The 72,089-nt window shown below is 36.2% G+C and overlaps 1 long non-coding RNA gene across 2 annotated transcripts; it reads left to right on the top strand.

Moving 5' to 3' along the window:
* Positions 1 to 20,203: 20,203 nt before the first annotated feature.
* On the top strand, positions 20,204 to 46,596 carry LOC147654426 (uncharacterized). Of its 2 annotated transcripts, none has more exons than XR_015285213.1 (3): positions 20,204 to 20,291; positions 22,991 to 23,051; positions 46,480 to 46,596. It is a non-coding gene; the product is annotated as an uncharacterized LOC147654426 (long non-coding RNA). The 2 variants fall into 2 exon arrangements; XR_015285214.1 differs by lacking the exon at positions 46,480 to 46,596 and adding an exon at positions 29,136 to 33,649.
* The last annotated feature ends 25,493 nt before the right edge of the window (positions 46,597 to 72,089 follow it).

Genomic DNA, 72,089 nt, shown 5'->3' with positions numbered 1-72,089 from the left:
GCTTAAAAGGCTTTCTGTGCTGCAAAGACCTACTGCTGGTTTCTTCTCCACCAGGACAATGCACCAGCAGTTCTCTGGATAAATTGTCTGGAAGGCAATCATTTGGAAGCTCTTGCCAAACTAGAGAGGTTATTAGCTTTTGATCTCTTTTCTTAAATAATATCACTGTAATGTTGCCCAAGTGCGCTGGTATTGGATCTCTACTGGGTTTTCTTCCTGAGAGGAATAGCTACAGAAAGCTCCTTTTTCCATTTATCAAAATAAAAATTCTTTAAAACGAAGGCCTCAGATATTCACATGAACCTCCCACTGCAGGTACAGGGGTGGGGGTGGGTGTATGTGTGAAGGAACAAATGGGTCCAGCTGCCAAGTGGGAGTGAAGGAATATTAAGGGGGGAAAAAAAAAGAAGCAAACAGGAAACCTGCAAAAAAACTAACATCATTTCCCTTCATCGGTAATTTTTTAAAATTCTTTTGAGACTTGCATTTTATCTTTGCGCTTGTGTTGGCAATGACATGTCTAGCAATGCTGTAATGAGATGCCCAAAAAAGATGGAGTGGTTTAGCTCAGGTTTAGGCTCTTAAAGTACCCAGGTAGGCACTTAAACAATGATAAAAATGGGAATTTCATGATTTTTTTAAATCTTTGTAAAAAAATACAACATTTTCTAAGTGTTTCTATGTCTCCCTTGTGCCCACTCTGAATGTAAAGTTTCTGGGGGCCACCATACAGCCTTCAGCCATCTTTGTGAACTTGTAGGGTCTTTGTAGGGTGTTACCCATCCTTTACACCAAATGATACTTTAGGGATATGATACCCAGGGAATGAGGTCTGTTCTGTAGTTGCATATATATTCCTCAACTACAGATAAATTTCCAGCCATTTCTTTTCGATATTAAGAAACTGACAAATAGCTTTATGGCTGGATAATCAAGGAACATGTATATTTTTTAGTTGTGTTGAATTATAGGCACACTAATATACATACCAGGTAAAAGAAGCTGTAAGTCCTTGTGAATTTATTGAAAACAGGTTCAGTATTTCTATCTTAGCCTTACAATGGAATATATGTGACATATATAAGCTGGTATTTTATCAGTTTGGACATCAGCAGAGTTGGGCCACTCTCACAGCTGGTGATTGCTAGATCTTATAACTGAGTATAGTTAAGGTCATGCCTGTATTTTTTATGTATATTTCAGGTTTGTCTCATTGAAAGACAGTCAGTGAAACTGAGACCATATCTAGAACCTGACTTCAAAACATGGGGAGTAGATGACTGTTTGATCCAGACTTTATCACTCAGTCAAAACAAATTTCTTTTTTTCATCTAAGAAAATCTTTGATATTTTGGATGAGACTTCTTCATTTCAGTTAGATGGTATTGTAAAAATACTTTAGATTGTTATTCAACACTTATGTGCTCTTTGGGAGTTTGAAATAAACTACAGAAGTTATTGCAGTTTGTTCTTTATATTTCCTGTGGATTCTTAAATGCTCTGAGTTTCTTCCTGGTTCTCCCTAGTTGAACTGTAGCTACCAAAACAATATTGCAATATTCTTTACCTGTTGGATTGAGTCCCAGCATAACTATAATAACTTCACTGGTTCCTGCACTTTCTCTGTACAAATCTGTTCAGAGTAGGAATTTCTTAGGCAAAAGCTTTTATTGTCTTTTTTGGTTTTTGTTTTTTTTTACAAGGGGCTGTGTCTCATTGTAAATGATGCAATTTCTGCTTTTCATTATATGTCTTACTGACTACAATTTTTTAATAGTTTTATCTAGTCCTAATAATTCTTTTCAATGAGCTTTATAATGTCTAAGGTCCCTCAGATGGGTACCCAGTCCTCATCCTCCCCCTCCTCCCTCCCTGTTGGGCTTGGGTAACCTAAAATTTCTTCAGAAATTTGATAATATTTTATTTCCCATATCCAACTGCCAGTATTTCAATTCTGTACCATGCCTATTCTCCCAGCTCTAGTTTAGGTGAAATTGTTTCATTCATGTTATCACCTAAAAAACTGCATTTAAGGTTAACATTCATGTAACCATCTCATGCATTTGAAATGAAATTTTAGTTTTCTTTCAACCAGATGTTTAGAGTCACCCTCTTGTCATGTTTCCCAATAATATTGTGGTTGCAGTGCAATACTTTTCAGAACTGAAGACAAAATTTTTATATCTGTCAATGTATGAAAGCGAACACCAAAGCCTGTAGTACCCAAAAAACTCTGTCCTCCATCACAGTCACGAGGTTCTCATTTATCATTACACAACTTTGAACAATTTAGACAGATTTTCATTAATGTGACAACGTTTATTTTCTGAGCAAATATTGAATTAATTATTTTTTGGGGGTCACCATATCAAAAGATTAGCAAAATCCAGAAACATTAAATTTACTACCTTCACTTTGACACTAATTATTTTACTGTCTCTCTTCACAGTGTCTTCCAAGTTTACCTCTAATATGGCATATCTTCTGCATGATAGAAAATGAACCTGTTTCTTTAGTGAAACATTTCAATTTTGAGAACAGGTGGTCAAACATCTATTCCACTGACACAAGGAAAAAGATGTCTTGACTAGAAAATAAGTCAATGGTATGTAAAATACAGAAGCTGCCGTCTCAAATTGAATGGAAAATGTTCTGTGTCACTTTAGCTGTGGCTCTAAACCCAAATTATATCATGAGCATAGCTGTTTTGTTTAGACTTTTCCCTTTATATTGGCAGCTGTTAAATAAAAGTTGTTTCAATATCCTTTTTCTGCTGCTTGAGTGGCTAGCTCTAAGTCCAGTTTCTGAGCAGCATCTGGCACTTTCTATGCAGCCATAAAATATTTAAAAATAAGGTGAACCGCTTTTGGCAAGCCTGTTACTTGAAACCTGAAGGGAATTCCAGAGTCTATAGCAAGCTTTATTATCTCTCTGCCAACGCAGCACATCCAGCAACGTGAGGCTGTCTGCTGTGCTCATACCAAGCAGCCAGAGAGGAAACAGATGACCCTTGTCACAGCATGCTGCCCTGACTTTGGCCTGACAGGTACTCAGGATTTCCTGATTAAGCAAAAACCTGAGCAATTACAGCTGAGATGTGGAGGGACACCTCGTTGTGCTGTCATACTTTTTGTGATGGATCAAAGTATGACAGATTGTATATGGGCTGGAAACTAAACTTCAGAAGGAGGTTGGCCACCCTGAAAGCTGAAACACATCAGCTCGGTGATTTCTTGGCAGGCTGCTACTCAAAAGGTGGAAATAGGAATTAATTTAATTTTCACAGCATTTATTTTAATGCTGTTAAAAAAGCCCAAGTCCTTTGATTGTTTACTGTTGGAAGGATATTTAAGGCCTACACCAGGGATGGAGGTAACACAAACAATGCACCAGGAAGCAGGAAATATAAAGCATGAGGTGCTTGTTGCAGTGGCACCAGGTGCTCGGGGTGATGAGAGATCAGGGAGAGAAGATTTTCCTCTCAGGCAAAAACTACCCAGGAAGTGTGTCTCTGAAATGCTTTATGCAGCATTAGCAGGGTGCTGCCTGCTGGGAAAAGTTCTTAGGTGTAAAAGCACAGCAAGGAGAAGGTTTGATTTAATAAAATGTTTATTTCTGTTTGTGAAGAGTGCAGGCCTGATGCTCAGCTGGAGTATGCTGGCACGGCTCCACTGAACTACAGCTGCCAGCTTCAGGAAGTTATCTATGCCTTCAATACTTTTGTGCTTTTATAAGACATCTCTGTACATTTGTATTTTTTGGTGCTATTCTAGCTTTTAGCTTGTGGTCCTTGCAATTTTGTTTGTCTCAGAAGAAGCTGCCGTGTCCCTTTTATCTGTGATGGGAAAGTGAGGCTAGCCCTCACAAAGATGGCAATTCTTAAGGCTTAAATATAGTTATCTGTCCCCTCTGTGATTCTTTCAGAGTCCCTGAGCTGAGATAACTGTGGCACTGGCAGAAAAAGGAGGTTGCAGCAATCCACATATGTTAGTGCCTGTGACACTCTCGAGGGGATGAGAGGATTTCAGATTAGTCAGATACATAGCTAGCCCGAAGCTGAAAGGAAAGGGTCCAGGGACAAGTAGTCCGATGTGTATCACCTTCTCTATTGTGTCCTCCATGTTATAGCTTTTGAAAGATTTGGGCATAGGTATTGCCCTTGGAAACTGCTATCCACCACTGTGTTATAGACTTTATCTGCTGGCTGATAGGAATATGGTAAATTAGGTTTTAAGCTTTGCATATAAAATATAATTTAAGCTCCTCAAGACGCAGTTTTGAAGTCCACAGAGAAAATGGGGGAGAAAAAAAATCATTTGAAGTCAGTAAATTGAAGATTCTTCTTTATTTTCCTAATATGCTCTCAGGTACACTCTAAGTGCTGGTTAGGGGCTTAGGGCATGTATTCATTTCTCTCCAGTGTGTTTTCTAATGTCCCTCTTTACAGGGAAAAAAATGCAGCAGTGAAGTCATTATGCCACTTTGCTGTAGACAAGACAAGTGATTCTGAGGTTTATTAACCCCTCGAGTAACCTAATGGCATATTCTATGTCCTGTAAAAATGGACATTTTGAAAAAGCGTTGGTTTCTTCACAAGAAACGCAGCTTCACTACCGTGCTGGAATGGAAAGCTTCAAGACCAGGATAACTGTAAAAAAATGCATCCTCATGGGGATAGCACCCAGCAATTAATTTAGCACAGCTTTTGATTCAGACTCATAAGTAGTGGAAAAGCAAATATTTAGCAGCTGTGAAATTCCTTTGTGTAGGGGTCCAAAAAGAGAAGACAACAGAGGCTGCTATCTAAGAAACTATCATACCTCCTATTGAGGTGAGAAAATGAGACACTGGGTGAGTAATGAATGAGCAACCAAGTGCATTAGTGTGTGCTATTTATATGGATGCTTTGGGACTTTTATGTTTATGTTTAGAGGAAAAGAAAGAGAGAGAAAAGAAGGAAAACACACGGAAATGTAAAGTTATGCTGTTAGAAGCTGTAGTTTTAGAAACTTTTGTAATGCAGATACTCGATTGTACATTCTTAAGACCACATATGAGCAAAGAAAGAAGCCTTTTTTGTAGACTGCTGGCAGAACCAGAAGACAACATATGTTAGGATCAGAATCTACCCCAACTCAACAACTGGTAGTTGTGTTGTCCTCCCTGGTACCTCTATCCATGTCTTTCCCCATGACTGATGCTCAGACAAAGGTGACTTCCTGCCCTCTCCTGCCTCCAGGTGACCCAGATACTTTGCATTACTAAAAAAAAATAAAAAAAAATAAAAAAAACCCCACTTCCATCGCTAATAAATGTTTCAAGTCCTTAAATGTCAGCTTTGGTCTCATCCTGGTAAAATCTATAGCAGCCTGCCTTCTGCTTGATCTGATCATCTGCTCAGAAACAATTTTAGAACTGACTTCCAGTCCAGACTGAAGACAGAAATCCTGCTCCAGTGGCCTTTAAGAAGACTATTTTCTGCACTGAAATAACTTTTTAATGCAAAATAACACAGAAAAATTAAAAAGCTTTTGCCTCTCAACCAAAGACAATGTGCAAGGGATATATGGAGATGCAAGGTGTCTGTGTCTGCATATAAAATGTACTTCCAAGTGCTTTATGAAACATTTCTAAATGTTTATAAATAATCTGAATCTATGTCTGTAAAGCATCATATATATTTATCTTTCTTTTGAGTTATAAATGCTGAAGTTAAAAAACTCACAGCTAACATGATTTTAAACACTTCTGAAATTACGTTTGTCATTTGCTTCTGTATGTTCAACACATGAAAAAAAAAGTTTTTGCTCTCTTGCAAGACAGAGTATCACTGTCATAAAGCAGTGAAATTGGCCCTTTTTGTAGGTGGTTTTGAAATGGGTGAAGGTAGATTATATCTGGTTTACAGGTATTAAATCTTGCCCTGTTTAAAATCCTTAAAAACCCCGTTAAGAAACTTTTCTTGTTGAGCAGCGTATGAAGGAATATACATGTTGGAAAGGATCTTCAGTTTACTGAGGAAATTTCATGGACTATAGACTCTTGATATTATGCTATTGTAGGATTCTCTTACAGGGTTATCTGATAAAACTGTGTCAGTAAATATTGTAGTTCGCACATTTTTATGTTTGAGATTAAAAAAAAGAGAAGTCTTATATGTTTTCTGCAAGTGCTTCAGACAATTCTTTAATATTTCTTTCTGTGAGCCATCTGGGAGATGCATGCAGCTTATTCAAGTCTTTGAAATTATTCACAGAAGTAATTTGTTACTTCTTTTGCAGAGGGATACAAGAAATCTCCCCCTTTCTGATTTTGATTGCTTCTTTTCCTTTATTATTATTCCCTTGTTGCACAGTTTTTTGAACTGCTACAAAATATAAAGCTATTTTTATCACAAAAGAATATTCATAATGATATAAAACATATTTCAATTTATTTAGCCTTTTCTGGGATAAAGTCCAATTACAATCTTTAAAGGATACCCCAGCTGATATTATTCTTCCATAGAAATTTCAAGATACAGTTTTTGATAAAGACCCATTTAAATAATGTATCTTGGCTTTTTGCTGATTTAAATGTTCTGTAAAATAGATGCAGCATTGTCAGTGACTGCTGTGTAGTTACCATATATATTTATGCTCAAGCTGTCTTTTCCATTTTTAATCATCTTATCTATGCACTGAGAATTTGCATTTTCATGGAACTGAACTCTCTACAGAACACCATATATATTTGTTTTTCATTCATGCTGTGTTTTTAATGACTTCAAGTACTTACAATAAACACAAAACTTGAACCTAGTCAAGTACTTAGGCAGGTGATTAATTTTCAGCACTCAAAGCTGAGATATTTTGGTGGAACAGTTCACAAAAGTATTTTTCCAGGCCCAGTCAAAACCGAATGTTGTGAAACCCTGAGGCAAATGTAGATGTCTTCTAAAGCTTGTAACTCTAAAAAGGTCCCTAGACTGAGAGAGACAGAGATTGTTTTTTCTTGTAGTGAAGTAGATTTTACCATATGATGTTTCCTAGGAGAGACGGGGTTTAGCATGACTCAGGCAGACACCTACGACTAAGTATCAGGAGCATAATCTTTACTTACCAAAACACATTTAAATTATTCTGTATTTAGGCTGACCCTAAACACAGAGTTTTCATCAAGTTCAAACTGTGTGGGCTAGTTTATTTGCCCTCCTCCAAAGATGAGTATTTCTCTCCTGTTCATAAATGTCTTTTTCTTGTTCATTTGTATGAAAAGACTGTAGGTTCCCAACTGTTCTTTTGTCAAGATGGAGTGTTTGATTTACAGTATACATTTCTTGCCATATATTAAGAGCTGCTCTGGGCAAGTTCTATCCCCTGTCACTGAAATAACTAAGCCTGCCAATGTTAAATTTGGGATGTACCAGGTGTAAAATCAGTCGGTCTCCTTACAGAAATGTAGCAATGTCTTCCTGTTTCATTTCTCATACAATAAAAAGGTCTGGTAGGTCAGTCCTATCCTCTTTCAGATTCATGACTGTATAGTGAAAAAATTACAGACATCAAAACCTGCAGTATTTGCAGCTGTCCCTCAGCTCCTCCTCTGCCCTGAAACCACGGCACATTTGCAGTAAACTGAAGGAGACTCCTAAGTACAGAGTGGGTTTCAAATATTGAATGAGTTTATTAAATAATCTCTGTCTATTGTTTTCATGTTGCTTTGTGGTTTTTCTGCCACCCCCATAAAATTCCTTTCTTCCTTGCATGCCAGATGCATGGCTTAGACTCCAAACCACAGTAAAGATGACTCACAGCAGTCACTCTGCATTTCTCTCCTCCCTTATCTCCTATCCAAATAATAGGAAGAACTGTGGATCAAATTGAATCTATCAGCTTTTGTCTTAAAATTTTTCAAGCTATTCTTCTTTATTTATTATTAGTGAAACTCCTTCATTTGTGGTTTGGGGCTTTTTTGAAGGCGTAAAACTATTTTTCTCAATTTCATTAAATCTGCAGAGATCCATATACATGCATAAAAAGACTTATTACTAGAACCAGCTTTTCAGAACAGTCCTTAATTAAAAATATAGATGCTCTTAATCATACCTGTGCTTGAAATAGCAGGGTTTGACATAAAACTGTTTTCTTGATCCAGAATGCATTCCAGCAGCAGCAGTAGTAGTGTGTCTGGAATTACAGATGTAAACTGGATATGAATATGCAGCATCTGTGGTGGTTTTTGCTGTTGTAGATAAGACTTCAAACTATTTTTGTAGGGTTGCTGGTGATTTCCAGGGGTTTTATGTGCTAGTTTATTTGGCTTTTTTTTTTTTATTTTTTTAAGAATGTAGAAACAATATGAGAAGTTCTGTAATATGGATGAGAATTTCTTTATTTCTAAGAGTAACTAGAATTGATTTAACATCTCAGAAACACATATTTTTGAAATTCTAGGAGGAAAAGCTAAGGCAAAAAAAAAAAAAGAGGAGGCACAGGCTTCTCTATTAATCTTTATTTTGTTACTTAACTTGATAGATTGTTTTAGTATTTCAGTCTGTTAATTGCAACTAATCATGGAAAAGAAAGTCTATTAAAAAGGAAAAAAAATCTGCAGTGCTTTGCTTTGTGGTGGGCTATTGGCTTGTAGTTGAAAACATCTAAGGTGAGAGCTGCCAGTTCATTTCACAGCTCTTTGCTTTACCATTTCATACACCTGCCTGGGAATGTTCTAGGTGTTTTTCCTTTGCTCATATGAAGTTGGCCTCAATTGGTTTGGTGTGGAGTTTTCTGCTAGGGAAAGAATCTTCTTTAACTATGTGCTAAGGATTTGCACACTCACAAAACTTCCCCACCCCTCCTCCTGTACCTGGGTTTTTCAGCAATAGGATGGAAAAAGTGTTTAACTTCTACTACTTTGGACTGTCCTGGGTTCCCATGGAGCAGGCTCATAAAAGATGCATCCAGTGCTCCTTCTGTGCTGTTTTCCCCTCTGTCCTTTCCTCCCCCCACCCCAATAATGCTTTTAAACCCAGCTGTTAAAATGATACAAACCTCGGCCTCTGAAGTCAAAAAACAGAAAGCTTGTCTGAGTTTGTGAGCCTGAGTCAATTATAGAGCTAAATAATTTTGTTAATATAAATATCCAATGAGTTGAGAATATTCTTTGAATGCTCAGGATTCACTCTGTTAGGAAGCAGAAATAATCCCAAGTGACAGGCTGGGATTAGTCACGGCAATTACAAACAGTGCTAGGGATTAGCAAAGGTGAAGCATTTTAAAGCATTCAATTAGCGCCTGGATACATATTGATGCCTTGCATAAAGTTGTTCTTAAAGACAAACATATCTTTTTCTCAGAAAGCAACAAAAAGATCAGGACAAATCCAAAACCAAAACAACTTTCTGGTTTTGTGTGTCTTGTTGGATGAGCTTTGGTTACCCAGTTCTAGAAATCAGAGAGTTTAGTAATTCATGTACAGATTTATGTACTCCACCAGTACAAAACAGGCTTTTTTTCTGTCTGTTTAACATTTTAATGAATTGTGGATGGTGATGTTTATGAAAATCACAAAAATATTAATCCAAAGAGAGGTAAATTAACTCAGAATCTTTCAAAAAGTAAAATACTTTCAGGTGGCAGTGGTGCCAAAAATAGCTTTACTGTAAATTATTCTGAATAATTCATAAGTAGGAGAATGACATTCTGACATTTACGTAATCTAGCCTAAAATATTAGGATCTAACAGGAAGCCTGATGATATGCATAATATAATATGTTAGCGACAGGACAGACTTGCAGATCCTTCTCAGGGACACAGAGCTCCTGACGTTCTGCTCTCAATGCTTGAACTCTGCATGCAGATGCAAGGTAATTATCACTGAGACATGGAACAAGGTGCTGATGTTCACCCACTGAGGTTATAAAAAGGATCTGGACACTTCTGTGACTGAAAGGAGGTTTTTGAAGTCAAGACTGTGTAAGCACAGCTATGAGGTGATCCAAGTCTGGGAAAGGAGCTCAGAGTTTCCATTTAAGGGCTGCAAAGGCCGCCCTAAGTTTTAACACTGACCTTTAGGTGATGTCACATAAATGTGAGAGCTTGTACCTATGGTGATCTGGGGAGAAATGTCACATATTTCACAGTATGTGAGTAATCTGAGGCCTTTTTTCCTCGACAGTCCAAAAGGTCCAATATAAAAAGTACATATTAATTGGATTGGATATGTATTTTGTTTGATGCATTCACTCATTTTGATGTTTCTATAATTATGGAAGGTGATGAGTTTTATGGGATGTTTACAGACTACCTTTGGTTTTGCTAGGAACTTATAAACTTCACATACTTTGCAATGTGTCTTTTGAATAAAGGTACACAGAGAGCACGTTGGATCTTACTGTCAAAAATGATAATAGGCTACCTTCTCCCCCCCATTTTGCTACTCTGGAATTGTGTGGAATGTTTTTCCTACTGTCTTTATCACAGTGATCTTTACTGACAGGTCACCAGTTACCAAGTCACAAGTTATCCTTGTCTGCATATCTTCACTGCTATATGATTTAATTTCTTTTATGTGCCTTCCTCTAATGTTAATTAAACTAAAACTAACACCTCTGGTTCACAGCAGCGTCGCTGTTTTAATATCCAACTTTTCTTCTGCTCTGACCCTAATCAGAACAACTGCATGCCCTAAGGAAAAATAAACAATCTCAGCCTTTATAGGACTGATTTTTATTTGAAAATTGTCAGAGCTAAAAAAGACTGCCTGTGCTGTTGTAATAAGCCATGCAGAAGGAGGCAGATCTTGGCTCCGGGGAAGACCAACCTATTTAACAGAAAGATTGGCTAGCCCAAGGAAGCTATTTTTTAAGCAGATTGAGGTCGCTGCGATCTGCAGGGATATGTGTGTTAGAACTAATAAGTTATTGCTGTACCCATGACACTTTCCTCCTGATTGTTTTGTTTTAATTCCAGAAAAAGCCACAGAAAGTCCCCCAACAGTTTCTCTTGCTGACCTGCTGGGTTTATGGCCCCAGGTAGCCAAACACTTCAAGCTATTCATTTTATAATATATCACTGACAGCTTGGAAGCGAGGACACAACTTTAAAGTTGTGAAGCTTGAGAGATGAAAAGAGAGTGGCAAAGATGAAACATGAGTTGGAATTTATTTTCTTTTCTCCTCTGCTCAGAGTAACAAGAGTAGTTGCAACCCAGCCAAATCCATGCAATGAGAATAATTTGTCTCTACAGCAGACAGCTGCTGTCTTCATGCTCCTGTGGTGGGACCATTTGTGTTACACATGTCCACTCCTGACATTCTTGGACTCCTCCAAATTTGCCTTGAGAACCACTGACTGCACCATTCTCCATTCCTCCATGCTATCTGACCTAGCCTATATTTTATTCCCTGCCTTTTAAATCAGCAGGAACTTTAAGAGCTCTAAACAAAACCAGGAATGTGGCCACCTGGTAGTGAAACAAACAATGGCTAATAAACCTCAGTCCCTCAGGCAACTGCCTGGAATTAAGTACATTATTTCTGTTTCCTAGTTGAGAGGTACAGCATTACCATGATGAGTCCTAAATTATTTCATTAAGTTTTCTTCACTCTCTGTTCAATCTTTAAAAAATTAATTACCAATTCCTCATTCCGTCAATTAGTGAAAACCTACATAAATTATAGGAAAGAGCTACTTGAGTCATGACTATTTTTCCAAAGAGTTCTATTACTATATAAGTCTACTCTACAAAAATTGCAGTGTTTAAATCAGTGATACTGCTTTTTCCCTTGAAGTATGTAAAACAAAATTCTTAAAAAGGACTTATATTTAAAAACAATTAAAGGCTTATCTACTTCATTTAGTGGAGTGCCAGGCAATGATTGGTCATAAAACAGTGTTATGTGAATCACAGAAAACAATGATTTGTCTCTACCAAAACAGGACTGTCACTTAAAAATATTGTGGGTTTTTGTTTGGTTTTGTTTCCTTTTATTTTCATGTTTAAATGGAGCTCACATTTGAATAAAATTAGAAAGAGAGGGATTGTGCCATTTCTGAGCAAGGTCTTTAAGTGTATGTGACCATATGGAACACTGACTAATAAAATAGGGATATGCCTCCTTATTTTGGTATGGGTTTCCCTTTCCTCCCCCAGAGTTTGCCTGAACTGCGTGGGTTTTGCTTTTGTAGCAAAAGAAAGATGGGATAGTCTCTAGTACAGTGTTCAATACAGATATTGGAGGTTTCAATCAATGTTAGTTCAGCAACAAAAATTCCCCACGGAATAGATGTAACACAGTATTGACAATGGTAAAAATAATGTAGTTAAGAAAAGGCAATGTTTAACTGTAGTCATCAACAACCCACTAAAGAATTTCAGCTTGTCATTTTTCTTGTCTTTTGTAGCCATTTTCAGTCTATAAACACTTATAATTTGCTTAAAAATAACATCCTTGTATGGTGAGGGTTAAAAGGGTGCTGTTCATGAGTTCAGCTAGGAATTCTGATCTAAAAATCATAGAAAAAAGGATATTAGATTATGCACTGACAAATCCTAGTATGCAGTCTTTGGCTTTCCCATCCCCATAGGATTTTTTTTTTATAAAATTCCTAATTTTGACATGTTATGGTCAAAGAAAATAAACATGAGTTCTATGTGATGCATCTCTGAGGTTTATGCTACATCTTAGAGACAGCTCAGATAACCTAAATGTACCTCACCTACCAGTAGTTCAGCTTTGTCCTATTGGAAATTTTAAGGGTTTTGTTCTTGGTAATGGTTTTTCAAATGTTACTGAAGCATCACAACAACCCCAAGTCTTATTGTGGCTGTCTCAGCTTAGTTTCTCTGACTTTTCTTTTGGGGACCAATATTCCTGCAGTTTCTGTTCAATGAAGTTTAAGAGCCACCTTGGTCTTTGTAGGCGTGCAGTACCTTTACCCAGAATGTCTGTCCTGTAATACATAAACATTAAACCAGTGATCTGGAATTAAAGAGTTTTGTGCATAGTTTGTGCATAACCTTTGTAATTTAAGTTCCTAGGTACTCCAGCATTTCTATTGTTTTGGATTTTTTTAATGAAATAAAACCTGTGTTTTCAGAAGAGGCAAAATTCAGGTTTAAGTGATGATGTCTCTTTGGCTAAATGAATATTCCTTGAGGGATGGGGGGAAAGTAGACTAAGTCAAATTTGTATCTACTGGTATACACAGTCACCTGCTTTTCCTATAAAGCAGGCAAGTAGCTAATTTGCACTTATTACTGCCATAAGAGATTTTTAAGTCCCTGTTGTCTGATCCCTTTTAAGCCTTTTTAGTGGTTTGGAATGGATCTATAACTGCTGGCAGCTTTCAAGACTCCCTCTGAATTAGCAGAACCATGATTGTTTCTGTTAGAAATGCACCTGCACTGTAAGAAAAACTAGAAGTGCACAGGTACATCTCCAGCATGCTTTGCTGATGGCTGAGGAACCTTCTCAGCCAGTCAGTGGCATTTATGTAAAACGTCAAAGAGTTTTACAAATGAGGGCAAATTAAAGCAAAATTAAGTTAAACAATCTTATTTAATCAGAATTGTACCAGGGAGCCCCGAGTCTAGTCCTGAGAGGAGTAGAATGGAATGGAACTATGAAAACATTGGCCTTTTTCTGATCTCCATTTATTTCTTTTAGATGAATGGAAAATCACAAGGGAGTGAAAGACTGCTCCTGTAGGAATGGTATATTCTCATGCTGTGGAATAGGAGTGGATGTCAGATTGTATAAGATTTAATACTTATCCTTTTTTCATATCAACAGAAATTGTCCATTATTGGACAGCCACTCCATAATTTATTTCTGTTTGCTTGGGGAAATTATAAAAAGTTGGATGGGGTTTAGTGAAGGAGTTGAAATGTTGTAAGGTATGGTTGTAATTTTATGCATGTAAATAATATGTGCCATCATATGTATGTGCCATCAAAGTATGCAGTTGCCAAGTGTGCAAAAGTACCTAATTCTCAACAATTTATCTGGAATCTGGTTATCTCTGGTGAAGATTATCTATCTATCTATCTATCTATCTATCTATCTATCTATCTATCTATCTATCTATCCCCATGAAAACAGCATGGCTACAGGGATGCAAACTTGGACTGCATGAATCTGAGAAATAAAGACCACTATAACCACATGGTGTTGTTGTATAATCATAAGGATTTCTGTATCAGAAATACTTTCTATATCAGGAAGATCCTTGTATAATCATAATATATTTACATTGGAGTTATGACTCTCTCTTAAGTTCTCTTTTCCATGAGATCAAAGGACCTGAATAAGCCTAAACTTTATTTTCTCCATCATTCTAATTCAATGGGACCACGTAAAAAATGTGCATAGAAAGAGAATAAATCTATGGAGCTGAGCAGTCAGTCTAGGAGTGTGAGTTATTAAAAAATTTTACCAATCTTTAAAAAAAGTTTTACTGGTATAAGATGCTCAGAAAGAAAGCACACTGCTACACAATGTGGTTATCTTACTGAATGTGAATTTCATTAAAAAAAAAAAGAAAAAAATGCAAGCAAACACACAACAAGAACAAAAAACCTTTATGGAACTTAAAAAAAACCAACCAAACACAAGTAAACAGACAACAACAAAAAAAATAGGGGAATTCCAAGGCATATTATTTAAAAAAGAGTTATTTATCTTTTACATAATTATGATATCTTAAGGATTTTCCACTTCTAATATTTATTTTAAAAATAATTTATTAAAAGTGTCTTAAACCATCATTTACTTATAAATTTTAAATGTTAATTCATTGTCTGGACTCCTGTGTCTCTGTGTTAAGAAAAGTAAAAGTGTTACATAACTGCTTGTTTCTTTTTACTGTAACATATCTCAAGGGAATATTAGTGTATCATGCACTAAGAAAAAAAATTCCCTCTTACTTTCATGAATCTTTTTTCTATATTAGAAAGGAGAGTTTCTTTTTTCTTCTGGTAAAAATAGAGTCTATTTCTCAAGGAAGGGGTAGAGGATATTAGGCCAGAGTTCTACCTCTGAATCTGCTGTGAGGTAAAAAATCAGAGACACATCACTCGGTTTCAAAATGAGGATTGTGTTTTGTAGGGGGTGATATGGGTCAAAACTAAGGCTTAAAATTGCATGCCAGATGAAGGTCAGTGTTCAGAGATGGGCTCCTCCTGTCCCACATCCAGCATTCCCATCCTTCCTGTGGCTCACCCTTTCTGCCATATGTCTCTTCATTTGTAGTCCCTGACTCGCCTTTTCCAATAGATATTCCGGGTGCTCACCAAGGAATGGAGACTGCTGTGGGCTCCTGCTGACAGAGGGAAGAAGGGGACAGGCTAATAAGCTTGTGATCATGAAAACTGCAATACTTTTTCATGCTCTGTGTAGCATTTGAGGGTTCTGAATTTTTTTGGAAAGCTGTGAGCAAGCAAGACAGAGGTTAAAGTTTGAATCAGGTGAAAAGAGCTTTGTAAGGACCCCTCAAGGCCCTTTAATTGGCTTAGAAAAAGAAAACACATTAAACTTCATGCCAGGAGGAACTGTTGCAGTTTGTTTATTACTTCTCTGTTTTATGGTATTTTTAGAAAAAATTATCCTCATGTCATTGTCCCATGGAGGTTTTAAAGGATAAAGTGAACTATGATTAGAGTGGAAGCATATCTGGGATGATGTCAGAAATGTAAATAGATCATTGAGCTTATTTATATTTGCTTTTTTATTAACCAAGAATAAAAATAATACACAAGTGGATATTTGTCAGAGTCATCAGCAGTGCAGGAAAAAAGATGTCTGTAAGGGGGGCTGGGATCATCCTGATCAGGTCAGAAATACACAAATAAGGCAATAAAATCAAAGCTGGAAAGAATTCAAAATGTGGTAAAACTGATAAATGTTGTGTATTTGGCTTTAAAGTAATCTTTGAAATATATTCACTGCCTCTGTCTCTGTGACCACAGCAAGGGTATTCTTCTTATCAGGTGAACTGATAAGTCACAGAAACAATTTGCACAAACCTGTGCAGGTAGTCAGCACAAGCATCAGCCTTTCTCCAAGCCAGTGTTTAGTTTACATGTTGTATTGTGACAAAATCCCTGCATTTTTTCTATGGATCTTGATTTGCATTTTGGTAATCACTTTTCTGCTATGTTTTCTCTAAGCTAATTTAAAAATGAGTCAAGGTTCTGTGTTTCAGTAAACTTTTAATGAATACAATGTGGTAATATTTTGCTTAGGGACTAATCAGGGAAAGCGGACAAACCGAAATAGAAACATCTCTCTCTTGCATTCTAAAAATTTAAATAAAATTAAGCAGATCACATAACTCTGGAAAAAATCTATATATTATACATGTAATGAAGATTTTTTTTATAGTCCAAGTGTTTAAACTAGAGAAACTGTAAAGTGCATTTTAAAAAGGCACAAAAGTTCCTACTTCTTAAGTGTGTGTGTTCCAAGCCTCAAACTGGAAGTTAAAATTGAGTAATTGTGTTTCCCAGTGCTACTGTTGAACATTAGAAGGAAAAAAAAACTGGGGGAGGAATCCATTTTGTTGGCAGAAAACATAAATTCTTGATGGATGCTGATGAATAGATTAATAAAAATTTGTGAAAGTCATGAGAATTGAATTAGGGGATGCTGGGAAGTAATCCAGCTTCTCCTGGTTCAGTGTTGCCTGCTTGAGACATTGTGAGCTTCTTATTTTTTATGGGGTCTGCTGTGGTTGTAAAGCTGGTAACTGAGATATTGCCCTTGGTACTGGGGAGGGGATGGAGGAGTTTTCTCTGACTGTTTCAAGATCTCTGTGTGGCAGAGTTTATTCTCAGTTCCATGTCCTAGCTGGTATGTGTGCTTCAGTTCTCCAGGCTGAGGCAAAAGGATGTCCTAGAGATAATAAATTTCTAAATTGGGAAAAAAAACAAGGAAGTTTAATGTGAATTACAGTTAAACTTAAAACTCACTAAGAATAAACCCATTTAAAAAAAAAAAGGAATAAATTTTAAAACATCAGAATACCATCACACTTCCATTTCAGTATCTCCAGAATGGTCTTGTCTAGGTTTTTCTTCTCTTGTTGAATCCATCTAGTTCACTGTGCAGTAGGACCCTGCAATTTTATTGCAGAATAGAACAGGATTTTTGAAAAGGTCCAGAAACCTGGCTAAAACCAAAGTGCTGATGCCCTGTTTACGGTTTGGAATAAAACTAGTACAAAATATAAAACTTTAAAATTGCAATGACAAATAAAGGCAGATTAGTCTTCAGCTCCTAAGTGAAGGCAAAATCTCATGTGTTTTTAGCTGTTTCTGTGCTTTTTGAGGATGAGGATGACCTGAGGAGATTCTTCAAAGCAAACTGCATAATTCTAAAATTGTTCTTTAAAGAAAACAATTATTCATTAGTTCAATCATTTTATGAATAACTAATCAGTCTTGCATTTTTTAGTAACTGAGCATTTTTCATCTACCAGAAAATCACACTGGAAAGTATCAGATAAGTGAGTGTCTCTTTTAACTGTTTATTGACAGAATAAAAATATTTACAGGATATTGAACAGAACATTGCAGTTGGATGTGAAGCAATTAGAATCCAATAGTTTTTCTTTAAATGATGTTCTATTCAGGAAGCACAAGAAGCTCAGTTTGTTTTTGCAGTAGAAATGATCAAATCTTGACTCTGAAATATTTTTCTGAAGTAGTGATGTTTCAGAGACTTTTGCTGGAAAGCTGCTGCTAGTAGATCATATTGCAGAATTTCTTTTTTGAACTAGGTGGTATAAATTACCAATGTTGTTTTCCAAGAAAATCTATATCTCCATTTTAGTTTAAAATATTTTCTTTATGAGTATCATCGTGAGGCTCTTTAGATATTTCATTGTTTTAACAGAAATTTAAGTCTGCTTTTGTTTTTATTCTGTAAGCTTTATTTCTGTAACTCTTCCACAGGGATGAAGCTGCCTTAAAAATGTTTTTGAAGATGGGTGCATTTGATGTATGCCTACAACAAAACAAGATGTCAGAAACAGGTTCTGGGGTAAAAAATATAAAATGGAAGCAAAGTTTGGAATATCTTAAAATTGTCAAAACGTAATTCCAATGGAATGATCTAACTATAAGGGTTTTTTTCTTTTTTTTTTCTCCTTAATTTCAAATATGAACTGCCTTCATCAGGGTCAAGCATATGGATTTCTCTTGACTGCAAAAATTTCAGCACTGCTCCCTGGCATTTCAGTTGTCTCAAATATTTTCAGGAACCCATTTGTCACCACACTGGGTGATGACAGACCAAACCCATTTGTCACTGTGAGTGACAAGTAATGCACACCACGAGGGACTTCTTGGCTGTATTTCGTTTGTAAATCACAAATGCAATAAGTCATATTTGAAATTCCCCACAAAAAGTGAATGAGGCACTTGCTGCACATTTTATTTTCATGCTGTACTATGCTGATTCTGTATAATATGTAAGAGTAATTGAAAAGAAAAAAGGTTTGTGACTTTTTTTTTCCTCAGAGTTTGTGAACTGTGCTCGTAAACTTTTTGATGAAAATGTAAGCTTGAGATTTCTCACTCTGAATTAAGACAAAAAAGAAAAAAGAAAAAGCTTCATTTTGCAGTCATTGGCATGAAATTCACAGAAGGTTACTCCTATTACTTATCAACATGAAAAATATGACCCTGGGATGTAATATTATAGCACCCATAGTATACAAATACTTGAAAAACAGAACATTTTTGGTAGGGCCAACATTAGTCTTAAAGCGGTGAAGACTGAATTGGTTATATCACACAACTGTGATATGATTTTCACACAACTGATTTGGCTGTTTTGTGAAGTTTGAGGCACTGTCACAGATCAGAGACATTGGTGGTTTATTTATTTTTAAAATCATCTCACCCTCTACACAAAGCCCTTCAGTGTCATGATGTCGAATTTGGCTTTGAATGTGTTCTGTTCATGTGATGTTTTCTTTTTTTTTTTTTTTTTATTTGAAATATTTCTATGTATAAAAACAAGCCTGAAATGAATTCAAACAGTTTTTATCATTTATTACCTTCTATCAAACACATCTTGAATACATGAAACTTTTGCACAGTGTATTTTAGGGATGACACACAACATTAAGTACCAATGCTCTTGTCCTGATACAGTTGCTTGCACATTCATGCTTAGACTTTGTCTGCCATATTGTTTTAATTATATGTTGTCTTATTGGCCTTAAACATCTTCCACCCATAAATTATTACCTGGATATAAATACATATTGGTTTAGATGCAAAAATTTAGCTTGCAAGTGCTGCATGGTAGGAATATTTTACCATGGGTAATTGGAAGAAAGGCTACTTAAACAGCTTTCCTAAAAACTTGATATATATTTCTCTCCTGATAAATATCATTCTGAAGTTCAAGTTCTTCAGCTCAAATAACAGGGATGGTCTCTTACTGAAATATATGATCATCTCTATGATGATAATATCAATTAATTTGTATTGCTACAAGACCATCATTTTGCCAGTAAAATACCCTCCCATCAAAAGCATATTTATTGTTGCACATGTAACCATTTAGGCAAATTATTAGTTAGGTCAAAGAACCAGCTTTCTACTGAAGTGCTGCTATACTCTTTTTAAAAATCAGTCTTTCCTTTAAGATTTTTGTGTGTTTTTTCCATGAATTTTGAAAAACATAATCTCCTTATTTGGGCTAAAATTACAAAGAAAACAAAAGTACATTTCTGCAGAGAGGAACTTTTACCTTGGCTCACAATAAATCTTCAAATCTCATATTAAGCAGAGGGCTTGTTTTATTTGCTTGTATTATCTTAATTAATTTGATCCTGAACTACATTCACAGTAACTCTACTAGCACAGTAAAACTGATGCACTCACCTTTCACCTTTTTCCCATAGAATGCATTAAAACGCTACCTAAGGAACATATAATGTTTTTCCCATTCCAGTACAACAGTGTCAACAGAATTGAATTAAATAGAATTCCCACCCAGGGATTTCATTACTCTTGTTATTTACGATATTGAATACTATTATTAATGGTTTTAAACACAATTATTCTTTTTCAGAATGTAGATCAGTGCAAGTAGGAAGAGCTACATTTCAGTAACTTTAAATGTATTCCCAATTTACTTACAGCACACTGAGGGAACTGGCTCCTGGCTAAAAATAGCATGTTTGTATAACAGGGTGCCTTTCTGTGAACACATGCTGTGTAGGAGCACTTATCTGCTTTTGACATTCCACACTCCTTGCAACCTGGGCCTCACAGCTTTTGGAAAGAACAGGTAAGGGGAAAATAAGAGAAAAGCTGAGCCTTGATTATTGCAGCAATAGTAGAATCAGAGCTGTGGGGAGCCAGTGCTGAGGCCCATAATTGTTCACTTATTCCAAAGGAGTCGCGACTGAGCAAGGGCTCCGCAGAAAATCTGAGGATGGCATATGATTTCTAGTAAAGGACTAACATTAAATTATGTTATGGCAATATGTGTCTCTCCATTTCAAGAATGATTTTATTTTCCTTGATACTTGGAGAATCAAAAGAACAATAAATGAAAGACAGATGAAATACTTGAAAGTGTGTTTGGAGCTGGGAGTTTGAACCGATGTAAGAAATACTGTAATGATATGAAAATACCATTGGGCTGTAGATGCACATTATAAAAAAAAGGAACTGATCCCTAAAACTCAAGTTTTCTTTTTTTATATCAGTTTGAACAGAGGTGGATAGTTATTGCCTGAAGTTGATCTGTAGCTTAATCACCAGCACTGTTCATTTTGGGCTTAGAACCCAAACATTAGTGCCAGGACAGAAACTGTCCTCTGGTCAGAGAACAAGGCAATAACTTTCCTCAGAAATATCCTACACTTAAGTGGTAAACAAAAAAAAGGGGAAAAAAAAGGGGGAAAAAAAGGGAAGGCCAACATTGTGGAAGATAATTCAAAAATTTTAAATTTTTAAAAATATTTAAAATATTAAAATAATAATATAAATAATAATATTAAATATAATAATAATATAAATAAATATTAAAATAATTTCATCCTCTGTACAAAGCTCTTCAATGTCTTAAAACTGAATTTGGCTCTGATTATGTTTTGTTCATGTGATGTTGTTTTTTTTTCCCCAGTACCCTTCTGCAGTATTCACTAGTGTTTAAACTATCATAGAAAAAAAAAATATAAAAAAAATTTTAAAAAAGAAAAAAAGAACTTTAGTGTCTGGGCTTTTTTTTTGTTTGGTTGGTTTTGTTTGGTTTTTTTTTTGGTGTGTTTTTAGTGGTTTATCTGATTGGTTGATTGTTTTGGTTTTGTGGATTTTTTTTTGGTTGGTTTTTTGTTTGTCTTGTTTTGAACAGAACTACATGTTGCAGCATATAAAGCTAATGGAAAATCAAGTAACCTAGTAGTAAAAACAAAGCACATCTTCTAGGTTCACATAAAATGAAGGGTACATCTGTCTTAGAGTGATAAATTGCTTCATTTCTCTGTGAAATTTGTGTATTGCATTTAAATACTTTTTAAATAGTCTTTCATCAAACTGTAACTGCTCAAGTGATAGTGAAGTAATACTGAAAGTGAAAGTACTGAGCAAGTTGTAGGAGAAAAACAAAAATCTGAAATATAAGCTGTCAATTTTCTTTCTATTCAACAAAACTGACAAAGTCATGGTTGCAAATTCTATATGCCAGAACTTAGAAGATTCATGAGAGTTTCTCCATTGTTCCCTGAATTTAATAGGCAGATTGTGAGAAAAACACTAATTAAAGGAATCGGTGGCTTTTCTCCAGCACTGAAATATTAGGTCATTACTACTTGCTAAAATCCTTATCCCACTCAAATATTCATAATTATCTATTAGGTCTCTCGCAGACAGGGAGATTATGATAATACATCTAGCTCTTGTTATTAGTGGGTAGTTTTCATCAGTATTCCAGATTAGTCCACTACTCTGAGCCATAACCACATCAACATAAATCACCAATGCAAATGCTAAACAAAAGAAACTTCTCTGTGGGAAGGACATTGATGCTTGCTTTACTTTCAATAGTTTTTTCTTCTACATTACTTGCATCACTTTGAAACCTGAAAATGCAATTCCTCTTGCTATTGATCTTTGTTTTTTCCCATTTAGTAGGCACTGAGGTAGATGGAGATCTCTGCATGTACCTTTCCATGGGGTGAGCCTGGAATATGTTTTATTGTTTCAGGATGCTGCTTCTGCAGCTTGGGAGCCCAGGCTCAGTGTGTGTGGAGCACTTCACCTGCAAAATCACAAGCATTATTTGCTTACAGAAAGTTCTGATGAACTCCCTTATTTCAGTAGAAGTGTTATGCAGCACTGCAATGACCTTTGATTAAGTCCATGTTCTTTATACATCCTTTAGCTGTCTAACTCTGAAAGCCTCTCTGCATATTTGATCACTTGAAGGAGTTTTTAGGTGCAAAAGCCTGCAATTTCATAACTTCAGGTTTATGTTAAACTGCAGCCTTAATACTCTTCCCTTATAAGCCAAATTTAATTCTATTTATTTATAGGTTTCTGTTAAAGACATCTGTCACAGAATTTCCTATTAAAGCAGCATCTATTGAAGCAGGTCAAGCAGTGGAACTGGAGGAAATGTCATTGTGCTTACACTGCTCAAGTGTGTGGTGGTTACTCTTTCACCATTTTTACTCTTTCATTTTAACAACATGGTAGCTAAAGGATTTTTCCAGGGCAGAACAAGGTTACTAACATAGCTGAACTGTTTTCATCTTGTTCAAGCTTTGGTCAAATGAATGTATGATTTCTAGATTGAAATTAAAATAAAATGAGAATAGAACTATAAAATGAGTACTTTAATATTTCTGTTCAATGATAGAATAGTGTATTTACTCTAATACTCATACTTTTTCGCTTTTCAGAGAGCAGCCAAGGGGTCAGCAGTATTTGGAGTCCACCTTAGCTTCTTTTTTTCTTTTTTTTTCCCTTCTCTTTTTTCAGTCTGCCATCTTCATCGGTCTCACCTTTCCTGAAGAAAAACAGAAGTTACTTGTGCCACATGGTAAGAACAGGAAAGAAACTGTTTTTTTAAGGACAAGGAATTGGAAGGTGGTTTGAGGCTGATAATCTGGAATCAGGGTAATGGCAGTGTGATCTGGCATTTCCTGTGAGAAAAATAACAACTTGTCTAGCAGGGCTATCACAACTGCAACCAAAGCAAATATCATGGGACAAGGAGAGAGGGGAAGATCATGGCTGCTACTCTATAGCTTTGATTGAAAACTACAAATTTTTCACTAAAAATAGAAGTCCAGGGTGATTATTCCTTGCAGATGCAGATGACAAATGTAAGTGCTACAGAGAAACTACAGGTCTTTAATGAAATTCAGTCTTGCAATTCACATTTCACAGAAGAGATGTAAACCAGTTTGGGAATGTAGTTGCTGTGGGTGTAGGCATCTTGTTCCAGGTTTTTGGGGTTCTTTTTGATTTTGATGAGACTGGGTATTAAATCTGCCCTACTTCAGTCTATTCAAGTGCAGACAGAGAGGAAAAAGTTCTGCTAGAATGCAAGTTGAACACCTGTAGGGAATATGAGCTGCACTGACAATCCTTGTTTAGTCTCAACGAGAGGAAAAACTGTTTTAAAAAGAATGGTACAAAGGGGCTGTTTAAAAGCCCAAAAGTCAGGGATTTTCACCAGCATGGCTACTGATCCCAGATATCAAAATATTAAATTGCAGATGGATTTCTCAGGCAGGTTAACTCCCATTCACCAAGAACAGTTACTGATTTCCATCAGACCAGTGCAGAGTTGTGTGCTCAATGAAGGGAGAAAAGATTACACTCTACATCCTTCATTTTTTAAATGGGAAAATGACTTGTATTTCTCAGGGTTCATTGTGGAGTTTAATAAATAGCAAACACATTCAAAAAAATACTTTGCTCAATAAGAATTGGAGATTAAATTATCCTCTCCTTTCTGGGTAAGCAGTGGTTTAACAATCACAAGTGATCTGACCCTATGACATGAGTTACATAGACTCAAAATAAATATTTAGTGAGTTAGTTCTGTGTGATTTGTCATGAATTGACAGTCTAACCCCTCCCAAATTCTGATATATATGTCTAGTTATGACATTTGACTGTGTAGTGGGTTGAGGATTCATATTGGGTTGGTTGGTTGATTTTGAAGGGTTCTTTTTGTTGTTCTTGTCTCGAAAAGAAAGGAAATTGCAAGTGATTGCCAGTGTCATTTCTTGATTTTGATACAAATAATTAAAGGAGAAGTCTGAGGGGAGAATGAAGACACAATTTCTTATTCTGGTTTAAAGTGAATAGTTTAGGAGAGTCATTTTTATGAAGTAACTTGAATGGTGTTTAGACAAACTTTAGGGGAAAAAATAAAGGACATATCCTAGGGTAACAGTTTCTGTGAATTGAAGAATTGTTAGTCTTGGGTTTATAAAGCCAGGTTAGAGGACATCAAAACACATTAAAGATTCAAACTAATTTTTTCACAATATTATTAAAGCATTGCTCTTTGACTTTGCACTGCCTGGTGTTAACTAAAGTAGTTCTTTCTTTGTTTTCCACACCATGTGACATAAGAGGAAAAAAAATAAAAGCTGATCTCATATAAGTGAACACTTTAAAATCAGATTAAATGGATAGATTTTTGATGTTTCAGGTCTAAAAGTAAAGACATAAGGGAACCAAGGATAAATAGGACATCAGCATGGTCTTTGCTGAACTTGTAATTTTCCATTTTCCAAGAGTTTTTCAATGGCAGATTCTAATCATTGTTAGATAGTGCTGCATGCTGTTTCTAAAAAAAACACATCAGAGCAAGTGGGTTTGCCTTTACTTGCAGTAAATTCGTTTTCTATGCAGATACAAAGGCAATACATTTAAAGTAGCATTGATATTATTTATAACAACACATTTTTGTTATTTTCAATCATTAGCTGCAACATAATCAACTGTCCTCTTTCCATGAGTCATCTAACAATATAAATACCTAAAAATAGTACTGGTCCATTCATGTAACTTGGTTATTGAGCAGAGGAGAAACTGAACTGCAATTGAACTTACAATAAAAAACCAAACAGGTGGATATTCTTTGTGATTCAGATGCAACTATGTGTAGTTTTTTGCTTTTAGCTGCTCTCTGATTCATTGCTTACCACAAAACCTTTCAGAAGACAGGAAGTTATAAATAACTTGAGACAGGAAATTAGAGTAGATGTGATTAAAATGTAGACTTTTTCTGATTCCTAACCATCAGGGGTCATAATGCAGAGATTTTTCACTTTAGGAAGCGTGGTGGGGCAGGAGCAGGGGACAGGGCTATGGTTGACTAAATCTACTGCACAACAGTGAGAGAGCTACTAAAAAGCATTCTGAGAATTTTCCCCAGGTTCTTGGAAAGCTTGCAGGGTGTGATTTCTAGTGGGTGGTGTTCATAGTTATGAAAGCAGTTATGAAAGCTATTAGACTGTTTGCTTCTGATGAGCACAGACATCTGTGGCTTCTGTGAAAATCCCTCCCTGGTGCGACAGATCCTTCCTGGATCACCTCTCTCCTGAAATCCACGGTTTTATTGCTGTAACTTACACTGTACCCTCAGACCAGCTGAAGCTCTGGCCTTAGGGCATCCAGCACCTGCAGCTTCTATGTACTGAAATTTAAGGTTTGTGACCTGATCACGTGTAAGCCTGGGATCTTGGATTTTTTTCAGTTATGCTGTAAGCTACAATAACTCTAATTTTTATTGTGGAGAAATGTATCAAATAGCTCAGCTCCTTGGACAGCATGCATTTTAGAATTTATTAGCTGCTGCTCTGCTTCTAATTTAGTGGCATAGTCTCATCTCATTGAAAGTTTAATTGCCATTATTGAGTAATCATTTTGATAGGTTATTCCATTTTCTGCCCTGTTTATCTTCTGTTCTTAAGTGTCTTACTTTTCTCTTTCAACACTGCCATCTCAATCTGAGCTCCTTCTGACTAATTCTCAATATTTTCCAGCCTTTTTTTAATGACACAATCAGTGCTTGATAGCATCTCTATGTCTTCTGCAATTCTGTCAAATTGGCTGGTATGAAGAGACTTGAGTACTGCAATTTCCCTTCTGAGCTCCTGCTGTTGCACCATTTTGACACATGGGATTTTGTGTCTTCCACCCTTTCTTTTCAGTTTGTTCCTTCACAAGAAGATGGTTTTAATGTTTAAACAAATTACCTACCCATTGAAAAAGTTATCTTTCTGAAAAAAAAATTTCCTATGCACAGAGTACCTCCAATATCTTCTAGGGTGTGTATATGAAATAAGGAATTTTTTAACTTTCAGTCATGGTCTGTAGTAAGTAGTTAGCAGGCAAAACCATTGTTTTATACTGGTTATTCTTTCTGTCATAATCAACTTGGAAGTGCTTCTGCCCCAGCATTATGCCTATCACAATTTGGTTTTTTCATAGAAATTTACGAAAGAAAATGAAAATAACTTAGGACCTCCAAAATAATCGATTTTTATTTCACAAGTTACACTATTTTTATCTCTACAGTATTTTTTCATCCTCTGGTGTGTGCACATACATGCAAAACCCCCACTCATAATGACAACAAGACCCCTGCAAGGCAGATGAGACGTGATGTGCAGCTATGGATTGTTATTTGAGTCTTTGGAGAGAATATTAAGATGAATAGTAATAAAAATTTATTTATATTTTCTGCCTTATTTGATGCTTCTTACTTATTCTCCTTCCCAGTATTTCATATTAATATTACTGACTTCAGGCTCTATTTATTTCACAGCTTTAATTACTGATATTTTTGAAGTACCAAGTAACATCCAAGGCCTTTTTCTTTCCTGATGGATATTTTAATGGCCACGATATATTAAAAGTTGCTGGGCATTTAATGGATACTTTAACTCCACTGAAAATCTGTGTACAATAAAAGTGCTTTGCCTGAAATACAGATTCCTGGCAGGGATCCTGCAGGCTTGTGGAGAGAGAAGCTCATGCTAGAGCAGGACTTGTGACTCCATGGGGGACTACGGAGCTGTAGGATAACATAATGAAGGACTGTGTCCCATGGGAGGGATCCCACACTGGGGCAGGGGATAGTGTGAAGACTCCTGTCCCTGAGGAGAAAGGAGCAGCAGAGACAAGCTGTGATGAACAGACTTCAATTCTCATTCCTCATCACCCTACACCACTGTGGGGGAGCAAAAATCAGGAGCAAAGTTGAGCCTGGGAAGAAGGGAGGGAAGGGAAGAAGCTGTTTTAAGATTTGGTTTCTTTTCCCATTACCCTACTCCAATTTTGATGTGCAATAAATTAATTTCCCCAGTTCAAATCTGCTTTGCCCATGACAGGAGCTAATGAAGGATCTCTCCCTGCCTTGCTCCACCCACAAGTCTTTTGTCATGTTTTCTCTCCCCTGTCCAGCTGAGGGGAGTGACAGAGTGGCTTTAGGAGACACCTGGCCTCCAGACAGCATCAACCACAAGAGAGAAGGCACTGGACTTATGAGTCTACATGATAAGAATTTGAGGATTATGAGTTTAAAAAAAACCAAAATTAAATATGAAAGGCCTTTATTTAACTACCCAAAATAGTTAGGAATTATATATATGACTAGACATAAAGAAATATTTCTTTTTGTATAATCTAGCTTGCTCTAAAGTAGTTTCTTTTTCCAGGTGATTCTGCCTAGCTGCTTTGCTTCTCCTGACTGTAGTTCTTCAAGGAATGGTAAATTGGAATGAAAGCACTGAGTGGCTAATTTAAAAATTCCTGATCCAGATGGAATTAATTACACAGGATTATTACTTTAATTTTAATTCTTGTATTACTGTAGTAAAAATGTATTTTTTCATAAGGTTTAAAACTCATGTCCATTTTTCCTTCATAGCAGCTGTAGGAAACTGCAGTCATGTCTCTTCATTTCTATGATGCCACTTCTTCCCTCCTGGTTTGCTTATTTGAGAACTTGTTTCCTCTGTGTCACAGTTCTTTTAATCTTGTGGAGATAGACAAGAATTTATAGCTAGTCAAAGATCATTTCTGTTTGGTTTCAATATTTCCGTTTTCAAGCTTACTCAAGGTATGTATGTAATGTAAATCTTTGTTCCAGTGAACACATAATTTTTGTGCCCTATTTTGAATCTGAATTGTCCATTCTGTAAAGAAAAGGGAAAAAACTTCAAAAATAGATCAAAGAGAAAACCTAATTATTTGCATGAATGGCAAAAGAGGATTTTAAAAGCCCTTTTTAAGTTGTCAGCACTGCATCTCTCATTATGTACGTGCTAAGGATGACTATAAAGGACTGTAGATTTTATTTTAAATTTATTCTGTGTGTGTATATCTATATCTATATCTATATATATGCTTTAACCCTGTACATTGTGCTACTAACAGGCTCTGCAATAAAGACATGTTCATCTACTCCGGAGAGTGAAAAGACCCACTGAGAAATTCTAGTCCTGTATCTGTTGCAGGGTTTCCATTTACCCTTCCAGCATTAGGGACTGCAAAGGTCTGAGAGTGTGGCAAGTCTCCTGGCTGTTAATATTTTTTCATCCTACCAGCCGGGAATTTAACCAGACACAGTTTTATTGTGCATATTTAAGTGGGAATAATTTCTCACAGATGCTCATGTATCTCAATTCCCATTTATGTATCATTTTTACTGCCATGTGATACTGTGACCTGCATTTCATATTTATTGTCATTACCCAAGCCATCCAGTCTTCTTTAATAATACTAAACAAAACGAGTGAACATTTATATAGGTTCTTAGAGCAAATGCACACAATCTGAACTGGCTATGCACAGCTGTTAACATTTAAATCCCATCTGTAAGTGGAAACAATTATCTTTAAATTCTACACCTAATAAAACCAGCAGAATACTTCTGGCCTTTTCTGAAATTTGTCTTTGGAAATTAATACTGAAAATGAGTGTTTTCTTCATGACAGTTTTCCTAATACAAACTGTGGGGTGGGAGGTACTGTTAGTGTAGGAGGGAGATCTGAGGCCTGGACCCCTGTTATTCAGAAAGACAGACTTTATCCTGAATTTGAAACAAAAAAATCAGATTTTTGGGAAGAGCTAATTCTACGTACATCCCTTACAGGATGCCACAGCTCTGGGATGGCAACTTTTAATATGCATGGAAGTGCCCAGACAGGTTTTTCATGGAGCCTGCTTCGTGACTGCAATCAGAAGATCTGTGATGCACATTCAGCATGCCTAAAGTTCTGCAACTGAAGTTTTATTTTACCATTCTAACTTGTCTTTTTAAAAACTTCTTCCCTTTTACCTCCTTTTCTGCTGCTGATAGTGGATGGCAGCTGTCTCGAGACCTCGGCGCTCCATGCTTCTCTTGTCAATGAGAGTGTTTTCCTGTTGGCATTGACAGGCAGAAATATTTTCATGCCATCCTTATGAAGTTTCCTCTGATGGACTGGATGAGTGCAACTGTTAGCTCTCTTAACTGATTCCACTCTTATTTTTAATTTGTGACTTTACAGCTCAAGAATATATTTTCACATTTATCCCAGCTGTCTCTCCAACACAGAGAAGGGTGTGTGCATTCCTGTGTAAGGGACCAAGCATAGGAATGCACTGTGTGGAGTTATCTGCTGTTAATAAAACCAGCTTATCACAGCACCTTAAATTATTGACAATGGTCTGTCTTGACCCAGTCATCTTTCTTTTCTCTCCATGAGAGAAAAGGATATTTATGACAAAGGAACACAATGAATTTGTTCATACCTATTTATTTTTAAAATACATCCTTTCATGGAGATGCATATAAATTAGATTCCTGGTGAGGACAGCCTTCAGAATGAAGTTTAAACTTTGAAAGTTCAGACTGAAGTACAGCATGTATCTCTCAGGGAAAAAATCAACTTGTTGAAATGTTTATAAGGTGATCTTGAACACCAACAAGTTCTGAACACCCAAAGAGCATCTAGTATGGGGGAGAAGCTTTAGGTAATGAAGTTAAAGACCGATTTTAAGTTTTGACTGGATTAAAACAAAAGCAAAAAAAGGATGGAAGAAAGGCTATAATTATTGGAAGAACATAATGTGATGCTTAGACAGGATGTGAAATTCGCTGAGGAACATATTGCAGCTATAATTAGAGATAGTGTTTCAGTCACTTTAAAAATGAGTCATTAGAGAATGCATTAAAAAGAAAAATTCTACATCTGTTGGGTCTCCCAGTTGGGACAAAAACATGAGACCTAAAAGGGAAATGCAAATTCTTTCTTCTAAGGAGCTCTGAGGTTAAATTCCAGAAGTGAAGCACAAATAAAGCTCTGAAGTTGGAAACCAATAAAAACAAGAGTATAGATGGCTTGTAATACTTTCCATACATACTTCTAGAACATGTACAAGAAGGCTGATACTTATCCTGCAAGGAGCTGAAATTGATTGCTTAGGAGTTTTGCAGGGTATTCCTCTCATCTTTCATCATTCCAGTCGTAGGCAGGGGAAAATAGTTCCACTGTATATTTTTTAATGTACATTAAATAAGAGCAGTTGAGTGACTTGTCCCAGTTCTTCTGTGCCCATCTTCAATATGAAATGTGCTAGATGGAGAGCAGCTTTTGCTATTCATTGCTCGTCTATGATAAACAGTTTTCAATTAATTTCTTTTCTAATTGTGCTAGGACTAGAGGTGAGAAGCACAGATGTCAAAATCTGATTGCATTGGCTTTTGCAAAGAGCTGAATTTTCTGGGGGAGGAGACAATTGTGGGAAGGAGGTCAATGCATGTATCTGGCATCACGTTGCTTTCAGGCTGCCTGCATTAGGAAATGTTCTACAATAAAACATTTGCCTAGCAATTTTAATTAAATCAGCAAATTAAAGGAAAATGAGCTACACAGTAAAAAAGACAATGCTATTTGGTCCAACATTTTTCTCTTTTTTTGGCCTCTGATATAGATTACTCTGTGGATATCTTTATTTCAGATGATGGTAATCTGTTTAGAAAAGTGTTTTTCTGTTGAGTTTTGCCATAGACTAAACTTGGGTAGACTTGTAATAAAACTACATGATTCAGTGTCAGTGGTCCACCTGGACTAAACAACCCCAAAACTAAACAAACAAACAAAAAAACCCCAAAACAAACCTGGCAGATTTGGGGTCTCTGTTAGTGCACAAACAATATGGTTGTGAACTGAAGTGGAACTCAGGGGTGTAACACATTCCTGAGACCAGTTAAGATTAAAAAAAAAAGGTATCCTCTGTACTTTGAATTACTTGTGTGGCTTATAAAACTTCTTGTTCAGTGCAAATTGTTAAGACCAATGAATAGTTTTAGAACAATTAATTATTTCATCATGGAAAAGGTAAGGTGAGATAAATTTGCAGCCAGTTATTTTGGTCTTCATCATAATGTCTCAATGTGGTTATTGCTGTAATTATCAGTGGAATAATGGTGTTTCTGCTCAACTTAAGTTGCCTACAAGAGATGAGTTCTCTTAATTTGCAGGCTGGTTAAGCCTTAGGTCTAAGGAAGTGCACAGGAAATGTTATCCTAGAGATGGTTTAAGACCAAACCACTGCATTTGTCTGTACACTGCCTTGTGGAAGCTGATCCTTCTCCTCTCCAGCCTTACAAAATTCTCTTCAACAGCATTCAAGACAAAGCAGCTTCTGGGCTTTAACAAGAAATGAAATCATCTTAGAATTCACTCAATTCTCATAATAACTGCTATATTTTTTTATTTAGCTTTATTAACTAGTGGTTGGAAGACAAGTTATTGACGTCTTTCATTAAACTCAAAGATGTTTACTTAATCTATTAATCCTGTCTCTGCTAAGCTGTCACAAAGATGATCTCTTGGATAAGAACAAACTGCTCCCTGAGAAACTAATAGAAAAGTTTTGTGCAGTTGTATAGGTTAGCAAAAATAATGAGCTGTTTATCCCTCTTGAAACGGATAAAATCAGGGTTTAATTTAAAATTAAAATGATTTTACCTTTACATGTAATCTCTAGGCAGGTCTGGTCTGTGAGTATTTACATAAGCCTAAGTAAGAGGTATTGTGTAAAGCACCCAAATATTTTTAGCACATTTTGCTTTTCCTTGAAAAGAGGGGGGAAATGCTCACCAGGCACAGAGGATGCTGGATCAGCTGTCTGCAGCCTAATGTTGGCTGTGACCACCGCAGGCCTGGGCCTCCAGCTGGAGACCCAGAGATAAACACAGAGTGGAATAATCATATTACAACTATTTGGATATGCTTCAAACTAAAAGGTTTTCTCGGGGAGAGGAATTTTGATGCGCCATATCTGTAAAGCTGATTTAGAACAAATTGTTTGTGCACACTGCAACAGGAGCAAACGCACCAATACCTCTGATCATGCTCCTGTGTCAGCATTCCTGCCATGTCTCCTGCAGGATTTTAATACTTTAAAGAACACTGGAAGTACAAGAAATGCTAAATATGAGGGAGAGAAAGAGAGAGTTTAGGTATTTTATTTCTGGTTTCCTATTTTTTTATTTTTTTTTTAAAGAAACTTGTTTTTTGACAGGTCACCTTAGTAAGAGAGAAATGAAAATAAAGCTGTGTTTTACATTTTTACCTTCTGGTGAACCTGAGTGAGCTTTTCAAGTCACGCTTAGGATGCTATTAAAAGAGTTGCTCTGCTTTTATGTAAATGAAAATATTAATTATCATACTTGAATTCTGAAAGTGAAAACGTTACAATACCATCTCAAAAACAACTGTGTGTTGGGGGATGGTTTATGACTAGTGTATTTTAAGCCCCTCACAGGTTCTATAATTATACTGAAGATGTAAACCAAAGATACTACAAAGTAAGGATGATTTTCTTAGTTTAGACAAAGCATAGTTTGAACACCAGGGCTAAAACCTGAAAAAAAGTTACCCAACTCTTTTTCAGCAGCTACAGAATAAATTCTCATAAAATTCCGCTCACTTTTGAAAGAGAGTGAATTAAAATATTGATGAAACTTAGTGATATACTTTCATTTTCCCTCTCTAACTAAAAAATTGTTTTTTTATTTTTTCCCCCAATCAGAATAGCCTTTGCCAATTAAAAGTTTGCTTTCATAGTATCAAGTACATTTAGGAGGGAATTTTATAAAATGATATCTAGAGTATCACCACTAATGTTGGTAATTATTTTTCCAATTGCCCTCTTTTTTTTTCTATTTTTGGTGAAACAATTGTCTAAATAACAAAGACATTGTGATAAACGAGCATCACAAGCAGAATAGGCAACTCTTCCTTGTTCTGGGTTATTCTTTTGAAGTGATTTAGAGATACTTCAGGACTTTAACAGTTTTGGTAGATAATAGATAAAAACTGACCTATAATACCACTTGCATCAGTGCCCCAAATCTGATATAATATTTTTGAAAAATTTACTTGTGTGGGTGATTCTGTTCCTCTGGAAACTGTTGGTGTGTTAAATGAGTTGTGTGGCATTGCCTGGTCCTGCTTCTAACAGGTAAATTATGTTGGAAGTCTGCTGAGAGTAACTTATTTTCCTGCATTTTTTTCCCTGTATGTTTTCTATGTTGCCAGTGTGTCAGATGAAGGTAAATGAGCTGCAAAGACTGCAGTTACTTTGCTTAATAAATGGCTGCTGAGCAGATTCACAGAACAAGCTCTGTGGCGGCATTTCTTACAAAGCACAGACCTGAATATTTGCAATTATTTCACTGTGCATATTTGACTATATATATATATATATATATATATATATAAATATAACAAAAATATAATATAATATATATAAAATATATATATCATATAACAAAACACAACTGAAGAAGGTTGGAAAAGAAAAAAAATATCTTAAGCATTTTCTTCTCTAGTAGTTTTTAGATCTGGAACATACCTCTATCTTTAAACAAACAAATGCAGGAGGCTGCAAACAGCCTCTTTGCAAACTGGACTTCAAGGATTCATAGATTTTTTTTTGTTATGTTTTACCCATTGCTTACACACCATAATCAGCTCTCTCAGTAGTCAGAAAGTCTTGTTGAGCTTGCAGTTTTTCTCAGATCAAATCTAGTGCTGCACCATGCTGTGCAAATAGCTTTCCATTGAAATCTCCAGAGCTGTCAAATGTAGTGGGCCAAATTCTGCTCTGAGATGTGCCCTAACAAGTATCCCTCATGTCCTTCACCCTCAACACACACCCCTTTTTCTTCAAAACCCCACAAAATAAAGCTGCATCCCCCCCAAACCTGTCTCTCCCCACTTAAGGAGCAGTAAAAGCAGGAGGGATAAAGAAAGCAGAGTAAGCCAACTCAAGAACTTAAAAAGAGTTACTTTAATTCAGTTTACAAACCTTTTCTCATGTGTTCTTGAAAGTGAATTTGGGAATGAGAACTGTGTAAGGATTCTGAAAGATAACTAAAACTAGCTAATGACAGAAGTCTCATTCACTATTCTGTGCACTAATTGGATATTTATTTTCCTCTCTTTTTTGTGTGATCCTTCATGAAATGGCTAGGGAAATAAAATAATTATGAATCTATTTTCTAACTTTTTCTGTGGTAAGGCAGTTGAATTAGGCTGTAAGTAATTTATGGGGAGCTGTTAACACAAATAATTTTTCCCCAGTATTTTTGCCCAATGCTTTCATTTAAAACACTATACTAATTAATCAAACTCTAAAGCATTCCAAATTAGCATTTCTATTTTTGTTTTATGATGCATTTATTAAAGAAAAAGTTTTGAGTAAATGAAGTTATATTACTAAATTGCATAATTGTTTTTCTGAATTATCTATTAAATAACTACTCTGACTTTCATTATTTGACAAATTTGTGAAGAATGATGAGAACAAAATCATAGTTTATTATTAGATTTTGGTGATGGTAGTGGAGTTTTGATGGGATCAGCTGGCCAGGGCCTGGGAACATTATAGAATAACTTTAATATCCAGGATAAACTAAATGTGGGAATACTTTTAATCAAAGCTATAGAAAATATGAGCATGTGAGAGTATACATAGATACATGCACTCATCTGGATCAAATTGTATTTAACAGGATGTGGTTTATAGTAGTATGGTACATGCTGTTTGTCCCCTAAATATGTGCCCTCAAGTAAAATAAAAAAGAAATATCATACATTTGCCAGAGGTTTAGGGTCAATCCAATTTGAGGGGAAGATGAAGTTAAAAAAACTGTCTTAACAAGAATTTTGTTTGGGCTTACTGAAAGAAATGGGAAACCATTTTAAACGCTATTTGGCTTTTATCCATCCAAATTGGCCTCTTCATTCTTGTGTCTTCATATTTTTGCATGTCTGCTGTGAGGAGGGAAAATGGAACTCACAAAAATAGTTGAAAGACAGTCTGATATTGAGAAGAATGAGATTTACTGGCAGGAGGGAGATGTTAGGAGTGAAGCAGTTGAAATAAAGCCATGTGTAGGGAAGGTAAAATAAGGTAATAAAGCATGGGATGAACGGCAATAAAAAGACCAAAGATTCCAAATTTGAACAATAGAAGCCGAAGTCAAGCAGTCAGCATGTAACGGATGGAAAGAATTAGTTTAATATGCTGGCAAGAAGAAGGCTATAAATTCTGTGAAAAGAAATGGAAGTGAGCCACCATGCTGAACGGGACTACAAAACCACAGAAAGAGGAGGCTTTGATGCAGATTTGATGGGGGTATCCTGTGGGGCAGAGGTAGGGGAGAAGAGCTGGATGCAGGGATTTCAGAAGATGGAAACGCTGCAGAGGACTGTGCTTCCCTGATGGAATCAGCAATGACAGCTGTATTGGATGTGGTCATCTTGCAATCTTAATAAGCACCTCGCTGCCCAAAGAACAATGCTCTGCTTCCCTTTTTACCTTTCATTCTGAGAGAAACCGGAGGAATTCTCAGGTGCATAATTGCCAGCGCCCGTTCACAATCCCTGGATTCAGTCTCCGTGGTTCCAATCATTAAAGCTCCCTTCCCACAGTTCCATCTGTCCCATGAACTGTGGGTGCATCCCGGTTTCTTTTGTCACCAGTTTAGTCACGGCTGTTTTTTCCATTGAGGTTTGAGTTTGGGGGTGTGTCTGTTGCCTGGATAAGGCTTTTGCTGGTCGGGAACAGTTTAACAAACGCGAGAACAGCTCTATTGCCCTTCCCAAAAGGCAATATATGGATGTATGGATCAATGATGTCCCTTCACAAAATCCTATATGCCTTTCTTCTCTCTGTCAGGATGCATTTTAAACAATCTCCCAGCAAGGCTTTCAGTCCTGTGGAAGGCACAGCTGCTCAAGTCCTGCATGCATCTCTTTCATGGTGTTATTAGCACTGTTTCCTGTGGTTTACAGCCTTGTAGCTAATATCTGAAAAGCCAGAGTGTGTAGGCCAAATGACAGCTTTTTGACAGTGACCAGAAATCTTGGTATATCTGTCACTAAACACCTAGAAAGATATAGAAAGGGAAGTGTTATGCAAAGAGCTGTGCAGGGTAGTACATGGAATAAAAAGTCACATTTTGTTCAATATTTTATTTTTCAATGCACACTGAATATACAATTTTTAAAAGTACTTCAGAATGTAAGTTCAAAGGCTGAATTTTCTGTATTTCTAACTTTGGTCACAAGATCTTGTGTCCATTACCACCTGATTCGACCTTGTCTGAGACCTTTGAAGTTTTGGGGAAGCATTCACTCCAAACAAAAATTTTAAAAATAATTTTTTTCAGCAGGTTTCTATAGGTAAATTCCACACGTTTTGAAAATTCCACCTTTAATGTTTTGCGTTTCCCTGAACATTTACAAGTATATTTAACCTTTATGAATAAGGAATAAATAAATAAGTGCTTGTTGTTAAGTGTTTATCAAGGAACAGAGACAATACATGGATATTTCTATATAAAATATGATAAGCTTGATTAACCTTACTGCAATTACCTTAAAGCAAAATCAAGACTTCAAAGAAAAGCTTTGATTTGAATTTTGATGGTACTTCTAGACACATGATTAATCTTTCTTGTCTCTTTATTGTCAGTATTTTACAGTTCTTTTTAACATCTGTGCTTAAACAGGACTTCTTTTCACACCTGAAATTACTTATGCAGCTGTTACAAAGACATTTTCACCTTCAGTTAGTTGTAGGAACATTTGTGTCAGAAAGAGTCTGTGTAAACACCTAAACTGAATGTGTACCACGTTTTCATATACACTGATATTAAAATTCAGGGAAACATCATTTTGTTCCAATAAAAAATAAGGCCCATGGAGAGTTACTCGAACAATATGAGGTAAAAGATAATTTCTGCCATTATTTTGTCCTCCAAATTATGTGCTGAAAAAAAATGCTTCAAAGTGATGCTGCAATTAAAGTGACAGCTGTCTGTTGGTCAATATGGAATGAATGAAATGAAACAAATTCCTGGAAGAAATACAAATGAGTGTCCAAGAAAAGGTGTTACTAAGGAAGTCTAGTGGATTACAGAGAATGAGCCTCATGTATGGGTGAAATCATCACTGTATTCATGTTTGAGAAAAGCAGTTTAATTATATTTCTTGTATTTTTTTATGGTTACACAAGTAAAGATTAGCCATATGTGTATTTCTTTTAAATGAGTCACTTCTTTTAAGCTTCTTGTAGAAAAAGTGTGTGTTGTAAAGAAAGGATTTAGCTGTCACATTATCCCTACATCCCTCTCAGTGTCTTCTGTGACAGATCCTTGCTCCTTCCTTCTTAAAGTTGTAAACAAATCAAGTCTTTCCTATTATAGATCACTTTGAGAAGCTTCTAGGTAACTGTTTTACCATGTTCCTTTATTTCTTTTTTAAACATAATCACATAGAAAATTACTTTTCTAGTTATTGTAAATTACTTTTCTTAGTGTCTTAACCAGAAAGTAAAGAGAAAAAAATGTTAACTGCAATATGGAAGAATTCACTTGTAGGGCAAGTGAAATTTTAGATAGCTGGTGTTATTTTAAAACTTGACAATCACTTGCATTGACTTGCAGCACTAATGACTTGCAGCAGTGAATTTGGTATGTCAGAGTGGTGAAGCCTGATGTTTGCAATGAGTCTGTCTGTACTCAGTGTCCCTTTTTATTTTATTTTTATTATGCAGTGTTTGGGGGGTTTAGTTATTAAATATCTTCAGAATTCTCAGTCGAGTCTTTCATATCTAACATTAAATTGGTACCTCCCAACATGTAACCACAACTAACATAACTGATTTTCTTACTTATCCAAATAGTATTTTACAAGTTTAATTTAAAATTACTTACTTTCATCCAGTTAATACTGTAGAGGAAGAGAGTTTGTTGTAAGAGCCACTGTTAGACCAACATATATATCTTGGGAGGGGAAAAAAAGCCAAATCTCTGTACTGGACTAATATGCCAAGCTTGTGCAAAACCATGTATTTCTTAGCACTTTTTTTAAACTTTTTTTCATGTAAAGAGATTTCTTTCAACCTCTGCAAAAGGCTTCCACACTAGAAAGCTCACCTTTTCTTTTTCTCATATCTATCAATTTGCCTTATTAAAAATCTTGTCTTTCTTTAATATCTGTAAGCCTTCTCAGCTATTGGTGCTTAACTTCTGAGCTGTTTTCTTGTCGACTACCAGAGTAAATTGAGATGAGTTACCTGGTCCCAGCTCTTCTGGGCAGCCACAATAAAGAAAAGAGAGAAAGTCAAACAAGTTTGCCAGAGCAAGAAATGAAATAGACTTAGTGTTTGTCCTTATTGAAGCAAATATAGACATCTGGTTATTTTCATCCAAATTAAGGGAAGTGTCCTGTTTGCATTGGGAAAAGCAGCAGACTCATTCATTTCTGGTATTTTCTGTTGTAATCTTCACACACTTGTTTTCAGAAGCACCTGTTAAGCATGTTCATGTCTGAAAGCATTAGTTTGCTCTGGCTGCACAGTAGATTTTCAGTATACCTGCAACAATATTTTCTTCCCCTGTATTTTATATATTTTTTAACCTGGTATTTCCTTTTTACTGGAAGAAAAATTTTCGTCATTTTCATTATGATGAAAATGTCAACACAGAAAATGAGAGGCCCTTCCAGGTCCAGCCAGAGTGATCTGTCCTGTCTCTCCAGACTGTCATTTACAGTCCACAAAGCACTTCTTGACCTGTAATTTCAGTGTATTTAGAAATACATTTGATTTCTCATTAACATGTTCAGTGTCCTCTTGAATGCATGCAAATCTACAGATGTCCTGTTAAGGACTTTTGGATTAGGTTCTTTTTTCCCTTTGAACTGAAGATTGACGAGAGGGAGGCAGTTTTCTCTTGTTCAGTCTCAGTTGTTTATTCTTTTCTTATCAGCATTACAAGGTACAAGGAGCTATGTGCACTATGATAGAAAAGGGTAAAATGTCTAACTAAGATCCTCTTCAAGGTCTTTTATATGTCCATTTACCCAATTAACAGATGCCAACTAAATTATTTTCCTTAGTGACCCAATGACCCATCACCTCTGTGATGCACTGTGACATTCTTTAGCCAATGACTTACTACTACCCAAAAACCCCTAGGAGAAGAACATGAAGAAGAAAGAAGAAGGACAAGAGACAACACCCTAAATCCTCCATCTTGTCTTCTGCTCTCCAAACTACTTTTTCACCCAGTGATTTAAGAAACTTTCTAATCTACATACTTAGACTTTTTCTATCTAATTTTAACATTTGTTTTCATGTATCAGCATGAAAACGTGCTCATGAATTTCATGCTATATGAAATTCAGTGTTTCTTTGAATCCTAGAACTAAGTATTAGAAACAAGGGCACACACTCTGTATCTCAGACTCCAACATACAGGACTCGTGGCATCTGTAGGAAGGAATTCTGCAGCCTGAGTGACTTTGACATGAAGTACTTTCTCTGTTTACATTTTCCTTGGACATGCAACTAACTCACTCCAGCAGAGCCCTCCCAGGCCCAGGGAGGGTCTTTTAACTCAGACAAGCCGTGCCCACCTCTGTCTCTCACTTCTTGCACAGGTCAGACATGTGCTTTTTGAAGCAAATCCCCCCTTGCTGTCCCGTGCTGTTGTGTGGTCCCTTTCTGATTTAATCGCGCAGGTGATGAGCTCCGGAGTGCAGCTCCAGCTGCTGCTGAGTGTCCTGGCAAGAGGCACTTGGAAATAAACCTCCCTTGAAGCCTCTACCCTGGGAGTGTGAGCACCAGCTGTTTCACTCCACAAACCTGCTAGTGAAAATAAAAAGACACACCACCACATCTGTCTATCAGTGCATCTAGACTTCCATCCCTTCCTCTGGATCAAGAAAATTTCTTAGCTCTCCATATCTGCTTCTACATCCTTGAAAACCTGAAATAACATGGTAAAAGCAGCATCTTGCTGATTCCTAGTGACTGTTGGCAAACATCACTTATCTCAGATTAGGTGACAAAAATGTATAGAAAACCCAGGACTTAAAAGCATAGTATCTTTTCCACAATGTTTCAGCATCTTTCAATGTATCCATAAAATAGGAGATCTCTGCAAGGGTGATTTTACTTCAAACTGAATTAATTTGTTGTGTGCTTCCCATGCTTTTATTTTCTTATCTGAAATGGCTGGATGTGGTTCTCCCTAAAATATCAAATCCACCTTGTTAGACTTTTCATTATCTAAATTGTCAACTGATAACCAAGGGTAGCTGAGACCTATTCCCAATTTCTGAAAGATCGGGGTTTTTAATAAATATTTCTATGTTAAATCTTACACCCTTAAGAGCAGCTTTCTATTTTCCAATATTTGTAAATGCTTTAGAGTGACCTGATGCAGCTGAGAGGTTGTAAAACAGAAATGTGATCACCTATACCTTTCCTGAAGAAAAGATTATGTTTTGGGTTTAGTTTTTTTTTTCATTTAAGCTTTTTAACATTGATTTTTTTTTTTTTCAAAAAATATTTTTGCAAGGAATGAAAAGGAAACATATTTAATTTGATCCCTCTCTCTGCCTTACAAACATTATGTTTCCTGATGATAGAAAAGGGTAGTGCTTGTGAATAACAATTCAATATATAAGTACTGTGTCTGAAAAGTCAAGGGAACCAATTCACTCCTGTCTTCTTTTTAATGTCTATTTCTTCTGTCAGAGCTGCCAACTATTCTGTTTTGGACAAGAATGGATTTGTTTTGAAGATTATTTAAATACTTTGACTCAAGAATATATCTTTTTTCATGTCTAGAAAGTGCTAGGCTGCTCAAAAAGCAGACTAAACAAGTTGAAGCATCAAAACCATGACATTTAAGAACATCTGCATTAAACCAGTTTAAAGCATGAGAATCATAGATCCTGGCACATCACCTATATTCCTTTCTGTCAATCATTAGAGGTGGTGAAAGGGCTTTTCTGAATCTTGCCAAAATAAAATGCATGGAAGGAACTCAGCTTTACACGATCTTGTGGCTTTCTAGCAGACTATATCTAATTCTGGAGCAATTGAGAAGACTGACTTCAAAATATAGGAAATAATAAATGGGAATTTTAATGAAGTTCAAAGACAGGAAAAAAAATAAATGCAGTATTTAAGGCTGAGCAGAGCACACATTCCCTGTGGCAAGTCCCTTGGAACCCTGTTTTACCTTGGAATTGCATGGGCTTCTGGGGAGTTTGTGTTTTCCTTTTTTTCCCCCAACAGATTGTCACTTGTTTCCTTTCTCACCATGGGACAGTCAATTTGTCTGTCACTGTGTTCCTTGGCTTCCCACTCCTTGGGAATATTGCCAGAAATGGAAGATAACAGTCTGATTATTTGTTCTAAAATCTGAAAAAAAAAAAAAAAACCCACCCAACAAAAAGCCCCAAAAGTTTAAGGCATTATTCTATCAGTCTTTTGACTGATACAGCAAGTAAATTTTCCTGTTGGTTGGTTGCTTACTAAATACAGAAAATACGTGGAAAATAGGTAATACAATTTTCTTAAAATAATCTGAAAGAGTAATTGAATACAATATCGAATTTATGTTGTCTATGTGACATTATAGCTTTTCTCTGGCAATTTAAGAATCATTCTTACAATAAATACAAGTAGTTTATAGCTCAGTTTCTTAAAAAATAAACAAAACCAAACCCATCTCAGTTTTAAAAAAGATTTATGTGGTTATGTTGTTGCATTTTTTTCACAGGCTGCTGCTGCACTATTTGTTCCTGAGGAGGAATTAAAGATATTGTATTAGAGAAAGAAAAGTCTGTGAGGGATACAGGCAGCAGATTAAAGACAAGGAAGATGGCATGTTATTTAAAGCAATGCTGAATTATTGTATCAATTGGTGAATATGATTTTAAGTGTGAATGAGAGATTTAAAAAAAAATTACCAAAATAGAAATATCTGTTTCCTCAGCTTAAAACAAGAAATCAAAGTTTCAAAATAAATTCATTCCATACTCTTACAATATGAGCAAAACAGGTCTGTATTACTCTGACAGTAGCCTTTGAAGTATGTGCTGAAATACTGAGGTTCTAACATATTTCATCTCTACAGCATATTATAGTTGCTTTTTTCCTTTCACTTTTCAGACCTTTTTGGTGCCTGTAACTCCACTTGCAATTTTGTATCATCTATTAGATTTTTTTTTTTTCACATGGAGTGGATCCTGTCAATGGAGCATCTTCATTTGAAGATGCTAAAGTGAAATTCCTGTCAAAATCAACAGGTCACCCAATATAAATTAACCACAGGTTAAAAATCAGTTAAAGCCATGTGAACAATATAAATAATTGCAAATACACATCCATTCAGTAACAACAATTCTAACTTCTTTTCCAACCCTAGCAAAAATTAAGTTCTTATTTGAAATCAGGTACTATACCAAGCTGAAAATTCTGAAGTATCCAGGAGGCAATAAATTTGCATATTTAACCTTCAAAATACATAACATATGGTTTTGTTATTGTCACTCCAATCTTGGATAGATGAGCTTATTTTAACCAAACTTCTCCGGTAAAGAAAATTCTAACACTTCCACCAAAACAGACTGATTACATAGCTTGCTTGGTAGAGCTATAAACTGCTTAAAAATAGGGTGGAAAAGATTTTATTTCATTGTAGACACAATAGGCTTTTATATTTACATTACCATGCTGTTAGATGTATGGGAATTGTCAGTATTAAACCAGAGCTGCTTGTTCTGACTGTAGTGGTACAAACATATCTTGATTTGGATTGAGGACTAATCCAGATTAAAATAAGACTTCAGAGACAGAATGTCTAATACTTAGTTATGGAAAAATAACATAAGGAAAGAACAAAGCATAATTAAAAAAGAATTACAGAGTAATCAACTTTATCCAATGTGCAGCAGCAAATATCCCTTGACACCTTTGAGCAGAACTGAAGAAACTCAGGCACATAACCAAAAATCAGTTAACAATTATCTCTATTAACACCATGCATTATCTTTTAGCTCACTATTCCTTCTATCCTAAATACCAAAAGGAGGTAATTTGAAGGCACATCATGTGGTTTTATAAACAACTAATCTTATCAACTAAAGGCACATCCATTACCTGTGTTCCCTGCTTGCTCTCTGGCAAGAAAATTCAGGTCAGAAGATGATCTTAAGCAGTATCTGGCAGTTCTTCAAGATAAATAAATATGCTGGTTGAATTTGACTGTTGATCTGTACATGAAAGTAATATTATTTTCAAGACATTAAAAACTGCTGGCTGCTGAAATGATGAAACGGGTGGTTACAGGTAGTAAAATGCCAGAGTGGGGAAGAAAAAAATGGGAGAAGATTAATTGGAAGAAGGGTTAGCTTGGGAGAAATAGGTAATCCTATTTAAGACTTCTGTGTCTGCAGGGCTGCAAAACCCCTTTTGTTGCAGTAGGTACACCAGTAGGGCACAGAAGGATTGTAATAATCACCTTGACTGACTAATAGGTTTGGTGAATCTTTCAGAGGATGGAGTGATTTAAGAGCCTCGTAGGTCTTTTCTCAAAGCACTTTATACTGAGCACTGTAGGAGGTGGGGTGTAATCAAAAAGGTTGATAACAAAAATAGGATCAGATTTTCCTGTATGTTTCATTTGCATAGGTGTAGGGATTTTGTTTGTTGTTCATGGGGGTTTTTTACACGTAAATACAATGCAAACAGGCTGAAATTTTGCCCTACAAATTAAAACTTATAATGGCATCTAAACACCTTTCCAAGAGTTACCTGATGCAAATAAAATCCTGACATTAATTCTCTTTGATTTCTAATCGGGGTTATAATTACTTTAAATGGAGCCTTGCTCTACCAGCACTGCTGCATAATTAATTTCACTTGTGACTGAAATGTTCTCCTTGATAAGGCTTCTTGATGAGTAACTTCTACTTTTAGGCTTAACAACAATGAAAAAAATCCAAAAAAACCCTAAACAGCTCCCCCCTAAAAATAAAAAGATAAAGAGATTATTAGGTGTCTAACCATCTTGAAGAGTTTTTGTCCATTAGTATAAATTATTCATATCACTGAAATATCTTTACAGTTCAAACTTTGGCATTAAACTTCATCTCCCAAGTTTCCTCCAACTAAGAATGAAACTTTCAATGCTGATGTTTGAACTTCTGCTTCTTTTAAGGTTAGTTAGATTAAAATTAAGGAGCTAAAAGCAATGTGATGCTAAGTGATAAAGTAACAATGAGTTTAAAGGAGGAAGCAGACCAATGCTGACTTCTAGGTCATCTGCTTTCTGTTTTCTTATTGCAAGTGGCAAAAATGTTATTTTTTATAATCATCTGTTATTCAGCCTGTTGTTCCAGGCTTAGATGATTATAAGACAAAATTTACATCTAGAACAATTCAAACTGACTTTTAGAAAAGCTTTAGTTTTTATCAGACTCTTGTGTGTGTGATGTCCCCTCACCATTTTTTGGGGGGGCTGGGGTTTGATATATCTTCCTTTTATTTTGATTTAAATGAGAGCTTATTTTGGTTGAGAACATTGACTTGAAGAATAATACAAATTCAGAAATTTTTGTCACCTGTCTGAAAACTGGTCACTCTTCTAAAGAGTTATTTCTTCTATTTGGTATTATTTGGGTGTACAAAAGCTGAAAAGACACCAGATTGGAGCTATGTGACAATGGCATTGATAACAGAATCTCTGTTTGGGTCTTGGAGTCACTTGAGGCATAATTCTCCTTAATAGCTCTTTTGCTGTTATTTGTTGCTCTCTACATCAGACATTCATTATTTTAAGTTTTGTTTTAATTCCTTCACTCTGCTAGCACTGGGATTCCAGGGTTTCTTATCTGGTTACTCTAATCTACTGTTAGATTCTCAGGGCACAAGTAATTTGGACAGGTGATAAACAGGTTATTTTTCTTGGTGATAAATACTAACTCAGTAACTTGTTTTCCTCCATGTAATTTTGATAAGTAATCTGTCTTTATATTGATTTTATTTTCCTTAAGAGAATCTGTTTTGGCATATATGTAGGTAAGCTGAGAAAGAAAGATGGTAATAGAAGGCCAAGGTAGAGAAAAATTCTATCAAAATTGTCTTTTATAAATGGATTGCTGGGACACTTTGGAAATTCATCAGCACTAAGTTTCCTTTGAATGTAAATAGGGTTAGGGATAAAATTTCAAAGTTCTCAGAAGAACACAGGTGGGCCTTAGAAAACACAGGAAATTAAATGCTACTAAAAAAAAAAAAATCTAGGAAAACAGTGTTTAACCTTCTCATTTCCAGCAGAGGCTGTGTTAGATCAATACATTACACTTTTGTCCTCCTAGTGGAACATGTAAGTTGTATTTTCAGAGCTCTGTGAAGAGCAGTGACACGTCCCTGATGCTCTGCTGGCTGTGCAGCCCCTGGGCTCATCGCTGCTGCCGCGCTCCAGAGCGTGGTGTGTGTTACAGCCTGTGTCCCTAAGCAGGGCTGCAATCACACAGCCTGCCAGGCCACTCTTTACACCCATGTTCATCTCCTCTGAAACCTGGGGGAAAAGGGAATTGTGTGTTTTAGTGGCAGTTGTGGTGTTTCTGCTGTGGGTTACTTGCACTGCTCTCTGAGGCATGGGCCACGTTTGTTCAGTGCGAATCTTTTCATCCCAGCCAGAATTCCTCTGAGGAAAAGAGGACAAAATAAGCCTCACGTCAGCTTCAATGACATTTTAAAAATAAGCATCACAGGCAGATTTCTGTATTATATTAAATATGCATGTATGTCAAAATGAAAAGTTTATGTAAAAAAAAACATTTTTTGATCGTCTGGTATTCTCCCTCTTCCTTAAAATTCACTTCACAGGGAGTGTCGGGGGAAGGGCTCTTTTGGTGTTCTGCTTTTGAAACAGACTGTTCTCAATGTTCGTCTGTTCCCACAGAGCTGAAAATCAATTTCTTGATTATCACTGAACTATGGCAATTTTAAGCCTGCTAGGTTATGCAAGCAAAATATTCTGCTTGCTAACTCGATAAATTGGTAACTTTCACCATTATCCCAACATAAATGTACATTCTTTCTGATCGTGCTCTCTCTTTTCACAGACAACTCATGAATAGAACATCTTCCCAGGAACCACCCCACAAGCATGAGGAGGCTGATGTGAGCTCTCAACCTTGAATAGTCTTCCCTTTCCACTTATTCAGAATAAAATTTTTGGGGTTTTGGGAGATTTCTTGGTTGTTTTTTTTATGGTTGGTTGGATTTTTTGTTTGTTTTTTTTTGTTTGGTTTTTTTTTTGTTTGTTTTTTGTTTGTTTGTTTTTCTTTTTTCCCCCTCTAAAATACTTTTCAAGAACTTAATCTTATCTTTGAGGTTTTCGTGTGGCCACCTATGGAAGAAAGACCAGAAGCGTTTTGTGCATGTCTAATTGACATCTTCCAAGAACTTTCACATCAATGTGCACATTTAGGAAAAAAACCCCCTTAATTCCACTTCAAATCTTCATGAAAACCATCATTATGTTTTTTTTTCTTTGTTTTTTTCCTTGGATTTCAAGAAAATTATTTTTGCTTTTCAGGTATCTCTAGTTTCTACTTTTCTACATTTCTTTTCAGGTACCTCTAGTTTCTACTACTGCAAAAAATTTATAAAATAAAAAAAGTTAGTTAAAGTTGAAGAGAAGGCTCACATCAGAGATGATCAAATACACAAGAACTCTTGAGCTTGGGAAATTGAAAGGAAAATCAGTAATATTGGGTTTGGGGCTTTTTTCACTTGTGACTGATACAGAGAAAAAAGGAAGACTACAGCTGGAGTATTTTAAGGAGATTTATCAGGGTATGAATATTAAAAGTTTTTAGTAATTACAGTATTGCTTTACAGATTTCTCTCCATCTTTCTATCATTAGAGAAATGTTATTTGTTAAAAATATTTAGAGAAGGGTTGTAGAAATGCATGGATTATACATTCTCTCTGTTAGTTATGTATGAAACCTCCATGCTTACCTGTTTTTAATCTACCTAACTTGTGAAGTAGAGTTCCAATATTGTGGTATTACTGAAGATATGAAGTTACAAGTTAAATATCTCAGACTCTAAAAGCATTGTATCAATACTTCCTAAACCAAAAAACCAACCAACAAACAAATCTTGTAATCCCACCAAAAAATTTCCTTTCCTAAGACCTACATTCTACTTGTTCATGCTGATTGGCAACAATTATAATATCACCCCTTAAAAATGTGTTAATTTCTTGTATCTTTATTCCTCCTGTGTTGGATTTGTCTGTGGTTTATGTCAGGTTGCCAAGTTTTCTGGTTATCTGGAATGCTGTGTTTACCATTAAAGCAATAACAGAAGAGGAGCCTCCTTTTTGCTGTCTGAAATGCTGACTGGGTGCCAAGAGATTCAGGTCCAGGGACCTGAAATTTTTTTGACCTTAACTTCTCCCTAGTTAGTCATGTAATTTTTTGTAAACAACTTTTTTTTTTTTTTTCTTTACCCATATGAGACAGACATCTTTATTTTTTTCAAATGGTTCTACTAGTTCCTGTGCTATGTATTTTTTTTGTTGGGGTATCATTAAGCTCTTCTTGTTTAAGTAAAATTTCTCAGGGATATATGTAATACCAGCTTTTTTTCCTGATGTCATCTATCTTTGTGGAAAGATTTTATCCACTTTTTTGGGGTTTTTTTTTAAACCTAGTGTAACCATCTGTCATTCACAAGAATGTGAGGTATCTAGAACTCCATCGTGAGGTTTTATTACACATTTGCTAACTATTATTCAGATTTGGTTTTATTGTTTTTTCAAATTTAATTTAAACCATAATAACATTTACTTCAGAGAAAAATTCCTCTCTCAAGCATGAAAATATATTGCATTTATAGCAATAGATGTAATTGTTTCATGAACTATTGCAGTACTAACTCTTAATCTGGGGCTCAATTACTTGTTTTCTGCCAAAGTTATGCCTTGTTATTTTAAACAGAAAATGAGAGCGGAAGAAAATTCAGATATTCCTAAATCATGCTGGTTTCTCTATTGAGAGAGATCCCAGAAGGAAAGAGAGAAGGCTCCACAATAAGGTGAAAGAAACAAATCAGTATGTAGCCTTCTACAGAAGGAATAGAAAATGAGAAACTAAAAGGAACAAAATACTGAGACTCTACAAAACAGTGTGACTGTCTCAATGACATTTAAAATAGATTTCTGAAGCCTCCCAAATAGGGAATTGAAATGTTACCTTGAATTTTAAGCAGTGCATATTTATGTTGAGGAAACAGAGTGATCACAATAAAACTAGTTTAATAATGGATTTGTTCCTTAAACTGCTGCAGATAAACAATAAGACAAGCTATAATAAAATTGTGTATTAGTTATAACTATACTGTTGTACAGATGTTGTCCTGCCTCCCAATTTGGTAGAGGTGCTATGTTTGAGTGACAGTGAAAACAGAAGAGAATTGCTGTTTTAAAGAATGTTACAACTCTGTTCCTCAAAAGTTTTAGTGAAGTAGTTCTGCTCTTGTAGTTAAATACTGTGAAAAACAGCTGTTTCTGACCTTAACATTTTTATTTTAAGATATTATTTTAAGCCTTCAAAGCCATAAACTAAGCCTTTTAAATATAGACATCACAGGGTCTTGCTACTCTGACTTTTAAATTTATTTTTTTAAGAACACCTAAATCAGTGACATAAACTTGCTGCAGACTTCCCTACGTGTCCTTTGCTTTGCATCAGTGAGGAATTTGGCCAGGTCCTCTGAGGATACAAGGCAAGTGCCTTTGTTGGTGTGTAGTCAGCCTTTGCCACTCCCCAGGTATGCCCAGCACTACACATAAAGAGCCACATGCTCCATTAGCTCTTTGGAGCTATTGTTCCAGCAGGTGATAAGCCCCTGCAATTGAGGAAGGCTGGTATGTTTAGAGAAATCTTGACATTAAAATCAGCAAAAATACAGAAAAATATATGAAGTTCCTTAGGGATTTTACAAGGTGGTTTTGTTTTTTTTTTTCCCCCCTGCTGTAATTCAAACTGGTTTTTTATGCAAATCTGCCATGCTTTAACTGAGGTATACTTGTAAGCCTTGCTCAATGAAGTATCAGGCTATAGTATGAGTTCAGAAATAAATCTGCCAGTAATGTGAATGTCCACGCCATAATCATACACAAGGAGAAACAAGGATAATCATCTGAGCTCATGTAGAAGTAGATTTTCAAGTTTATCCATTTTCTGTAATAAATTTCAAAGTGGAACTACTTGGAGTGCCATTCACATATCACCAGTCCTAGAGTCTAACTTTGGCATCAGAATGTCTTCAAAGAAGGCGAGTACACGGTTCATTACTGCACGTGAATTCATCATCCCTAACACCGCACAGCTTGGGGCGTGTCGGACTCCACAAATTAAACAGGTAGTCTCGATCTGTTCCAGCCTGCTACACCTGCAGCAAGAGCACCTGGTGCACAGAAAAGGGGCACTGGGGATTCATTAGGTGGCATTTTCCTTCTGAAGCAGCATTGATTATCTCCATGTTATGCTAATGAACTGTCGGAAGCGCTATCAGTCAGCAGGACGGGGAATGGGCAGGTAGAGGAGCTGTAAGGAGAGTATGAGCTTCCAGGTTTTGATCAAGTTCTTCTTAGTGAAAGGTTTACTGATGGGGATTTTTGCTTTTGCTGTTTGGTTGGTTTTCCCCTTTTTTTAACCTCTCTCTGTGGTTCTTTAATATCGTGCTCAACTGTTTTATAGGTTATGTCACAAAAAAACCACAAAGCAGGTAGTACTGAAATGCGCTAAACAATATTGTAATGTTCTGCCCTGCTTTAGCCACTGATTTAACTTTATTTTACTAATGGGAATGTCAGCAATTATATACATTTCAGATTTGCTGGGAGGGGAGTATTAGAAGGCACATCATCCTTAACCTCAAATCATAATTATGGGTGTGTGGTGTACAGAGAGTCTTCCTCCACAAATGGTGCAGTCAAGGCTTCTGCTCACCCAAAACCCCATGGACCCTGGGAGGGTTGTGCATTACTGATGTCCTTGTTGATCAGTTTGCTGGACCAGAACTACAGGAGGTTTTTTTCTTAGTTTTGCAATAAATGTGTTTTCCAAGCCCAGTGAGATTATCTAAAAGAATCAGGCCCTTTCTCTCAGCTCTGTGTGGCTCCAGTAAAATTTCCAGCCTCTCCTGGCCTTCCTGACTAGTTGCAAATTAACAAGAACAAGTATAAGGTTGCCTGTATCTTCTGCTTCTCTTCTATGTGCAGACAGTGTTGTATAGTGAATACTACAGCCAAGTAGAAGTCTGAAGGTCAGACTTTATAATTAGCTCATATAAATAGCATTGGCTTATGTTAATCATAGAACCACAGAATCATAGAATCACTAATGTTGAAAAAGACCTTTAAGATCATCAAGTACAACCTTTTTTTTTTAAAGGAAAAGGCAGCTTCACTTTGAAGATGGCATCAGATTCCTTTCCTATGAAATAAAAACTCCCCAAGGACCCCCAAATGGTGGTATATCTATTAAGATCTAGTTATATTTTTAAATCTGTGTTTTAAATTTGTGAAGGAGTTAATATAATTCTGTTTAACTTGAATGAATAACAAATTGAATTAATTGATATCAAAGAGGGGCTTTTGCTTTATTTCAAAACCAGAGACTTGAATGACATTACGAAAAAAACCAAAAAAACCAAAATGGGAAATCTTTTCGTCAATGCTTCATTCTGACATAAATTTAAAACCTCAGTGCAGTCTTCCATTATTTATCTCTTCTTGCCATCTTGGTCATATGAAGGATTTATGATAGGTGGATTTACTGAGGTGACCAAATGAAGAATAAAATGTTTGGACCTTGACAGGAATGGCTATTGTGGAGAAATCTGCTTTAAGCTCTGAAATGAAAGAGCATACTTTCTGAACTTTATATGTAGGGAAGAGATGAAGGGGACTATTTCGTATTTATCTGTGGTAAACTCTGGTTTAATGTTTACTGTTTACTCTGTTTGTTCATTTGTTTTAAAGGTGACGGGAGAAAGTTTAGAGAACAATCCCAGAACATAATAAGATGCACATGATAATCTGCATTAAATTATTATCCAGGTTGAAGAAATTATTTAGTTCTGAATAGAAATAGTTTAGTTTTCTATTAACACTTAATATTAAACACTGAAAACCAGTTAAAACCAAAAAAAAAAGAAGCCAAGCAAAGTTAAAAAACACACAACCACTCTTAAAAAGAGTACCTGTACAGTTTAAGGAATATTTTTCTTTTCCATATGAATTTTAAAGGTAGATGGGCATATCAGGTAAAAATGGTTGTCAAACAGCTGTAAAAAGCTCTTGTATAATAGTAACAAAAATGGAATATATGGATTAAAACCTTTACATTTGAAGCACCTCAAAAAAAGAGGAAGACAATTACAAATTTACCTTACCAAATGAAGCTGTGATTTGTAATTTCAGACAAATTTTAATACATTTTCTACTTGGGCAGTAAGAGCATTGATTTAACAATTGAAATCAGTGTAGTTTTGGCTGTTGGCTCAGAATAGAACAGAAGTTCTTTCTCTGAGTTTTTGGGTACATGGATAATGCAGCACATGGCTCAGGAATGAGAGATTTCTGAAAAACAGCATGGTTAGGATGAAAACAGTGAAGCTGTATATATTTTCCAGGGACCCAAACTTTATGTTCTGTGGTAACACAAATTTGAGCACGGTATTTTCTTTTAGAGTTGCTGTATGCAATGCATCTGTCTGAAAGCATATTCCTCATAGGAATGGTAGCTAGAAATGTTTGAGTGAGATTCTACCTCTAAGAAAACTTATTTCTGCTGAACTCATTCTGTTGAGTTTATTCTAAATAATGCATCTGTTACTTGGCTTTTTAAAAAGTAGAAGATCTTGTTTTACTTTGATTGCCTTGTTCAGAGTATTTGTCCTTGCATGGAAACACATGACACAGACTTGCCTGGATCATTTTTCCTGAATGCCTCTTGGAAACTGCAGTTTTCATTAGTGAATTTTTCATGAGGTGATTTTTCATGAGCTCCAAGCTCATCAGTGAGAAACAGCAACATGAGAAAACAATGTTTTGCATAGATTTACCGATGTACAATGAGAATCTGGTCAAACTCACTGAAATGTCAGCCCTGAAGTGCTGGAGAGCATCACATTGCTGCTTTGTGTGTGTCAGTGCTGTCCTCTGATCACAGCCCCATGTGTACACTTACAGGGGAGCTGGACATCAAGAGGGAGTATTGGAGATAAAATTACCAGCCTGGATTTGGTATTTTGAAAGCTCTCTTTGTTCATACAGTGCAATACATTGAAAGATCAGCTGTGGAACTACAGAACCTTCCCAGTTGTTGAAAACAACTTCCCAACAGAGGATATTTGGTAGTAGTTTGAACAGTTCTCACAGTCTGCTTGAAATAGGTATAAAGCAAACTATAACTCATTATTCATCACACAAATGTTTAAGTTGGTTTCGAGTGTTAATTCCTGGGGAAGGAGGGAACTGCTTTATGCAGAGACCAGATGCAAACATGGAAAGATCTCTTCTTTGTTTTGCTTTGATGGTTTTTCTATGCCTCCTTTTCACACATATCTGCAGTGCTTACCCTTTCAGCTCTGAGTGTACCCCTAGCCAGGGAGATCAGTTCTGAGAGGACCCCTCAGAACACTGAATCCACTGTTACTGATGAAAACCTGCAGTCAAAATACCTACATGCAAATGTCTCTTACCTGAATTCATTCCTTCTGTTTAGGTTTGGGATTTGGAGTTCTTTGTGGTCTTGCTCTTTGCCAAGAATGATTGTGAATCCTCTTGTGTTGGTGACACGGAGAGCACTGGTCGACATGGGTCAGCCCAGTCAAGAAAGCAGAGACACTTGGTGCTCAGCCTTGTCTGTATGCTTGTGTTGAGCTTAATTTTTGCTTAAATTTTCTTTTTTTTAATTATCCTCTAGGAGCTGAAATGAGTTTGTGCTTGTAGTGGTTGGAGGATATTTCCAGATTTGTTTTTATAAGTTCTCTAATCTGCCACTATTCTCTGTTGGAGGTAAGTTACAAAGCTCTTAAGTTCCTTTGGCTTTTGTTGCAAGGTGCTACCAATCAAAAACTTGCACATGATCTATTAGACATTGCAACAAAAAGGTGTCACAAAACACATTTATCGTGATGTTTATGTGACATTTCAGTTTTATTGCCATTATTTTCTCTTCTGGAGAAGAGGAGCTGCTTTGGAGTTAGTTACAGGTCAGTTATCAACTAAACAAGTTTTAAGATCTTGGTATCTGTGTGTCCTTTCTCTAAGAGGGGGATTGAAAGAGAAATCTGCAATTTAAAACTATGACTGATACTCAAGGAACAAAAAAAAAGTTTTATTTTTTTAAAAAAGCAAACCCCTGTGGCAAGTCCCAAGCATTTAACCAATCACTGATGGTCTTACTAATCTATTTTTTATTTTTTCTTGTGTGAATGTTTTTTTTGCAGTATGAATGTGATAAAATGTACATATGTGTTTGCTGAAGATCACTGAATGGATGTTCTGGATTTTTTTTTAATTAAAAAGAACAGTGATAGCTATTTGATAATAGGGGGCACTAAAGCTTCTCTTGCTGCACAGCAACCTCAGAAGAGACAAGTCAGATATCTACAGGAATGATTTCAGCTGAAACAATGATAAACTCTTAGACAGTTTAATAGGTTTCAGATGGAAATTGAGGATATTTTATACATGTCATCATACAAGTTCTGTGTGGTGAATACAAATATTAGCCACTCACCAGGAAAGGTAAAAAAAATCTTAAGCACCTTGGAAAAAAAAAAAACCAAAACCAACAACTTTCATCTGCTTATTGCAGACTCTTATCACTTCAGCTAATGTGAGGTTGTTCAATAATTTATGCAGCTGACCTAATTTGTCATACAAAGATTGCATTAATAAACAAGCTCAGCTGTGTAGGGCTCCAGGCAGCCTTCCTTTAGGAGTGGATATGTTTGGAAAAAAGGCAATAGTTTTATATATCAGTCACTCTCTCCTTCTGGGAAGTTTCAAATTTTGGCAGTGCATAATGGCTGCATATTAAAAAAACACCTACTTGGTCTGAACTCTTTTTTTTCTCTCACCTTGCAATGTCTATTCTTTGGACTCAAAAATTGCTTCTCCAGATTTCTCACAAGAGTTTTAATGAACAATGAAATTTTAAATAGGTGGGTGAGGCACTGGCTGAGTTCATTCCCAGTAGACTCCAGATATTCACTTCAAAATAAGTCTAGATACTCATTTTTCCACAAATCAGGGAGGATATTTTCAAAAAATATCCTAAATAAAGACTAATCTGAGGGGGTTTTATTGGTGGGTGGGAGGGTGGGAGTGTGTGTTTTGTTTGGTTTGGTTTTGGGGGCTTTTTCTGGGTTTTATGGTTGGTTGTTTTTGTTATGATTTTTGGTTTTTGTTGTTGTTGGTCTTGTGCTTTTTGTTCTTGTTTCTATTTTTTTCTTTGTTTGTTTTTGTTTGTTTTAACATCAATGGCCAAATGTGGGTAATTCTTAGGTACTTATACAGCTAGAAGGCAGAATTTTGTATTCTTCTGCTGAGGTACATTGCTTTAGTTCATTTTTTCATCCTGAAAACGTATCACAGACCTATTTGTAAAGGACAGTAAATCTCACAACAAATCCTGAAAATAAATCTTTCCCGGTTTAAGATGTTTATAAACCCGAGTGAGTCCTTAATGTTGGATCTTTTGTCTGAAATGAAATGTTTTAATGGATTTTGAATACCTATCTAAACATACAAATTATTATTGCAGGTTGCAGAGAAGTGAAAATTTATTAGGAACAAATTCTAAAGGGGCTGTGAATCACAAAATGAAAAGTTAAAAATAAAAGGAAATTCAATCCTGTTAATGGAAGGGTGGCTGTGTTACATGCAGTATTTCTTACTTCTCCACATCTACCACATTAAATATATCCATTTCAGGTATTCCTAAGAGCTCCACCATCAAAATATTAAAATGTCAAATTTTTTCCTAATACATGCCATGAAATACATGTGACTGGAATATCATTTCACATTAAAGTTGTTATTCCAAAAGAAATACTAATTTTAGGACTTTTCTTCTTTTACATATGTTTTATTTTAACTTTTCCAGTTCTGTGTTCACGTGTAATTTACTATTTCAGTGTTGAGAAAGAAATTCTTAGTGAAGATACAAAATAAAACTCTTAATAGTCTTCAAATTATTGGGGTATTTTAGTAAATCTAAAAGGTTTTTATGAGAGTGGCATTTGTGTGCACAGCAAACAGACCAATGCACCTGATATTCAGTACAGGTGTGTAACAACATGAAATATTTAACAGGTTGGAAATTGGCAGGGGATTTCTATGCCAAATATAGACCTAGAAAGCTCCTCCAAACTAGAGCAGCTTAAGTTGTTAAGCATTAATCAAGTGCCTCCATGGTGACAGGTCAGTAGTGAAGGTATTAATTCATGGAGGAAAATTAGCTATTGTTTCATGGGAGTAAAAGTACATGGTGAAGGCAAGGTAGACAAAACTCCTTTGCATCAGAAACCTTTTCCTTGGGGAGAGCAAAATAGAAAAATAAGGGAACATTGGATCATGAAAGTGATTTATAGTATTTAAGTGTTTGGCTGGCAACTATAATGGAAGAACTTCATAAATTAATCTGTAATTACAAGAAACAATCCAAGAAATTTTGCCCTTGGAGAGTTCAGAAGAACAAATTAGGACAAACCATAACCACAGAGTGCAAAGTGCTTGAATGGTAATACCCTTAGCTATCTGAAAGTAATGTTCATTTCTCCAAACCTTTGGATAATCTCAAAAAGAATAACCTAAAGGAGTACATCAATATCTAGAAATAAAATCTGTCTGTTATGTCTAAAAAGAACTTTTTATCTTTATGTGTGATATTAAGGCTGATTTTTCCTGCAGAGTTCTTGATCCACCATCTCCATTATTTGTCTTCTCCATGGTTCTTCTGCCAGCAGATGTCTGGAGAAGGAAGGCCTTGCTTTGCTTTCTCTCTACACCTGCTACTTGTCTCTGATTTCACTTTTCCAAAGTTTTCTGTCTGTTCTGATCTGTTGCTAGCATCAGGTCCATTTGTGCCAATGTCTATAGCTGTGAATAAGAATACAAATTTGGGTGTGAAAGTGTTGTATATATATATATACCTGATTCTAGTTCAACACATTGATGCATTTCCCCTTCATATATTTCTAGGTCTATAAAATGTAAAATTATTAAAAAAAAAAAAAAAAGAAGTATCATGATCTACTACCAGCTGATTAATAATCCTCCTATCTTTAAAGGGAAAATGATCCATTTTAGACCAAATGTATTATTTAATGGGAAAAAAAAAAGAAAAAGTGAGTGAAATAGGATGGATTTATCTGCTTGATGAAGACAATGTTCTCCTGGGTCAAAGATGGATGTTTTTGATAGATGATTCTGGAGTGACAAGTGTCATCTGAAGAGTTTGCATTTGAGACTGTTGCTTGACAAAAATACATTTTTTTTTTTTTTAACAAGGAAGCATTCTTCCTTTTGTCGGGTTTTTCAGTTTCATTTCAATGGACACTCACATTTGGTATTTTACTGGTGTTTCATTGTCTCATTCCCTCCATAAATCCCGAGTGAAGTTATAGATCTGTGTGGTGCTAACAGCAGCTGAGCTAGCAGGGAAGTATAGTGTACAACAGCAAAGGAAACTGTCCTTAAATAACATGGCAACAAGTAACCAGTGGATATTAGTCTTTTGTAGCAACATGTGGCTGAAGTTTGCAGATGAATGTCTAAAATCAAATGACTCAAAACCAAACAGATATTTAAATTTTAAAATGTATTAACAAAGTGAGGTAACCTGCACAGCAAGGAAAGTGATAGGTTTGATGTTTGAAGAGACTTGGGAGTACCTCATCATGGTTTTCTTGTACTTGAAAGGCAGATAGAAAGATGGTGGAGTCTTCATGAAGACAAGGAGTGATGTGCACGAGTTGCACCAAGGAGAGATTTTGTCTCAACACAAGAAATAAATTTTTTGTAGTAAGAACTCATCCCCTGGAACAAGCACTTCAGGGACATGGATAAATCCTCATTGCTGGAGGTTTCCAAGCTGCAGATGGGAAGATAATCTCATTTACATTCCTTTTCCCATGAAGTTGGACCAGATAATTTTTTTGAGGTCACTGTTAACCGAGACTGTTTTTTGGCATATAAGAGGAGTTAAGAAAGCTTATTCCCAAACTAGATGCTTTTTGGTTGTGTGCATGGGAGAAAGTTTTCTTATTTAAAAAAAAAAAATAGTTGGATAGAGATAGAACAGCTTATCTCTTCTTCAGAAGTTTGGGATATTTATTGCAATTTGTGTAGTAAACTCAAAAATTTGGATTTAAAGAGGAATTGTACCAACTAAAAATGTCCCCCACAGAAAAAAAAATAAACTCCTTAAATTTTATGAAAAGGTTCTATAAATTGTACTATCAAATAGGAGAATGAGAAGAAAATTGTCAATAATCAATTTAAGTAAGAAAAAGAATAAAATGTAGTTTAGTTTTTAGCTTGTTTTCCTTGTCTTTACTTCTTAACCAAAGGACAATAAGCAAAATGGGAATTCATGGAAAACAGTAAATTTTATATTAATGTATATAATTCATTATCTGAGAAATTTCAGTCAGAAAGTGTTGTGATCTTGTTAAATCATTTCTGTATATAAGATACTCTGAAGCAGGCTAACATGTTTCCACTGGAAACATTTGATAACACCACATCTTATATGGGTGTTCCCACAGGACTCTGGAAAAAGCTAATGGGAAAGAGCTGTAAAAAGTAGTAACCCTGTCAGCACAATTGATGGGCCATCTACTTTTCTGATCAACACATGCACAGGAAGTTTTATTGCAGGGGGGAAAAAAAACCCAACTAAACCAAATCAAACAAAAATCTTGCAATTCTTAAAAAATAAATTGTGTTATTTATGGCACACAAAAGTAGTATGCACTCACCCAGGTCTCTGCTTTCATATACCTCAAATGTAATATTTTTCTCATAGTCTGCCTGTACTCTTATGCTGTATTAACCCATGTCCCTGGTCTGTTTTCACCACTGAGCTTTCCCATCCAACTGAAACACATAGAGAGTCCATAAATTACAGAAGAAGAGCTGGTGTATGCTCTTTACACAAACTTTATTTCTGGGCCCAGTGGGGATACCTAAGAAAAAAATATAGCTATTAAATATTTTTATTCAAGACATGGTTATGCCATCTTAAAGTTTTCTCTACAGGAAAAAAAAAAATATAAGCACTTAAAGGTCATTTACTGACTGAAGAGTGTATGATGGTAAGTACAATCCTTAAAGCATAATTCTTCCTCTTAAGCCCAGTTGAATTCTAAATACTTTTCTCTCTCTGCTGTGTAAAACTGGGTATGGTACAAGTATGCTACAAATATATACATTAATCCAAAATATGTATATATGCTCTGGGCTTGTTCTTAGTGCTAGGTCAAATATTTTAAATAATGATTAGCATTTTCATGTAAAGTCCTAGAAGAGGAACCTTCAGGTTTTGAAGTCAAACTCAAAAGTTAAAAAGAAGCCATAATTAAAGTCACCATTCTTTTCTCTTGTGGTGTCATTTTTGTTATTCATTGCTGTGGCCATTAATTACATAATAATTTACTGTAAATCTCTCTATGAAACCTTAGCACTCACTACTGCACAGGGGAGAGAGCATTTACTAAATGGGGAACTACTAAATGATTCTTCATTATGCTCCTCATTAAGTAGTGGCGCTGTGTCTTTTTTCCACACCATCAAATTGCTGCACTTTATACAGAATTATTAATTTCCCTCAGGGGGTTTCTTTGGTGTTTATCATCACGATCTGAAGGATTCGCAGTGGTTTATGTAAATAGCTAAACAATAGCATGTCAGGTTAAGCAACTGCTTTGCCTTTTGTCTTAAAAAAGTGAATATTAGCACAGAGAGCTTATGGCTCAAGTAAGCCAGCTTTTATTTTATGTTGTAATTTGAGGTGGCCAGTATTTCCTTTTACGGTGTCATTGCACCACTTCCCTATTCAGGTAGCCAGTTATGAGTTTCTTCAGCTTCACATCACAATATGCACTGCCTGATATAGCACACAAGAATTTATGACTGTGGGCTTCAGCTGTTATTTGATACACGGCCTCAGAGGTGTTTGCTGGTCATCAGGGAGGGTTCTCTACAAAGACTTCTAGCTCCTCATTTTACAGCTCTTCTCTTTTCTTCTTGTGTGCCACTTTAGCCTCTACAGTCCTTTCTTTCCATCAAGGGCCCTGCCTCTCTTTTTATTTCCTTCCACATTTATCACATTGTTCTAGAAACTCACAGCTTCCTCTTGTACAGCAATAGCAAGGGAACTGGTGAGACTGACTTCCTCCCTCTGACCCTGTAAAGATTTTTGCTTCTGTTAAATATTAAATTAGTTCTTGCTTATGTCCACTTGTGGGACCTCTAAAGGCAAAGGCTGTTGGAACATCACTGCCCAGCTATAAAGGGTTGTGTAGTGCCTTTGTGACTTAGAGTGGGTTTGAACTGCCTTTAACAGAGTCTGAGTGTCTGCAATGAGTGTGTTACTGGCACAGGGAAAATCTTTGTGCTGCTTTTCAAAGTACCTACTACACAAAAACATGCCCCTGAGAAAAATTTTCTGCCTCCTTATGAAATAATAATGATCTAAGGAGAAATGAAACTCATAATGACTGCCAGACTGTAGGGGCACAACACAGGGACATATTGTTACAGAATCACTGGAAGGGCAGGGTTGGAAGGGACCACAGTGGGTCATCTGGTCCAGCCTGCCTCCTCAGGCAGGATCATCCCAGAGCACATGGCACTGGATTGTGTCATCTGGACACGTTGTTGAACATTTCCAGGATGGGAGATTCCCCACCCTCTCTGGGCAGCCTGTTCCAGTGCATGGTAAAGAAGTTCTTCCTCACATTCAGGTGGAACTTCTTGGGCATCCATTCCTGGTCCTGTCCTATTGCTCAGTGCCACCGAGCAGAGCCTTGTTCCAGCCTCCTGACACCTCCTTTCAGATATTGACAGACACTGAGGAGATTCCCTCTCAGTCATCTCTTCTCAAGGCTGGACAGGCCCCTCAGCCCTTCCTCCTAAGAGAGATGCTCCAGTCCCTTCATCATCTTCGGAGCCCACCATTGGATCTGCTCCAGGAGCTCCATCTCTCTTGCACTGAGACGCTCAGAACTGGGCACAGCACTCAAGGAGAGACCTCACTAGGGCTGAATAGAGGGGCAGGATCCTGTCCCTTGACTTGCTGGTAATGCTTTATCCTTTTCCTGATGCTTTATTAGCAGCTGTCCAATGAAAAGTACATCAAAGGCAGAAAGTTTTCCAGCATAACCTCCCTGATTTCAGCAATGCTGTAGAGATGTTGACATGAATTTAGAAATGTGGTTGTGTCAGCTTTTAGCAAAGTATTTTCATGAGTTTATTTAAGCAGTGTATATTTATCCCCAACCCATAACACTTAGTTTCAAAATGTCAGTACAAATTCTGTTACAAATACTTTGATTTAGAGAGCACTGCCATGAAAAAAGCCAGCTTGTTTCACCTGAGAAGCAATATTTACTAAGCTAATAGGCTTGCCTTATTTTATGACAGGTATTTTATTCAGAGCAGACCATTATGAGGCTTCTATTTATTGTATTTATCTGAAATTGAGTTTAATAAACATTATATATAATCAACATTTTTATTATTTCCATGCTGGGCAGCCTTTCTATTTTTGAAAATTTTTAATAATTAAATGAGAAGGTATTTAAATGATTACTAATAAATCTTGCACTGCTGAGAACTGACAGAGTCCTGTGCTGGTGTTTCATGTTTCTTTTAGTTACATCAATAAATTATTGGGGGGGAAAAATATAGCATATTCCCAAATATGCTATTAACCTTGTAATCTTTCTAGTTATTGATGATGTTTCTTCTGTTTCTCAGAAAATTTATAAAATCTCATTGATAGATACTTGTTTCCTAAAAATGAAGATTTAAAATATATTTTGCTGTAACTGGTTTCAGCTTTCATCCAGCTTTGTGTATGTACTGCTAAAACAAACAAATCCATGTCTGGGTTTCTTTAGGGTGGCTGAACAAACTCAGATGAACACTGAGGTGTGACAACATAGAGACAGAGATATATCTGTTGTGAGTAAGCTGGTGATATTTCTTTCATCACTCTTTTCTTTAAAAGCTCAATTTTATTGAAATAAGGAGTCTTAACATGGCTAATGACTTAGAAATCTGCTTCTCTAGCCACTATTACATCCAGAACAACAGACCAGCAGAATTGTTGCTTTGGCTCACAGTGGTGTAATCCTACTGATGCTCAAGTTTCAGGAGCCCAGCTAGGTCTTGTTCACCTCATTTTGGTTTCAGGAGCCCAGCTAGGTCTTGTTCACCTCATTTTGGCTTCCCTGCCCTGCAGCCCACAGTGCCTTCTGCACGAATCATTGTCCTCCCTCTTTCTGCTTGATTTCATAGCTTATAGCATACTTGCATCTCTTGTTACTGAAAAGTTTCTGTACACAATACTCTCTTCTAATGATGCTCCTAGGTAGAATCTTTTTCCTTTTTCATTTTCCCCCCTCTCCAGGATGGTGGTTGTGTGATTGCCTGTTATTTACAGCTTGCATGCACCAAATACCAGCAGCAAGGACAAACCTCATTTTCTCACTCCTCGCTGTACATTAGTGAGCAAGTAACTGTGCTTAATTGTGTTTTTATCTGAGCTAATAAAGCTGTGCCAGGTTGTTAGACATGGAAGACTGCTTAAAGCCAACTTTGTCCCCACCAAGGGTCTCTGCAGACCCTGTTGCCTGGAAACACCGAGGCCAGGGTACCTCAGTGGGCATCAGCAGGGGCTGAATGTTTGCAGGGGAGCTCTCATGATCTGTAATTGCTCAGAGAAGTTGGTGATACTCTGAGTTTCCTCTAACATCAGTGCCTTAGGAAACAAGGAGAAAGACAGAATTTAATTTTTCTTTTTTCTTATTTTTTTTCCCCTTTTGTTCTTTGTTTTCTTTTAAAGTTCCTTTTCTTTCCTTTCTCCCTTATTCTTTTGTATCCGTACTGCACTTGTCACAGTTCTGGCATTTTATGAATGCACTTTCAGGACTGATTAATTTATTTCTTTTGTCTGTTAATGTATGCAGTGTATAAATTTAACATGCATCCTATTAAAATCCCTTAAACTGAAATTCTTTAACTGTATCTTTGAACTTCATTTGATATGCCAAATACATTTTAAAAAATGTATGAATCTGAACGAATTCTTCCCGCTTGACCAAGTATGATTTCCTGCTGAAATTTGAATACTGTATACTGGAGCTATCCACAGATTCTTTTGACAGCTTGAGTACATTTCCAGATGGTGTGCAATCACCATTCCTTTTTAAATCTGTTTTTATAATGACAATAATTAAGAATTATTTTCTAGGACTAGATATTCAGTACACCAAAACTGAAAATGGTCAAGGAAGTAGTTGGCCATAAAGGGCTGAGCTAAAATTTATTTCAGGACTGTGATTTATAATAGGAGCATGATTATATCATACTTTTAAATGAAATAGTGTTTTGCTAATTGTTGCAGAGGGGAACAAAATAGCTCACCTTTGTATGTTTTCTGAGAAAGGGAGCAAAGGTAACATTATTCTGTTTCAGTAGATTCTTGATCAGATCAGGCTCACTGCCTTTAAAATACTAATTTCAACAGTAAAACCTCTTTATATATACACTGCTATGCATGCAAAAGCATGTAAAATAACAAAGATTAATAGTCAGATCTTCAGAAAATGAAACCCATCGCTTCTGGCTCAATCCATATGCAAAATGAGTGACTGAACTTTGTTTCTCTCATGTTGTCTAAGTATTTATGCCAAACATCATATTTATCCAGAATCACAGTTATTAGTTATATATCTGTAATTAGGCATGGTATTTAATTGCACACCATTATTTCCATGTACTTACCTAATTAAAGTAGTTAGTTTGTATGCATAAAACTGTAATGAGAGATTATTACACTGTGGGATGGCTGTCTGCTCTTGTCTGAAATCACTGCCATTGTTGGGTTCTAGCAGCAAGCCTCCTTGTTGTTGAGGAAGAAACTTCACTAATCTCAAATGCTTCACTTTAGTCCTAGGCAGTCCTGGGGTTGTGTCAGGAGGAGGAAAATGACTGAAAAACATTTGAGTTTTAGCCTAGATTAAATTGTCTAATTTCATCTAGTTTAATTATTTTAACCCAGGAACTATTAATTTAACAGGTGGACCTCTGCCCTTGGGCATAATATATTCCCAGTGACCCTGGCAATCTTTGTGGCTGTTGAGGTTGTTTGTCCTGATTTTCATAACATTTATAAAATCTCATTGCTGGGTACTTGCTTCCTAGATATGCATTTTCAGAATCATCCACCTGAAATGGGGATGGATGTATTGCAATATATCATTCTGTTTCTCTTCTCAGATTAGAGAAACATACAGGCAATAGTGATTGTAATCTCCTGATCAAGCTGTAGCTGCTTCTGCAGTGTTCAAATATCCCAATAAACCCAGGGAAAAGCCAGTAAAACTCAGTCATGCAAAACCAAACGTGATCGATATGTAACTCAGCTGAAGCAAGCACTTGGAAGGAAAAAGTAATGGGTTTTGGCCCTTTTGGTACTGCTAATTTAACTCTGGTGTCAAAGAAATATCTTGCTAATTTGTAAATCCACTTTTAAATGCTTAGTTAACAAATATATGTATTAGCAATATGTATGGCCCATTTCCTGGAAAAGGCATTGAGTTGCCACAGGACTACTTTGCTAGTGTTGCAAAAGAAATATATCTGACAATTTTACTGGGAAATGTCTTATACATTGATCTGATATACACACACTATTGATCTTTGAGACACCTTAATGGGATTAAAAGGAAAATATATTTATTAGTTATAAGACTGAGAATTTTCACAGAGAGAGGAGGACCAGACTTGCTTCAAAAGAAAAAAGGTCTAAATCTGGCTTCAGGGAAAGTGTTAATTAAGAATCTAGATAGCAAGGGATGAGCATAAAAGCTTTGGGAGACCAGGTTTTAGAATAGTTTTATTTATTGTATCATCTGCACAGTTGGAAAATTAGTAGGAGCCAACACAGAGGGCAAAGTTAAAAAAGTGTTTGAGGCTGTAATGTTCACTAAGTGCACTCATATTTTCTCTCACTAAATTAGAGTTGTATGCTTTGCCAATATATGTTCACAGTTATGGCAGTTTCTCCAGTAGGATCCCAAATGGAATTGATGGGTTTCTCCTTCTTACAAAAATGCGTCTTCCAGGCTGAAACGTGGGAGAGTGTGAGAGGAGGAGGAAGGAAAAAGCCAGATACCAAGGAATAGAAAGGGTAGTGTCTTCAGCACAAGGTTTCTAGAAATATATTTTATGCTGTTACTACTCAAGATCTGCTTCAGTTTAAACAGCTGTGAGGGTGGCAAATTTTAAAAATGTGAACAAGCTAAGAAAACTAATTTTGAATCAAACAGGATTTTTAGCATAATATATATATATGAATTTATTACACAGACACTTTTCAGATATTTTTTCTGAGTTAACCTGGTGAAAGTTATTTTACTCACTTTCTGTTATTTTACTCACTTTCTGCGAGGTCTCAAACATTAAAATTACTTGAACAAGCATGACATATTCCACTGATGGCTGTGTATACAGAATAACATAATCTGTAGGGTATCACCCAGTCTCTTTTCCCTTTTTCTGAATTAGCCTAATACTCTACATCTATAAATTCTTGTATTTATGAAGTTTTATTTTCCCAGAAGTTCATGTGAGTTCAGGAGTGGTGATCTGAGCCCAGTGCACCAGTGAGTTGTACTGATAAAGCCCAAAGTATTCTTGAACTCTGAAGCACTTTGCAACCAGAATTATCATGGGAAGATTTCTCTCCTGACATTCAGTTCCATTTTTTAATCATCTTGACCTTGGGCTTTTCTGTCTGGTGAATGGTACAAACCCTCATTTATACACCATTCATAGTCCTTTCCCTAGGAAGGAAAACATTTATTTATTAGGGGTTTTTTTCATATGCAAACACATTTTTATTGTCATGCTTGGTGTGTGTTGCAGTGCCTCTAATCCACCAGTGACATTTTCTCCCACTAATAAGTAAATATTAATGATTGGATGGTTTTAATTAGGGCAAATAGTGTTTATTTCTCTTTTCAGAGTAGTGAGTGGAAGGTATATGTTGAAATTACATTAATTATGTATTGCACATAGACATGGAGTGTTTTGTATAATCAATTAAGGCATGGGAAAAATTATGTCATTTATGATTACATCTGGGGTGGAAGATACGTGTAAATAATGAATGTTATAAGAATGTTGTCAGTGATTTGCTCTATTTCTGAATATTAACAATCTAAAGATGAATTTTCAATATTTACAACTTCTTTAAAGGACACAAGAGAAAATGCTTCCAAAATAAGCTATCGAACATAAGAAACAAAATGCCCAAAAAAATCTTTGCACTGAAATATTGAGAAATGCATAAATTTGTGTGCAAGCCTTATCTGATAATCTATAGTGTTTCACAGTACAAATAGCTTACTTAGAGTGCAAAATCAAATAGCATTTCAGACCTTTATTTAAAACAAAATGCCTACTCTATCATCAAGTCTGCCAGATTCGTATAAAAACCCTCACAATTCAGCAGATTTTGTGTTAAAATTGAACTGGCAAAATGGAGCCCTGAATAAATTAATCTGCCTAACCTTATCTCTGCCTTAGCTCTGTGTATGATCTATGACTGCTGTGTTAAAAAGAGAAAAAAAAAATCACATTGTCATCTAAGTAGTCAGGCTCTGATCCTGAAAAGACCTATGACTATGCTTAATTTTAGCAACATGAGGGTCCCAATGGCCCTTTAGTTGCCTAATGAGGTGCTCAAAAATAAGCAAGCATGCGTAATAATCTTTGTTAGGAACTGGGCGTAAGGAAGTCATATAAAAGGCAGTCGTGTCCAAGAGAGTTGAACATCTTTTCAAATTGCTGTAACAGAAAGGGTAAATTTAGCAGAAAACAAATTACAGCCATGATTAGGGAATGGCTGCAGACTTAATTAGCTGTTTTTTAAAGTGAATATATATCAGAAAACAATTTCAATGTCATATTACAAAAGAAAATATGAATATAGGATGAAATTAGCTAGAGAATGTGCTCTTTTAGAGTGTTTTTTAGGGTTTTAAATCAAGGAGGGACACGTTCCATAAATTTTAGGCATTTCTGCAAAGAACACTTGTGTAACAAAAAATGTTACAAACTACTTGGAAAATTTATACTGGACTCACAATGAATTTTATGGTGATTTGTAAGTAAATCTGTTAATTATTCTGTGTAGAAATCATTTCAAAAAATGTAATGTTTATGAAATTCTAGCATGTGTATCAACTTATCCTTTGTCCTGTATGGTTTTCCTAATAGTTTAATAGACCCTTTGCACTTCCTATGTGGATGAAACTAAAACCTTGTGAATAGACTACAATGGAAAGCATAAATTTCTAATCAAGGTGATTTATTTGCAATTGTACTTAATTGTGGAAGATTTATATAAGCTATGGAAAGGGTGAAAACAGTACTTTTATTGCTTTTAAAGTGGTTTTTTTTTGTGACCTACTCTGCCACGTGGGTGTTTATGCACAGAATTTAGGTGCCCCAGCTGCCCCAGCTGTGGTGGTGGCGCAGCCTGCCCTTTCCTGATGAATGCATGGATGCTAAGGTTCTTGGCAAAAGAGATGGAAAAAAACCTTTTTTGTTGTGGCCCTGCTGAACGCTGAGGCAAGTGGGCAAGATTTTCAAGTGTCCTCCTGAAGGTTTTCTCGTCTTGTGCTTCTCTCTCTGCTCAAAACAACCCAAAACCAACAAACCACATCTTGTTATGCTGTAAGGCTGTTGCAAATTACGGGGAAGATGTAAATAGTGCAGGTCCTGGTTTGGCTTGTGGGTACCTGTTAACAGATGAACACTGTCCCAGCTGAGGAGGGACAACATCAAAGGATGGGGTCAACTCCTTTGCAGTCGTGGAGGGCAGCATCCTCAGCCTGCTTAAGAGTGAACCATCTTTCTGGAAATGCCACCTTCTGGGAGAGCCTTTTTAACAGATGTTTTTAACTTATACCCAGCTAATTAAGTGGTCAAACCCAAACTGCCTAAATTGGATTATTTTTAGCAGTTAAATGCCATGACGATACAGATATGCCTCAGAAAATCATTAGAACTAATCCACGATGCAAAGTAATTTTTAGAAAAAAATCAACTTCTGTTACATGTAGAAGAGAGGATGTTATAGCAATATGAATTAAAGGAGAAAATATTTTAAATATCAATTCATATAATACAGGTTGAAAAACATTCAAACCACTAGGCTGTGTTTTTTTGCATCTAGTATGCAATAACTAGGGGTGAGAGAGGGGGAGAGAGGGAGAGGTTCCAGGTATCCACAGGGTGTGTATGAGCAGTTTTTTCCTTTCCCACTGTTTGCCACAGTGGGAATGTTTGTCCAGATGTGTTAACCAGGATGCACTAACCAAACCTCTGCTGTGCCAGGCCTGGAGTTAGTGCCTTCCTGTCACAAATGCCTCCCTTTTGTACTTCCCTCAAGTTCCCACGTGGTGGCTTATGGCAAATTCCTTCTGTGGCCTTGGCAGTGTTTGAGATGGGCAACTCTGCTTTTTTTAATCTGTTTTTATATCTTAACTTGAATTTTCCCTTAATATTGTCCAAAATTTGAATTCATTAAGACCTTCTCCCGTGAAAAAGGGTAGAACAATCGAACCATTGTTCTACAGTAAATTTAAGAGATGTCTTCTATTCAGAGCCGAAGCCAGCTGATGGTTATTTAAAGCATCATCAATAAACAGAGCTTCATTTACTGTTCTAATTCAAAATTGTTTTCAGTCTTGAGTCTGCCTGATGAATGGAGGCAGGCAACTGTTCCTACCCTCACAATATCCTTATAGGGTAAATGTAAATCAAATGCAGTTTATACATACATCACTTAATATTTCTGTTCATCTAGCAGTAAAACAGTAAATAATTTAATTTCTGTACACATTTACCTGTTCTAATTTTCTTTAAGTTTGTTTTCGTGTTCTTGTCTTCTACTTTGTAATTACCTATTCTGTGCAGATGCTCTGCAAGTCATGAACACGCTTGCCATCTGCATAGGCCTTCATTTCCAAGAGCAAACTACTCCCAAGACTAGTTTTGATCAATTGATGGATTGATAATTGGTTTGCTGATCTCTGCCTTCTAAAACCTGTGTTGCCAGGGCTCTTTTTGCAGTAGCTGTTTTCTCTAATAAAGGGAAAGGTTATAGCATAGACCATACACAAATAATGCTCTATTTTTCTGCAGCATTCTTGCTACTGCTGCAGCTGTTCACCTTCCTGCTTGAACTTTAAAACAGCCTTAATAGTAGCAATAAATCAGCCTTCATCACTTTGGAGTCACTAACTTAGGAAAATGAGTGATAGTGACTTATTTGGATGTCTTCTCTTATCAAAAACGTCCAGTGATAAGACTATGAAGGTGGTGTTGGAGAAATATAGAAATTTACCTAATATTGTGTAATTACACCTGTAAGTTGGAAGTTATTTGGCTCCATTCTCATCCCTTCTGACTCCAATCACAGCAGTATCCTAGCCTGGAGTATTCACCACAATGCAGGTAGTGATGCTATTAATTCAAAGTTCACAGAACTTGATAACAGGAGTCCCCTAATCAGAGTTGACTATAATAGCTAATTCTGAAAATGAAAATGCTGCAAAGTGAGAAACATGACCCTTTCTTTTGTTAACTACAAAACAATAGAGGGAAATTGTGCTGTAATTTCTTAACACTGTTTTACTGGGGTGGGAGAATATTCACACAGAAACACGTGTATTTTTAATGAGGTTAAGGGAAAAATTTGTCTGCATGCATATGAATCATTTGATTAAGATTCTCTCTAAACACAGAATAAAATATTTCTAGCATGAGGATTTTGCAAATTACTTTTGCATATGGAATTTTTCAGATAGTCTCTGATTAATTCTGTTGGCACCTGTGCTTTTGTATATTTTTGTGCCCTTTGCATGTTTTTATTTGTTTACCTTAACACTTTTAAAATTATTTTTTCCTTAGCATTTTGTGTATTTGTATCACATTTGTAATGTCTAGTGACTAAAACTAGGGAGCCAAAGAGGAAAAAACTGCTGTGGGCCTCTAGTGAGTTCTACAAAAAAATTACTTGAAAAGATTTTTTGGTGTTAGAGTGATCTCTTTTGTCATCCTCATGAAAACTTGCATGAACTTCAAAGTTTAGTGCAATGTTTATATCTTGGCTAATTACTACAGATAGCTGCTTTTTTTTTTTTTCCTCCTCTTTTTGCTACAGTCAGCAGACATTTTACATTTTCATATAGCATGTTAAATGCTTGGGCTGATTAGTGTGAAATTTGGCTACATTCATGAGCAAGATGAAAAAGGAATACAAAGTGAGTTATATTTCTTATATTGAAGTTATAATCCTTTCCTACTGTAGATATTCTGATGCTCTTTCACTTGAAAGAAATCAATAACCATTGGAATATGAAATAAACAGAGGCAAATTCCATTTAATGACAATCTTATTTTGAGTTAATGTTCTTGTTTTCAATAAAATGCAAGAACAGTTGGTACGCATAGACTCGATATATGATGCTTTGAATCAAACCCTAGGTTTCTGCTTGTCCACCAAAAATTAGGACGCTGGTCTGGAATGCAAGAAGTAAAGTTCTGCTTCATTCTGAACTGAGTGGGGTAGATACAGATTCCTCTGAATTATTCATAGAAACTGGATCTGAATCTCTTGCAGGCCAAGTCAGTCCTTTAACTCATAGGTTAGACAAGTCTGTGTTTTCTTCTGATTCTCAGGCTCTGTAACAAAGCAGGATTGGTCTTAGTAAATGCCAAAAGTTGGAATATTTTGGACCAGGTAGAATGGCTGGTTTCAAACTAACACAAGTAGATGTTTTCATGGGTTTCACAGTGCTTAAATGACCATTATGTGAGCACACCTCCTGAGCTTACAGCAACCATTTGAGCTGATTAAGAGTCTCTGAGGGAAAACATACACAACTTTATTAGAACTGGCTCATGTGCAGATCAACTTGCAAATTCTGTCCCAAAGAACTGGCATGCAGATTAGCAACATGGCTTTCTTTAATAGATGCCCAAATCAGAGGACAGATTTGTTAGCTGTTAGACTGAGATTCTATGTCATAGTCTTTCTAAATTTTTATACAGCCTCCTTCATTCCTACAGTTTCCTAAGGGATGCTGCACAAATGGAATATCTATAATGGGCTGAGCTGGAATTGTGTGCTGTCTGCTGCACAAAAACACAGAAGCCCTTGTAAAATAGCTGCTAGTTTTGTTGTTAACTGAGGTACCCATTGATGAGTTAGATGGCTTTGATCTGAGGGACAAGCTGAGGAGAACATTGATTGGCGAGGAGCTGTGTGAGTCCAGACAGTAAAAAGAAATGTTTCATTCCAGAAAACTAATGAAGAAATTTTATTGTCTTGTCTTTTAATGAGTGAAATAGTTTTAGAGAAATACCTCTGTTTTCATTTTCTTGATATCCAGGCAGTCAGGCCATGTTTGTTTAAAAGCCCCACATTCCATATTAGAGATTAATATTTGTGCACGTGTGCACCATTCACTGCAGGAAGCAGTGCAATTCAGCAGCTTCCATTTAATTAAATACTGAAGCCCTTCCTAGAAGTGCTGTAAATAATTTTGTGCTTGGTGTTGCACCAGAATGGACTATATAGCTAGCAGTGCCACTGATCTGTATTCAGCTGCTATTATTTAGGAGCTTTCGTTCACAAAAAATGGATGTCAAGAGACTAAACCTCAGAGACAAAGATCACAGAGATGTTCAGAAAGGGACAGCTTCTGGTAGTCCTTCAGAGGGTACCAGGGAGAAGACAGCTCATTTTCCATTGGATTGGGATCAGAAACTCGGTATTTACTTTGCATCCAGGTGCTGGTGGGTCCCAAAGCAGCATGGTAGCCAGCATAATTAACCTGTGGATAATAAGGGAGGGGGAGCAGTGAAGAACACGGAATAACTATTCATTCTGCTGCAATATGCAGCACTTCTAATGTGCATCTAAGTTCTTCATTGTGGGAAGGACACGAATCAGTGCTTCAGTTAATGTTAAAAAATTAGTCATGAGCAAGTTTTAATGGAAAAATTCTATTTACCAGTGTTACCAGAAACATAACAACTACAAAATGAAAACAGTAGTCAGATAGAGTCAAGTCTTTCTTAATATAGAAAAAACAATACTTTTTCCTATGAATTTATGTGTGAATACTTTCCAGCCTGAGAATTGCACAGTGAAGAAACCTGCAGGCAATTTTCAAATGTTGAAGACAGCAGAGTTTTAAGACCTTTTCTTTGCTGAAGGCCTTGAGCAGATGTTGTCCATTCCATAACGTGTCCATTTCCTGTCCTCCTTCATCCTCTTCCCAGATTATAGCACTATCAGGTTAATCAGTTAGGACTAAACCCCCA

This window comes from Cyanistes caeruleus, chromosome 3, assembly GCF_971803275.1.
Source record: "Cyanistes caeruleus chromosome 3, bCyaCae1.hap1.1, whole genome shotgun sequence".
NCBI classification, from domain to species: domain Eukaryota; kingdom Metazoa; phylum Chordata; class Aves; order Passeriformes; family Paridae; genus Cyanistes; species Cyanistes caeruleus.
This window is presented reverse-complemented; position numbering and strand designations above follow the sequence as displayed.